Raw genomic sequence first — 72,089 nt, 5'->3', positions numbered from 1 at the left:
GTAAGGCATTTTATCATGCAGTATTTCCCCTAATTCCTATAACACTTCTATGAGTTAGTTACCCCTATATCACTTGTTGGGGGACTGAGATTGAGAGTATTCATGAATCTTGCTCCAAATCATACAGCTAGTAAGTGATAGAGTTGGATATTAATTTAAGTTTAATAGTTAAGAGCACAGGTTCAGAGCTAGAGTATTTGGGTTTAAATTTAGAGTCCATCACTTACTAGCTACATGCCTTTATTTCCTATACTTTCCCCATCACTCACTTCTAGCCACACTGGCATCCTTGGTGCCTGCCATTCCTATCTTGACTCTTTGCACTTTCTGTTCCCCTCTTCTGGAACCAGGTCTTGGCAGATATCCACATGATTTACTCCCTTACCACATTTATGTCCTTGCTCAGACATCAGCTTCATGTAGTCAATCAATAAATATTTATTAAGCACTACTACAGCAAACTTCAAATAAATCAGGGAATAAACAGACACATGTTCCTGGCCTGTAAAGCTTGTAGGGGTACCTGGGTGGCTCAGTCAATTAAGCATCTGCCTTTGGCTCAGATCATGATCTCGGGGTCCTGGGATCAAGCCCCTCGTTGGGCTCCCTGTTCAATGGGGAGTCTGTTTCTCCCTCTCCCTCTTCCCCTCCCCGCCAACTTGTGTGCACACTTTCTCACAAATAAGCAAATAAAATCTTTACAAAAAAAAAAAAAGCTTTCCTTGTAGCAGTGAGGGAGAAATAGTGGTTGATTAAGAAACAAGTTAATTATAGAGTAGAAGGTGATCCATGCTATGAAAAAAGAGAGACTAAGGTGATTCAGTATTAAGTCAGGCATTAATAGTAGGACACTAGAAAATGTCAGCATAGATTGGACATGAGATGTGAGAGAAAACATACCAAGCATAAAAGACTCCAAACTTTGGGGCCAAACTAATTATAGAATGCCCAATAATTTGTCTTGCTTCCTATAGTTCTTCCAGGTCCCTGAAACCTCCTTATCCAGGCCACCTAGCCTCTAGACTTTTCTGAAGAGGGAGTTCTGATATCATTTGATGAAAGTTCATTGTCTTAAAACATGAGGAATAGAAATTGGCTCATGTGTGGTTGATGTTCTCCCACTCAGAAAAATTAAGGAAGCAATGAGAAAGATCTTGCTTTAAGAATTTGCATATGCCCAAAAACTACCCATAATCCAGCCATTAAGATATTGTTGCCTGTAACAGGTGAGTAGTAAGTGCCCTTCTCCATGATGAAATATCCATTTAATGTGAGCTGTCCAATGCCTCTATGAGGGTCTCATTTCATATGTAGGTACACTTGTGTGTAGAGAAAGAGCAAGCAAGCAAAAATTAAACAGGCTGTGACACTACAGTTATTTCTGGAGTCATATATTGGGAAGAATTAAATTACAGTTATCCTTGCAAAAATGAGTTAATACCTTTATAGTAATTTGTCCCCAAATGAATGTGAAGACCTAACATCCAGCATCTGTAAACAATTTGGGCTAAAAATAAATTTTTGAATGTTCAATCCAGTATACTTATGTTAAGTTCTGCTTGAAGAGTTTCATTCCTATGTGATATAGCCAGGGATGCCATGAAAAGAATCATAAAGCAGGGGGAAAGTGTGAAAATTACTCAGCATAGTTAGCTATTCTTTTGTGTTAGTTTCCTGGAAACCAATATCTGGTGTGAGTTACTCTTCAGTAGTTATACTGTTACCAAAACCCAAGTTCGACAGCCCTTCCCTGGAATTGCCAGTACTGAACAGACAGGTTTTGTTTGGAAAGGAACATGAGCTTTATTCAGGAGGCCAGCAACCTGGGGAGAAGGTGGATTCTTGTCCATAGGCCATCTCCGAGGTTTCTTCCTGGCCCAGAGACTCTTAAAGGGGTTTAATCAGTGAATGGAGTAAAGTGATCTGTGACATTTCTTGATTATGTGCAGACTCTGCGTTGCCAGTTAAAGAGTTATCTCAGTGCCTGGAAGTTGTACAAGAAGTTCTAGTTCTTTGGTGCCTGAAGGGGTTGTGCAAGGAGGTCTGGTTCCTTGGTACCTAGGGGTGCTTTTGGAAGGTCTGGTACCCTGGGGTTGTGCAAGAGTACTATGTTCTTCCTGCACAGGAGTGCAAGGTCTACAGATGCACAAAGGGAGGTCAATAAAGTCATTTGTGTGACCTTTCTTTCTTAAAAAAGAAAAACACTTTGCTAAAAAGTTTGCTGGGCTAATGGAAAGCTGAGGCATCTTCAAACAGACTTGCTGGCCTCTGTGGCCTGGGAAAATTCTGGTCCTTCATTCCCCAAGGCCAGTGGTCTGCAAATCTCAAAGAAAGTAAATTAGTTCTATTGCAGATCGAGGCTTTAGATCAGCAAGGCTAAGGAGTGTTTCAACCTAAAGCAAGTTAACCCTTAAGACTTGCTGGAGTTCTATTACAATACCACAGTAGAAATAGCAAAAAACTCTCTACTTCCCCACTAAGACACTAATTAATATCTGAGCCACTCTTCTGGACTAGTGCAATGCAAATGTTTTTTTATAATGTTTCTCTCTCTTACCATCCTGCCTCCTGAACTCCCCACTCCTGTCCCTGATAATCCCTCCACTGGCCCACTCAAAAAATCTGTCCAGGGACATTTTACACACGATTTAAATATTGGAATATATTTTTTATTGATTTGTTAGGCATCAGATAATTTGTAGACACTGAGTTTATCAGATATTTAAGCTTTGTCTTTACCAAGCAAAGAACAGACAGGGATGATTTTTTTTCATTAAATTAATCAGATATTTATGCAGATTGTATAAGGAATTACCTGAAACCTCCTATTGATCTCTTCTTTCCAGAGATTTCTTTGGACTAATTTCAGTTATTCTTTCTGTGCCACACTGAAAGTAGTAAAATTTTCTTATTGCTCCAAATTTCCAAAGGAAGTTTCTGAAGAAAACTGTTTTGTGAGAAGAATGCCTTCCTCATTTGTGTTAACAGAACATTGTGTCCACTTATCTATTATCATCTACCTGATACAATTCAAGATCCTTGAAGTCAGGATTGAATATTTTATATTGATATCACTAGTGTCTCTAGCAGTGTATGTCACATAGTAGGAATACAAAAATGGCTGTTAAAATAATTCAGGATCCTTAAAATTATGTCTAAACGTTTCACAAGTTTCACATTGATCTCCATCTCTGGTGTATGTTTAGGAAAGAAAAAAAACCCAATGCAGTGCTTACTTATGAAATCGAGATTAAATGGTGATTGAAGACTGACCTCCTCTTAGCATTTGGTACCCTAATCCTCTCTGAAGATCACTATGTTTTCTCAGCTTTGGAAAGTTCAGTACCATTTATTTCAGTCATATATATCAACTGGCATTTTTATTCCCATTTCAGGGACAATGATAACAAATGATTTTGAATAAATGTATAGTATTTAGTAAAGATGGAAGAAAGACATAAAGGAAGGATGTTACATAATGGCATAAAGTAATGGAAGAAGAAATATGTGATCTTTACAAGGTCATTCCCTATAAAAATTGTGCAGTCACAAAGATTATTTCCAGTGGCCCTCCATGGTCTTTCAGGCCACCTTCTCCTCTCTGAGCTCGGTGCTTCTGGTGCACAGATCCCTAATAATTTATCATCTAGATTCTTGGCAACTACTGTTTTTCAATCCCTAACTGTCTATGATCTTTCAAAGCAGACAACCTCAGATTTGATTGAATATCGGGTCCTATGGCATTCTGAAAATAAAATACTGTTTTTTTAAAATTTTTTAAAAAATGAGTGAAGCTTAGAAACCAAAGAAAAATAGTAAAGAGTAAACAAAGGCATCTGTTTTCTTCCTACTTTAGGTTTTTTTGGTGACTGTACCTGAAAATTATTTATTATGATTTGGAGGGAATGTTATACAAAGCCAAACTTATATTTAGAAGGCTGCTTTCAATAAATTTTATATATATATATACACATATATATATATATCAAATGGAGAAACCAATTTTTGTGAATTCATCCCAATTTGTCAATGATTGTTCAGTATTATAAATAAACAAATAAATACATAAATAAATAAGCAAGCTTAAATAAGGCTACCTCCATGCTTTGGGGCATGAAATGTCAACCATTTTTCACTGAGCTGTAATCAACAATAGATAAGTCACCCCAACCACATACATCTGGCCCAGGGCATTTATTTTCAAAGTCTAATCAATCAGAGTCTGACAGATTCCTAAAGGCTATAGGTAAAAGAGACCTAGAAAGTTGGGTAAGAAAGACAGGCTATTTGCATGTCCTTGTTGTTTTTTAATTGCACAGTATGGTAAATCTTCAAATAAACTCACCCATAATTTCAGTTAAAAGCTTTTTAGCATATCTCTTCCTAACATAGATCTGTAGGTTTTTCTTACTTCTGCAAGTAAAATCACCCATAATTCTAGCTAAAAGCTTTTTAGTGTACGTCCTTCTTATATACTGCTACATAGCTTTCCTTGGTATGATTAAAATCTTATTCTTCTTGGGAATTTAGGAGTAGCTGTACAGACTAACCATTCCCTTGCCCATTCTATTTTCCAAGGTGAAATAGTATTGAAAAGAATTTTCCCAAATTCCCTCTCTTTTCCTCCAAAAAATGAAAATAAAAAGTTGTTTATCAGATTGTTGAAAATAGAAAAAAACTCTTCCTGAGTTCTTCTTGCAGAATAGTAGAATCCAGTTCACTCAGCTCCTTTTCTAAGGGAAACACACCCGGGTAAGAGTTCAGTCTATTCTACACACCCATATAGACAGGCAGCCCAAAGCTAGACCTAGAAAACAGGATTAGGAAGTGTAGTATAGAACAGATCTAAGCCACATTATACAATACATTTTTTTTAATTGAAGCTGATATTTTGATCCATATCTGCATGAAACTTGTGCCTGGTTGTCAATCATTTTGAAACTCAGAGGGCTAGAAAGGGATGTTTGTAATTATTACCCATAGACCATAACAGTAGAAATTGGAAAAAGTCATCCCATTGCCTATAACTTAAAATGTCAAAATAAAATTATATGTGTACCATCATCACAGAGGACACGTTCCTTGTGAATTTGGGTAGAACTATGTTGTTTGGTATGGCAGCCACTAGCCACACATGGCCACTGAGATTTGAAATGTGCGTGGCCTGAATTAAGAAGTATTGTAAATGTACATACACACCAGATTATGAAGACTTGGTTAAAAAAAAAATCTTAATAATTTTTGTATTATATGTTAACATGGCAATATTTAAATATATTGAATTAAATAAAAGGTATTAAAATTAATTTTAAAGGCACCTTGATGGCTCAGTTAAGCGCCTGCCTTTGGCTCAGGTTGTGATCCTGTGGTCCTGGGATTGAGCCCCACATCACATCGGGCTCCCTGCTTAGCAGGGAGTCAGCTTCTCCCCCTCTCTCTGCCCCTCCTCCATTCATTCTCTCTCTCTCTCTCTCTCTCTCAAATAAAGTAAAGTCTATAAAAAATAAAAATAATTTAATTTTACATGCTACTTTTTACTTTTTAAATGTTAGCTACTAGAAAAGTCAAAATTCCACATGAAGCTTATATTTTATTTTAATTGGATACCACCGGGTTAGAACAATGGAAGAAATGCTATTCTTTTGCAAGCTGTGGATAATGACAAGACCTGGAAGGTCTTGTGCAAACGTAATTAAAAAAATAAATAAATAAGAGCATGAAATATAGCCAATGGTAATCAATGGCACTGTTATACAATGTCTACAGCTGATTCCTATGTGGAAGTTTCTACTGGGGTTAAGTTATTTTTCTCCTTGTACTTTACTCTTTGTAATTATACATAGTGTTTCCACTAAAATTCCAGTTTCGGAATAGGAATCTATGTTATCCGTTTTTTGTTGTTGTTGTCATTCTTGTTGTTGTTTTGGGGGCTCAAGCAATTAAACTCATGTGAGATTCTTTATACTTTAAGAGTAATTAAAATAATTCTATTATAAAGGGCAAATAGTTCAGTTTTCCCATTTCCCCTTTTTTAGTGTTTCCTTGGAAACATAGTAAATTTGGGTCCTCATGATAATCTTTGAAATCGAGGTAAATCCTGATGGTGATAAAGTTTACTCTCCAGTTTTTACAATGTAAAGATCTCTCAAAGTTCTATGCCAGATAACCTCTAGATATGTTAAAATGTAATCCAGAACTAGCTCAGCAGTTCATCATGAGGTACATGGGAGATAGTTAGGGATGGTCAGGAGGTGCAGCCCCTGGTCTGTCAAGGAGATAGTGAATTCTTTTTATTTTTTTCTTTCTTCTTCATTGCTGTATAAAATGTGTGACATTTTGTCTGAACTTCATAGTCACTGCTGTGCTTTTTTACATGTATGTATGCCAGTTAATGCTTAGTAATAATATGTTGTGTTCTTGCTTCTATATTTGTAGGGAGGAATATTTTTGTTACTTCTCTAACATTGTTCAACCTGTGGTCTGAGTCTGAGTGGGTCCTCAGACCCTACTGAATATAAGTGTGAATCGAGCATTAAGAAATTATGGTATAATGAGCCAAAACTAAAACAGTGAAAGAGTTCCTGAAGCTGCATCAATCACCATGGTTGCTAGGGAGCTACTGGGACCAGACCCATTCAGTGCTACACAATTGAAGCTGGAAAGTAATCTGGATTTCATAGAAATCATTCACTTATTTTGCAGATAAGAGAATTAGTACAGAGAGAGCTCAAATGACTTGAGGACATATCCTCTGTAAAGTAAAATAACTAAAATTAGAACCGAGGGTCAAAGTCTGTGTAGAACGCTGTAGACGTTTTTTACTTTGATCCAATCCTATTTTGCTATATCTTTTCTCATCTCCTTGATAATAATTAATAAGTTAAAACTTGGGCTTTTCCCAGCATGGTGCTCAATAAAGATGGAACATGAGGTGAAAATAAGTGTTGTTCATGAGGTTTAGTGAGCAATCACCACCAGATATCAAAAGAACATTTTCACGTGCCAGTTCATATTGCGCTACCACTCTTTCAAAAATATCATTCTCAGGTTCTTTCTGTGCTCTTTCTCAATGGGTAAATTATTCTTTTTAATTTAGCTTCCTTCATGATAGCTTTTAAAGATGCTATCACTGGGTGAATACAAATCCACAGTTGTTTGGTTTTCTTCTGGGATTTCTGTCCTGGTATTCCAATGTCTCTGGCTTGACTTTTCCCTGCTTCTTCTAACTACCTCAACTCAACAACAGTTTTGGTTAAAGTCAAGGAAAAAAAGCTTCTTCATTAAAATTTCTTGAAAGGCTGAGACATAGAGTTGACCACCCACATAGTCCAATCTTCTGACACTCTAATCTATTGCCAGGGAATGTTCAAAGCATTATTACCAAGTGGTTTAAACTGAAAATACCATTGTACATTTTTTTAACACAAAGGATGTTATTTATAGATATAGTTTCATAAATATTGTCAAGTGTCCCTTTATGAAAAGACACAAAGTAGGATATGCTGTATTTATTCAAAAATATGGATATGGGATCCCTTAGCTCAAAGAAACTGTCTGACATTCTTTGATAGTTAATATGTATCCTTCTTAGAACATTAACTTTATTGGGATTCACCAGAAAATGTTTGTATAGATGAAAATTATTTTTTAAAGAAAAAGAAATATATTTTCAATGTGTCTGGAAACCAAAAAAAAAAAAAAAATTGAACAGTTATGTAAATATATTTCTCCCAGGACACAACGTTCATTTCTTTGAAAGTATTGAAAGAAAATGAGCACTCTGCAAACTAAAATTTCTTTACTGCATAATAAACCAGTTGGCCCTACATTAGAGCCATTTTAAGTATATCTATTTACATTGGTGTAAGCCTCTCCCTTCATGGGGTAAAAAATGACCTAAAGGAATGGCATCCATATGCAAATGTTACTGACTTCTTAACTGACTTTTGGAATAAGAATCCATTTCATATAACCTCGATCTTCATGGCTCATTCAGGAAAGTAGGCAAACATCTGTTCAAGGAAGTCATTAAGAAATGGAATTCTCTTGTTATTTACATATCTGAAATTTAGTACCAGACACTGATTTAGAAATACTTTTTACTTATCCTGTAGCATTAGATTACTTTAGGACTAGGCCATATTTCTACCATGACTTCATCCAAACAAGAATTCATGAGCATTTTTAAACCAATGCAACGTCAAAAACTTCCCTAACTTATAAATGAAGTTAATAAAGTCCTAGAATGTCTCTGAACTCATGCTTGACTTTTCCTACCTCCATAATCTCAGGTCACATGTTGTTATTCATCTATTTATCTCCTCTGCCAAGAGAACATTGTCAGTACCCTCTTGCCAAAAGCTGGCCCTCAGAACAGGAGTGAGCATTTTTATGATTATTTTAATGATTTTTAAAAAGCTTCAGATTTTATTCATATTTTTTGTGTACTAACCAAATGTTCATATTTAAAACAATGACATTTTTCAAAGCAAGATTTCAACTCTTTACTCATTCTGTTTTCGTTTGATTGTTTTTGTTGTAAAAAGAATTCACTGTCCTAAAGAGTTCTGCACATGCTCTTGGAAACCAAAAAAAGAATTTACCATGCTGTACATTTAAATTATTTTTTAATCTACTTGGGATTAAATTGGTGTCAGTTCTGTATACATGGACAGACTAGATAAGAAAGGAATGTTTTGAATACTCAGGCAATTGATCCATATGAAAAAGGATCATGTTCATCTTTTCCCTTCTGCAGCAGACTCTCCTCCAACACACACATTGTACTGCTGTAATAACTCCCTTCATTTTCATTTTAGACACAGAGTGTGGGTTTGTTTGTAAGAATGAAACTGCTTACGACAGGGTTGGTCTGAATTATTCACTTTTTAATCAGATTGATCATGTCATTTAAAAATTTTAAAAAATTACCTTTGATGATGGATCATCATTTTTCCAAGAATACCAGAAGATCCATATATCTAATATTTCCTCATTAGACAACTTATTTTCTCACTGTTTAAAAACTAAGCTGTATATTGTTCTCAAATATTTTTCTATCATTTATTTAATAAATATTTACTGTATACCCAATGTGAGTCAAGCGCAATGCCAGAGCACTAGACATAAAATATTGAGTGGGGTAAATACAGTCCCTGATGTCCAGAAACTTATTGACTGGAGGAGGCAGACATTAATCACATGATCATGCAAATTAACATATTTTAAAAACTGTGATTAATTGTGCTGAATAAACTTATTGGGGTATTGAGAGTGAATAATGGGAAAATCCAAATTTATCAAATCAAGGAAAACTTTCCTGAGAAGGCAATATTTGAGCTGGAATTTAAAATGTAAGTAGTATTTAATGAAAGTAGTAATGAGAAAATGTAAGTAGTAAAATGGAAAACCTTTGCAGAAGAAAATGGCATATGTAAATGTATCCAAGTAAGAAAAACTCAAAAAAGTTCAATTTGATTAAGGCACTTCTCCAATTGAGGAGAAGAATGGAATAGTTTCTGGCTGGGGAGGTAGGAGGTGGCTGATTAGAAGAGCTTTGCAAGCATAAATAATAGATTTTGGTCTGTATCCTAAAAGAGAATTATTGAAACAATTTGTGCAGGTGAAGAACATAACATCTTAGATCACTCTGGTTGGATAGGTTGGGGTTTGGAGGTATCTGTCATTTATGCAGGTAAGTCACTTAGGAGAAATAGATTGTGGTAGCTTGGACTAAGATTGAGGTAGCAGAAGAGAAAGAAACACATATTTTAGAGACATTTCTAAGGTCATCCGCTGGAGATGCAGTAGATATTGGTAACAGATTTCAAAGACAATTTAGCATCTTGGTTTATACAGTGGGAGAATTTCAGTGGCTCAGACTGAGATAGAAAATACAAGAAGCAGAACCTGTTTGAAATGGAGCATACAAAGTGTTCTTGACAGATTAACTTCACATGTATTTAAAACATCCCAGTAGAGATCTTGCTCAGACAGTTAGATATTGGCTTAGAGAAGAGATCTTGGCTAAAAGTTAATTCAAGATTGGTTATTATATAGATTGTAATATACTCTGTAACTATGATTTTACTAAGAAGAGAGAAAATAACAAGAAGTAAAGAGAACCTATAATAAAACTTTGAGAAACCCTTGAATAAGGGAGAACAGAGGAGACAGAGCAGGAAAAGAGGAGACAGTGCATCGGGAGAGGCAAGGTAGAGTATATGTCAAGGACAAAATTGCCAGAATTGTTAAGGACTCCTGAGAATCAGCTGAAATGAACATTTAAAAATATTGCCTGTACTGAGTAAAGTGGTTGTCATTGGTCTACTTACCAGGAGTCCCTTTGGTGGTATAGTGGAGATGGAAGCCAGGCTATTTGGAATGAAGGATTAAATGGGAAATGAGAAAATTGACACCCTGGATTAAGGCATATATTTAAAGAATCTGACCTTGCAAATAATAAGAAACTTAAGTGGTGGAGAAAATGAGATCCGGGATCAGGAGGAGGTGTTATTGTTGTTGCCACTATAGTTATTGCTATTTTGGGGAAAGATTTTGTTGTTTTTAAGAGAAGAGAGATTTTTATCATACTTAAATGCTGATTAAAAAGACAGATTTCAAAAGGGAGCTGTTGATCCTGGAAAGATAATTTTACTTTATAGAATTGAATCTCAACTCTGGCTGCCTGAAATCACTAAATGTGGGGCACTTGCAAAAATTTCCAATACCTTGGCTCCACCCTAAGACATTCATATTAAATCAGTCAAAGGTGGTAAAAGAAGCTCTGCATTTTTTAAAGCTCCCCAGCCAATTCTAATTGTAACCTTGATAATAAAAAACATAGCTGTGGAGTAGCACTGTCAAAAATTATTTTTCATTACATATAATGATAGAAACGTTCTTTGTCTGTGTTGTCCAATACAATGGCTACTAACTTTTTATGACTATTGAGCACTTGCTTCTGTGGCTTTTGCAAATGAGGAGCTGAATTTTAAATTTAATTTAAATTTAAACAATTAATATTTAAATTAAAATAGCCATTTATGTGACCTAGCTCTTTAGTGCCAATTTCCTACAGCGGAGAGGGGAGCAATTGTCCATAGCAAATGGAGTAATTGACCTCGGGTACAAAAGATGATTGTAGGACTGGAATGTAGACTATGTACAACAGTTGGTTGCATCTTGATATTCATCCTTTAGAAAAAAAGAAAAGAAAAGAAAAAAAGAGGCTGATGTTTTCCCCTTAGTCAGGAAGCACACACACACAGTTTGCATAAAAAGCAAACAATGAGAACCAAAGGAATGAGAACCCTGTCAGGAGATGCCTATGTTCTAAGTATAGTGGCCCCCATGAATGTATCAATTCTTAACAGAAATTTGTTATTTGGAAGAACAGAAGATGGTTGAATATCTAAGGGCCCATAGCATGGTATGTAGGGGAGGAAAGATTTTCTCTCTATCCTCCTAAGTTCAATTGCTGGGCCTATCAAAAAAAAGTACTAACAAATACATTAACAGGAGACAAGACATACAAATTTATTAATCTTTGATGTTACATGCATGGGAGTATCACAGGGAAAAAAAAAAGTGAATACTCCAAAACACAGTGAGGTTTGAGAGCTTATGTACTATGTTTACAGGGGAAGGGGTGGGAGATGTAAGCAACTTAGTGAAGAGTAATTTTTTTTTTTTGAAATATAAATTGTTCCTTAATAAAATAGATGGGAGATATGATAGTTCAAATGTTTGTCTGGGTGTGGTGTTGACTTCCATTCTCCTCTTCTGTGATAAGAATCAGTTTTCCCTGCTTAATGAAACTCCTAGGGAGGGATTTATGACAATTGAGTTTCTTTTGAAGGATCTGTCTTTAGGCAAAGAAGGGGAGTTCAGAGAAAGCCTCTCACTGCATGTGCTGTCCTTCATGTGCCTTCAGCTCAAAATAATCAACACACCAAGTGGCATATTTTGGGGTAGCATGTTTTGAACTCCTTCAATCTCCAAATGAACTTAACTGCCATCTAAGGTGTAATGTTTATGAAGCAAAAATGGAAACCTGAAAAATGTCTCAATAAAAATTCTCTCTAATATTATTTTTTCTCCCTCAAATAAACATGAAATTCCTGTCTTACTTTCTCAATGTTCATCTTTTTATATGCTAGGGTGATTTTTAAAACTTCTTTTACTTCAGTGTTTAACTTACAGATAAATTTCCTGACCTGGAGTTATAGATGGAGTAACAGCTAATTGCCTGTGTGGTTTGGTTCCATTGATATGGGAAAGGACATAATGCGTTTAGTGAATGGTACAGCACAGTAGTTGAGGCTTTGCAATCTAGATTTGGTGTTAACAAGTTCAAATCCATCTCACCAACTATATGATAATGGGAAAATTATCTAATATTTCTTGGGCAGCATCCTTTTATATAAAGTTGGAAAAAATAGTAACAATTTCACAGATTGTTTTGAGAAATATTTGTAACACATAACTTGATATATATTAGATACCTTTAATTACAGCTAGTGTGTAGCTATACACACACACACACACACAGAAAGAAACAGAGAGAGACAGAGAGAGAGAGGTAGAAATGGTCTGGATTTGACACAGGAAAGACTTGAAAAATTCAAGGGAAGTGGAAAGTGTTTTCTAAAGGAAAGTAAACAATGAAAAAACGAAGAGCGAATAAGTATATACGATGTTTGAATGGTGGGGATATCGGTGTGGCTATAATGGAAAAGCAATATTAAAAGTCACACAGAGAAGCTTAGACTTAACATGCAATGAATAAGGAATGAAATAAGAAACTTATGTTTTTAAGAAAAAATGGTTTAATAGAAGCATTCTTTAGGGAGATCTAAGGCAAACAAATGCAAAATTGGTTTGGAGAGGAAAGAGAGTCAGAAAGTAAGATGCAAAGATTCATAATGGGCACCTAAGATAAGGCAGGGCCAGAGGTATGGGGAAGTAGGGATAATAAAAAGGATGGTATTAAGGAGGAATTGGCAATCTCTGACAGTTACCCCAACTTAGGCCCCAGATACTCATTCTGAAGTCATAGACCTGTTGGGCACATGAAGGAATGGGGTCTAAGGAGAAGTAGGCAGAGGCTCACAATCCCCAGGACCAGTGAGTGCCAAAAAAATGTTTCATTCACAGAAATTTTGCCAAGGGACATTACACTCAATATCTACTTTTTCAGTGGTACTTCCCCCTGGCTGAGGAATATTATCTTGGTTTCTAATGACAAGACTAAGTCTGAGAACCAACAAAAATGTATTAAAGAAGTGGCTTAAGCTAAAAAAATAGCTTCTTCATTAATATTCAGGATTTAATCAGCCACAGAACAGTGAGAATGGAACTTAAGTTTTCTACTTTAAAAGAAGCAAATACTTCAAATTCTAGGGAAATTGAAATATAAATTTAACTTATTAAATCACCTAGTGAGAATGTTATTGTAATATCATGAAATAGGTTACAACTCAAATTTAAGATAAAACATATAGCATTGATTTATTTGCAGCAAAATATTATTTCTTTCATTTGAGAAGAAAAGATTCTAGGAATATTCTGAATACCAAGTAGAGTAGTTCTGCTACAGAAATGCATTAATGAATGAAAAGTTAATTATTGTATTTAAAAAAAATACAGTTACAGCATCCATACTCTTTGAAGCTTTAGGCACTTCACCACATTTAGAATTAAGAGTTAATTAGAAATCTAAAATTAAAATTGCTGCGTTCATGGAGGATTCATTATTTTTCAAAGGAGAATTCTTAGATCTTTTATCAATACCATTGCTTTTGAATAGCATGATCAGCATAAATTACTTTTAGTCTTTGAGATATTTTCAAACTAACGAATGGCCATAATTTGTTTGGAGGGTTTTGTTTGTGTGTGTGTGTGTATCTTAGAGTTTGAACCATTTGAGGACAAAACATGAAGAAAAATTACATTTAGAAATAAATATAAAGAAAGGGAAGGATGGGAGGGAGGCAGGAAGAAAGAATAAAAAATAATCAAGTTATTTGGATAATATTAAATCACTGAGAGAAGGACAAAGTCAGGCAAACAACTCACCAGAGAGGAAAACTCCAAGATGTGAGACAGAGTGAAAAGCAGGGTGAAAAAGGCAGGGCATTTTACTGGAAACAGTGTTTGCGTGAAAGTACAAGTGTTAAACAGTAAGCTTCTCAAGCATCTTCTACCACTTGTCTCTTAAAACACCAACTGCCAAATTTTCTCAGAAGAAACTGGGCCAAGAGAAAAAAAATCCATAGAGATTAAAACTTGGGGGTGAGCCAAAAAAGAGCTGAGTCCTGTCGAATCACTCTACAATAAAGTCTGAAATCCAAAAGCCAAACCCTTCATATAGAATGCCTCCTCATCATCTCATGCTTCACCCTTAAGTGGGAGTTGACATCCCCAGATCACCATGGTTCAAAGGAACAAGCACCAGCAACAATAACACCCAAAGACCCAAGAATGCAATTAAGTCAAGAAGAAGGATGGCATAAAAAGGTTACTAGGGTGGCAAATAAGGCAAATCAGTGTGCCTTACACCGGTGGAGAGGTAGGGCCCACATATGTTAGTTCACAAAATAATACAATTGATATGTTTGTCCATGTTGAGAGTACATACACAATTCTGTCATAGAGTTTCGAGAAGAAGAACTTGGATAGAAAATAATAAGCAAATAACTAATTAAGGAAAAATGAGGTAACTTTCTAACTCTGGAAGAGGAAAAAGTTTGTCAAAAAAAAAATGAATAGGAAATGCAATCATAGTTTATTTTACTATATGGCCCTGCTCGGAACCACATGTACAAAATTACAATAGACTAAAGATAATTAATTCAACCACATTAGGTTATGGAACTATATATTAGCTCCTAAGGGGTGAGGGAAGGGTTTGAAAATGTGGCAGTGTTGGGGTAGTGAGAGCTAAATCTATTTTTTTCCCACACCAATAAATAGTATCTTAAATCTTCCAAATTAATTTAGATCATCTAAATTTTTTTAGATATTTACCATGTTTTATTATTATGTTATGTTAATCACCATACATCACCTCATTAGTTTTTGATGTAGTGTTTCATGATTCATTGTTTGTGCATAACACCCAGTGCTCCATGCAGAATGTGCCCTCTTTAATACCCATCACCAGGCTAACCCATCCCCCCACACCCCTCCCCTCCAGAACCCTCAGTTTGTTTTTTTTCTTTTTTAAAGATTTTATTTATTTATTCATGAAAGACAGAGAGAGAGAGAGAGGCAGAGCAGGCTCCCAAGGAGCAGGGAGCCCAAACGCGGGACTCGATCCCAGGACCCTGGGACCATGACCTGAGCCAAACGCAGACGCTCAACCATCTGAGCCACCCAGGCACCCCCTCAGTTTGTTTTTCAGAGTCCATCGTCTCTCATGGTTCGTCTCCCCCTCCGATTTCCTCCCCTTCATTCTTCCCCTCCTGCTATTTTCTTCTTTTTTTTAAACATGTAATGTATTATTTGTTTCAGAGGTACAGATCTGTGATTCAACAGTCTAGCACAATTCACAGCGCTCACCATAGCACATACCCTCCCCAATGTCTATCACCCAGCCACCCCAACCCTCCCACGCCCCCACCACTCCAGCAACCCTCAGTTTGTTTCCTGAGATTAAGAATTCCTCATATCAGTGAGGTCATATGATACATGTCTTTCTCTGACTGACTTATTTCGCTCAGCATAACACCCTCCAGTTCCATCCACGTCGTCGCAAATGGCAAGATCTCATTCCGTTTGATGGCTGTGTACTATTCCATTATAAATCCGCCCTCCCTCCCCTGTCGTCCCTCTTCCCCGGAGATCATCTAAATTTAAAAAAATAAAAAGATAGGAATGCCTGGATGGCCCAGTTAGCAGAACATGCGACTTTTGATCTCCGGGTTGTGAGTTCGAGCCCCACACTGGGCATAGAGATTACTTTAAAAATAAGATCTATCTGAGCAAATAACTTGGAAGAATGGAAGTAAATTCAAGAAGAAACACCTTGAAGAGTGGAAGTTGTCTTCTCAAGGAATTGACAATCTGGAGGGTTCAGAGGCAGATGGAGGAGAGGTGGCTGCTAGTCTGCATTACAAGCCTTAGAGTTTCATTTGACTCTTTAAATATGTATATTTATTTCTTTGATTTTTAAAAACTAAGGAGTATGGACTTCCAGTTTCTGGTTTAGCATGTAAGGAGCTTGAAAGCCATCATTCTGTCCTAACAAGAACTAAAAATCCTAACAATCTGAAAAATCAGAGACTCTTTTTAGATCTGTCAGAGAAGTGAGATCACAAGGCAAAACACTGTCCCCAAACTGGCGAGACAGGTAGGCAATGCATATAGAGAATCACAACTAACTGGACAGAAACCCATGCCCTGAAACCCCTTCAGGAACTAGTATGAGTGTAGGAAAACCTAAACAGTTAACTGAAAAATTGCTGGAGGCTCAATGTGGACAAGTCAGAGAGTGAAAAACTCCAGAGTTGGAACCAGTCTTAAGGGGAGGGGAAGCCTACTTTTTTTTTTTTTTTTTTTACCTCCAGGAGCTCTACCAGTTTGTCACAGTGAAGATCAAAGAAAATTCCCCTTGTGCTTTCAGCAGGGGGAAGGGAAAACTAACCATTTTGAAACATGCCAGGACATTCTGTTCTTAACCATGCCTACCTACCCATCGGAGAATCTAGTTCACCAGAGTCTGACCCATCAGAGTTTTATCAAAGCCTGACCAACATGAGAGAAGGGACATCCCGACTCCAGCCCACTCTGGCCGTCTTGTCCCACCTAAGGATGGGGAGAGCAGGGGGGAAGCCTGAGAAGCATGTGTCAAGTTCACAATCCAGAGAACAGACTCTGTAAAAGACTGAGACCTGGTTACAGGACAAAGAGAACGCTTCCCTTCCCTGCACACCCGCACACCCTGCACACATTTAAAAGTCTATTTACAGGAGTTCCTTTTATCTAGTACATCATCTCTGGTTTTCAACAAAAAGTGACAAGGCATATTAAAAGGCAAAAAGTAATGAGCAGATTATTTTAATCAAAATAGCTGAACACAATATTTTTAAGGCAGTTTTACAGTTCACAACACCTATGCAATCCAGTGATGAGAGAATAAAATGAAACAACACATCTGATCGATTTGGTATCTGTTGGATCATAAAAAGGGATAGCAGCCGTTTAATCGGAAATATAAAAGGAAATTAATTAAAATAGCAAATTCCCTAATCATTTTGACTTGTTCATATTTGACCCAATATTGGTTAATGTCTTTAGTTAATATTTTGTAATAGTTATATAAAATGGGGAAATAAAACAGAGCAATATCATCTTCTTTAAAATATTTAACCAGAGATATTTAAAAATACTTTCCTCCCACATTCCCACAAGGAATAAACACCCAGCATATCAGGAGCAGCTTTGCCTTTCATTAAAAAAAAATAAGATTTAAAAAATTTTTATTAGAGAAGCTCTTTGCCAGAACCCTATTTCATTATTGGAACTGAAATCAAAACATAGCAATAGCAATACTTTGGCATGTGATCTACCAATAAGAATTAATCAATATTTTCTCCCCAGAGCTTTTCAGAGTCACAAGATTATAAGTCATTCAGGCCTTATTCCAACTTCAAATATGTGAGCATAAAAACAATATGAATTATTCACAGCTCCAGAACTCAGGTTCTTCTTAACTTTTCCCTTTTCCTTCTTTCGGACATTGTGTCTTGCAAATGTGGGATTCATTACATAAAATATTGTCTTATCAAGCTACCTCATGTTCTTTTAGGAATGTAATGAGTGTCTTGTTTTTCTCTTTTCTGAAACAAGTGGGAACCCTGAACACCATCTTCAAAGGACATGTTGCTCCTTATAAGTATAACGTCCAGTCAGATGTTTATTTTACAGTGACTAGTAAGAACCCATCATATATCACCAGTTAAATCTAAGTTTCAGCTACACTTTATAGTAGGAATGGAATATCTGCATTCATGTGAGCCCCTAGCAGAGTTCTTGGATCTTAATCAATATTGAATGGCCTAATTTCCCATAAATTTAAGACAGAGTGTTTTGTTTTAGATTAAGAAATGTACATATATGTGCTTATTCATAGGAAAAAATACCACTTGAAAAATAGCTTTCTTATTAAAACTTACAACAGAAATAGCTAACATTTATTAAGCTTACTAACGGGGAGGGATTGTAAGTGCTTTGTATACATTATTTCAGTTTCTCACAGGTATGCTGTTTTTGTTATGTCAATGTCAGCAGTATTGTTGCCATTCTAAAAATGAAGAAAATGTAACTTGCTTAGTACTAACCCCTTAGTAAGAGTCTGAATTAGAATTCAAAAACAGTTACCGTAACTCCAGAACCCAAGCTTTTAATCTTTATACTGAAAGACCGGTTTGATGCAGGTTATTTGGAAGATATAGGTAACTAGGAAAGATAATTTCAGCCTTAAACCTGCCACCTAAATATTACAATTATAACATGCTGGTGGGTTTTTCTTACTTTTTTTATGCTTGTGTGTGTTTCTCAAAATTAAACCTCACTAATAGAGCTTTAACATAGCTTCTCTCCATTTCAAAATATATAGTGAATATTTCCCATGTCATCAAATGGTCTTTGAAAACATATTTTAATGGCTACAAGAGCAAAGCCTTTTTTACTTATATGATCCAAAGAATTGTCAAATTCTTTATGTCATTCAGCATGTGTAGATTTGACCAAAAGGACCACATTTTTTGTCACTTTAGGCATTTTTGATTCCCTCCTTAGTAATCAAAATACATCCATGGAGCTACACATTTTATTTGAATTCCATATTAAGCAGGTCTGGAACAGGCTGAAAACACTTAGCTTTGTTCTGTAACAGGCAGCTGAAATCCACAAGGTCTTAGCCTAAAGGGATGACCCTTGCTCTTTCAAAACAAGCAGCCAGAGACTGGCTAGAGAACTTCACTAGGCGTTATCTAAGTGGACAGTGGGATTTTCTTTCAAATATAGTTAGATATTCAAAATTCTTCCAGCTTTAAAAGTATAAAGTAATCCATTTGATGAACTTTGTCCATACTCACTGGGAAAGGTGAACACTGGAGACCACTGTGGTTATAGGACCAGAGAAGAGAGCGTTTGTTTCATTTAAGACCAAGGAGTCTTGGTTGGCCTGCTTCTATACAGAGTAATGGAGAATAGAGTCTTGCTCCAAATCTAACAGTTCTTTTTGCTGCTTGTTCATTTCCTTGCTCAGTATTTCCTCCCTGGGGCTATGTAGATCTCTATGGGAATGGTGCAAAGAATACAATCAAAATCCAGCATTTATTTTGCTTTTCTGTTTTTCTTCTGTGCAGAAAAAGACTGTGCCTTATATGGAGTTAAATAAAAATAATCCATTAACAGAGTACTGGAGGAAAGAAAGCTAAATTACACTCTCTGTATGTAGAATATTATGGCAGTTGGTTAGGAATATCCGTGGGGCATTCCAAAAATGCACATGATACAAGCTGGAGGTGGGAAGCTTTAAGAACCAAACTGTGAGACAGGGAAAAGGCAATCAGCTGGGTGTTCAAAAGCACACAACTGGGCAGCCTAATTTAATATATAGATTTAGTCAAAACCCGCATCAAATTTTTTGTACTGTGAAGTATAGGTAAACTTAAGTAAAAGCAATACATCTCCTCCACATGTGGCATAGTTTTAGATATAATAAGATAATTTTGTAGGAACGGAAAGACGCTTGCCTTATGTTCTTAAAAAGTATTATGGACTTCAGTGGATTGGTACTCTGTTCCTCTGATCCCTCTGAAGTGGCTGTGTTTCACTAAACTCTTTTTTGGGACAACAATTCACTTTCCTTTCCTTCACCAAATATATGTTCTAAATAGAAATGGCCTCTTAAAGGAACCCACCTCCCTGGCTGTCACCACTGGACTGGATGAAGAATAGAGACTTGACCATGGCCAAGCAAGTCAGAACCCTTGCCTTGGCTACAGTGATTAGAACAACTGGTGGGCACCTACAACACTACTGGCAAGTTGGTGTTCTTCCTCAGGATTTTCTAATTTGACCTGGAAGTAAAGGATCATTTCCTCTCTGGTGATAAAACTTTAAGAACTGAGGTGTGTTTATAGCCTTACTTCCAAGTACCGAGATGCCAACTGAAAATAATGAGGTTAACATGTAGAAAAAGTAGAGAATTTTTGAAAATCTAATTAGTATATTGTACCAAATACAATGTGTACTATATTGTCCATAAATTTTGTGAAATAAAACCCTGTCATGTAATAAGAACAAATATAAGAGGTGTTTAACCTAGTTGTGTTTGACAATATGGTATTGTCTTTTTTTGATTGGGAAGAATTAAAGGGAAAAGTAAAATCCTATTTTTCCAATTTTGCTTTCCATTTAGCTACTTGTTTTAAAATTTACACTAGAGAATTACATTTTTTGCCCTACACAAGAGTTTGGGTTTTCATGTTTCTGCTTGGTAAAATTCTGGAAAACACGTATTTTATAGTAGAGTATACATACCATAAAATGCCTTAGGTATTTTTTTTTTTTTTAGATATTTGAAGGGCTGAGAAACAAAGGAATAATTATTTAAAAGAAAGTCATTGAAAGAAAAGAAAACTCACAAAGGATTTAAAGCTAAGGTGATTCAAAATTACCTAATTCTCATCTATGAGAAAAGCTGGTGTTATTGATTTGTAGACAATTAGGATTCCTGTAATTTAAATTTCAACTGACATTTGTTTAGCAATGATTTGTTTAAACATTTGCTTAGCAATTTTCAGACAGTGTGCTAGGTGTTTAAGGTATTACATTTAATAAAGGTCATTTTAGTAATAAGCTATTGACACATGATAAAGTATATACTTTTAATAATTTCTGATTTGGTATTTTGATTAGCAGACACTGAAACAATTTGCTGTGAACTAAAACTGCTCTAAGAAACAATCTGTTAAAAAGTTTTTGTTTAAAATTAACTAAAAACCAAATAGTAGTATATAGTATAAATACTTTGCTTCACTAATTTTCAGGTCCTTCTAAAATAAACAAAGTTAAATAGTGATGCAAATATCCAATCTCATCTACCAGTTGCACATTAGGAAATTATCATACCCCCTTAATCTTGGTTCCAGCTTAATCTCTTTCTCTCTGCCATTCTTGCTTTGTCTAACAAAATTCTTGGTAGTGGACCAGAGGGAGGTGGATCTCTTCTTATATTTTGTAACCATTTAATTATATGTTACTTTCTCTTGCCAAGGCTCAGTTTGCTCCTTATTCTATGCTATATTTTGTTCCCTAATACATTTCTTTTCTTATGCTGATTTGGAATTAGATTCTTCTATTTAACTCATGTCTTTAAGGATTGGATTTAGGCAGTCTTCCCAAACTTCCACTGAATCTCAACCCGATTACAAAGGCCATAGAGCAAACTATCCAGTGATCTTTTTGGTTTTTTTCTGGCTTTCCTCATTATTGATGCTTACATACTGCCAAATTACCAGACACTCGTCAAACCAGCCTTGTAGATAATGTCAGTAATTCCACAAAAGCTCAGTTTTCGTTGTGCATCATTAAAGACTAGATATGTACTGTGGATATTACAAGTGGCTATTTTAATTTAAATTATTAATTTCATTTTAACCAACATTTTAAAATGCAATTCCCCAGTCATACAAACCACATTCCAATTGTTCAGTAGTTACATATGCCTGGTGTCTGTTTTGTGTCAGCCAAGACTAGGCTTTCTCTATCATCACAGAAAGTTTTATTGAACAGTTCTAGATGAGAACATAATAAATGTAATAAGGTACCAGTCAACATGCAAGGCCTTTCTTTTTAGACAATTAGCCATTCCCTAATAACATATCACCCGCTAGCTCAATATGGCATTCAATTTAATGACCTACTATAAATAAATATTGTGTGGCAATATTTTAATGTATACCCCTTAAGCATGTAAGCAAGCACATGGGCCATAAAATATTGCAAAGAGGGTAAGAAGCATGATTTCCCCAAAAGCTTCTGTTAAACTATTCATGGTAAAAATAACCAACCATCAGTAATTTCCACATATTAAAAAATCTAAAATTCATACTGGAGACAAAAATGCAAAGATATTAGGCTATATTTTGGATGGCCTGATGAAAGGGCAGGAATGCAAACCAAACAAATGAAAAAGAAAAAAACACTGAAGATTTAGATGTGGATTAAAAACAGAAAAACATTTTCCCAATTAATTATAGAAAGACTTTATAATAAAAAAAAGCATTTTTTAAAATGCTGAGCAGAGACTAAAAATGTTCTAGTAAAAAAAAATGTGGCAAATTAAAACTAATATTTAGCCCTAATATTAGTTTGAAATTTATAGAATGGCATTGATATGCTCTTTATCTAATAGGCTGTATATTTTAATGTAGTGAACATAAAAAGTTCAACAGATAAAAAACAAATATTTGGCATTCTTTATTATCATTTCAGGGTTTGTAAAATGGCACTATTTTTCTTAATCTAATGTACTGTTATAAAAATCTTAGCATAAAATATCTCAAAACTTATTTAAATATTATTTTTCTGAACATTGATTTATCCTCCAAATGGTCATTTTTCATTTATACATTTATTTGCTCAGCCAGTACTTCTGATCCCCTTATATGGGTCACACTGTTCTAGATCTGGGAAGATAACAGTGAACAAGAGAAATTTGGACTCTTTTACAGAATTTACTCCACTATGGACACCAACATTAAGCAAATAACCACTGGTAAATTTATAATTACGAATGTGAAAAAATGGGTTTTTGAGAATATTTTTAAAGAAAACTGAGAATAAAGGGAAAGTTTTTCTGAGGAAAGAATTCTTGAAATCTGTTCTGAAGCTTGTGAAAAAATGTTCTTGTCAACGAAAGCTTATTTCAGACAAAGGAATAAAGTGAATGAGGGTATCAGGCCATGAAAAGACATGGAAGAAACTTAAGTGCATATTACTAAGTGGAGGAAACCAGTCTGAAAAAGCCACACACTATATGATGTTGTGGAAAAGGCAAAACTAAATTGTGGAACTAGGGAATTGCAAATTAAAGCAACAATGAGAGGGCGCCTGGGTGGCTCAGTTGGTTAGGTGACTGCCTTCGGCTCAGGTCATGATCCTGGAGTCCCAGGATCGAGTCCTGCATCGGGCTCCCTGCTCAGCGGGGAGTCTGCTTCTCCCTCTGACCCTCCCCCCTCTCGTGCTCTATCTCATTCTCTCTCTCAAATAATTGAAATCTTAAAAAAAAAAAGCAACAATGAGATATCACTACACACTTATTTGAATGGCCAAAATCCTGTATACGGACATCACCTAATGCTGGCAAGAATGTGGAACAATAGGAGTTTTCATTCATTCCTGGTGGGAATGCAAAATGCAAAATACAAAGTACAGCCACTTTGGAAGGCATTATGGCTATTTTCATATAAAGCTAAATATATTCTTCCCATTTGATACAGCAATTACAGACCTTAGTATATAGCCAAATGAGTTGAAAGCTTAGGTCTACACGAAAACCTGCAAATAGATATTTATACCAGCTTTATTTGTACTTGCCAAAATCTTGGAAGCTACCAAAAGATGTCCTTCAGTATAAACTATGCTATATTCAGACAATGGAATATTATTCAATACCAAAAAAAAATGAGTTGTCAAACCATGAAAAAACATGGAGAAACCTTAAATGCATATTACTAAATGAAATAAGCCAAACAGAAAGGCTACAATATTGTATGTTTCCAACTATATGACATTTTTGAAAAAGGCAAACTATGAAGACAGTGAAAAGATCAGTGGTTGCCAGGGATTAGGAGAAAGTAAGGGTGAATAAGCTGAGCACAGAAGATTTTTGGGGCAGTGAAACTATTCTATATGATACTGTAATTCTATTCTATATGATACTGTAATTGTGGATATGTATCATTATACATTTGTCCAAACCCAAAGAATGTACAACGAGAGTCATCCCTAATATAAACAGTTGACTTTGGGTGATTATGATAGGTTGATGTAGGTTTATCAATTGGAACAAATGTATCACTCTTTTGGGGAATGTTGACAATGGGGCAGGCTATGCATGTGTGGCAGCGAGTAATATATGGGAAATCTCTATACCTTCTGCTTAATTTTGCTGTGAACCCAAAAGTTCTCTAAAAAAATAAAATCTTAAAAAAACTGAATGGAAGCTGGTGTCATGGGCAGGAAATGAAGGTGAGGGTGGTGTCAGATGACACTGGAAAGATAGTAGTTGATCAGATGATATAGGCTTCGCAGGTCATTTTACGAATTTTCATCTTTTTCTTTAGCATAATGTGAAAACATTAAGATATTTTAAACAAAAGAGGAAAATAAAATGAACAGAATCACATATTGATAAAATCAGTCTTACTGCAATATGGAGAACCAGTAAGAGGATGGCAGAGTGGATGTGGGGGAATATTTTGGAAACTGTTTTAAAAGTCTAGATGAGAAAGGACAATATCATGGACTAGGGTATAGACACTGAAAATACAGAGAAGTGGATGAAATCCAGAGATTTATGAAGGGGTAGCAGAGGTGACTATAATTTCTGATCCACAGAATTGGATGGGTAGAGTTCCATTTATTGAGATAGAAGACTATACAAGGATTTTAGGGAGAATAGTGTCAGTTTAAATTGGACATTGAAGATTTTGGGGATCATTTTGGTTAATTATGTGGGTATGAACGAGAGAAGGTATGTCTTTGCTGGGGATATGCATCTGAAAGCCAGAGCATATAATGAATTAATTTCATGCCTAGAGATTAGGTTGAGAAGATTGGCAAAATATATGATATATGCCATACATGGTAATATGTTACAGTAAAGAAAATACAAGTGTTCCAAATTTGTCACTATGTCAACAGCTCATAGTGAGGTAAAAGTGGATGAGCATCTAAATTAGAATGAAAATGATGATCTTTCCGACAGACCAGAGGAAATAAGAAAGTGAATCCAAAGGAAGAGAGAGTATCAAGAAGAAAAATGTGATCAATAGCATTAAAGTCTCCTAAGAATGGAGACAAGAACCAAAAAAAAAGAAAAAATCGTTAGATTTGATGACATAAAAATCCTGAGTAACCCTACTATCAACAAAGTTACAGAAGCAGAAGCCAGACTGGAGTAAGAGGTGTGGATTCAGTATTTATGGCCAACTTCCTAAGACTTTTGACAATAAATAGGGATGAGGGAGCTAAGGTAAGAGATGCAGAAGGCTGTAACTTCTGAAGAAGTATTGTTGCCTGTAAAAGTGTGAGTGTTGAGGTCAGGGAGATTGAGCATATTCGAATGCCAATGAGATAATTCTAGTGAGTATATAGGAGAGCAGTAGTCTGGAAGCAGCAGTAGGGAACATAACTGAATTAAGTTCATACCTATTCTAAGAGTAGCATGTTTGTACATTTTGACTCCTTTTATCCTTACACCTACATTGTATAATAGGCAGTGGGAAAAAGTAGTATATCTATTTATTCACATAAAAAAAAGGAAGGTCAAGATGTTAGACAATTTATCACTGGCAAAACCCTAGGTCGTTAAACTTTTGGTTCATTGCTTCTTAATGATCTGGGGTGAAGTTGGAACAGAGGACTGGATGAAAATATTATTATAGAAGGAAAGGAAACCTTCAACTGGGACACATTTTGTTCCTCTGCTTTAAAAAGCAGAAATGAGGAAAATGAGAAAATACAGAGAGTAAGTAAGAAGTCCATATTGACTTATCAGCTTCTTATGACATCTTTTCAGAAGCGTTCCCTAAGTCATTCTGAAGCTCTCTGAGTAGTACCTGTTGTCTCTTAGGGTTTGTGTTCCTGAAATCTTCTCTCAGTAGCAGGGCCAACCATTCCTGATCTATTACTTCCTACACCTGGTGTATGACATACAAATTATCAAGTAAAGTTTGCCACAGTTGGCCTTGGGTGACTAGCTCCACTACAATATTTGCATATTATATTCATTAATGATCTAATTAATCATATATTGAACCTAATCATTTGTAAGACTCACAGTACTATTTCAAATTTCTATGTCCTCACAATACAATTTTATTAATAATTCACAAGAGTGTGCTAAATAATGAAAGCTTCTGCCAAAGTGTCTGTCATGTTATAGGGCCCAAAGCTTTCCCGAGACTTGGCCTTGTTTGTTGTACACAAATGCTATTGGCAGAACTCCAGAGGAAAACATGTTCCTGCCAATCAAACCCCAGGAGGTGGGGGCAGCCTGCTGATGGATCCACACTGTAGATTCAATTCTGCAAAACATAAAACTCCAGGTTAAATGTTTCTAAAACAAAACATGGTGGCCCAATTGAAATGTAAATGAAAATGCATTAACTCACAGTCCTGAGTGTTAAAAAAGAGAGACTAAAAAATATGAGGAATATTTTTCCAGAAGGGTAGTTCCTTAAGCATTGGTCTTCAACCCTGGCTATAGATCATTATCACCTGGGGACCATTTTTTAAAATTTCATGTCCTTTTTTTATTTTTATTGTGTTATGTTAATCACTATACATTGTATCATTAGTTTTTGATGTAGTGTTCCATGATTCATTGTTTGTGCATAACACCCAGTGCTCCATGCAGAGCATGCCCTCTTTAATACCCGTCACCAGGCTAACTCATTCCTCCACCCCCCTCCCCTCTAGAAGCCTCAGTTTGTTTCTCAGAGTCCATGGTCTCTCATGGTTCGTCTCCCCCTCCGATTTCCCCCCCCTTCATTCTTCCCCTCCTGCTGTCTTCTTTTTCTTCTTCTTTTTTTTTTTGTTTAACATATAATATATTATTTGTTTCAGAGGTACAGGTCTGTGATTCAACAGTCTTACACAATTCACAGCGCTCACCATAGCACATACCCTCCCCAGTGTTCATGTCCTGATGTCATCAGCAGAGATTCTGATTTAATATATCTGAGGGGTGGCCTGACTGAGCATCTGGATTTTTTCCTTTCTTTTCATCTAATGTGATTCAAATGTGATTGAAATCACTACTTTAGAGTCAACTTGCCAACAATATGGATTAGAAAGGGACAAAAAAAAAGGGACAAACAAAGATGGGTGGGTTTGTCATTTCCTGAAGCTAACCTAAGTTAAGCAGTTGACCTGAATATTTATCTAGCTAAATGAAGGCAAGCTGAAATTGTTAATTACAGAGAAAGGGTTAGGATCCTGACTGGTTCAGGTTGGTTTATTTTATTGATTGAATTAAAAGTCCTCATTTTATGAAATTATAGCAGAGCATGTACAGCAGAGTGTTGGACTTTTGATGAGAACGTGATTGTGTTTCTTCTAGACAAACTTCACTTTCACACATTTCCAGGACTTAACAGATAAAATCCTTGCAGGCAGAGTTTATGTGAATAAGAACACTATAATTTTTACTTTCTGTTCTAGAATGAATGAACTTCAGCTCCTTGACAATAATCTTACAACCTCTCTCCAAATTTCAAGTATTAATAACTAAAAAATATTTCTCCACTGATGAGGGAACAGAAATCTGGCTGAAGACAAAGCATAAACTGACACCCTGCAAACTCCCCCACCCCCCAACTCCTGGGTGAGACATGTGTGACATTCTTCCAGGAGTCTCCCAATTATCTTAATGTTAATACCTTACTAGAGGGGAAAACAACCTTACCTTGACAAAGGCAAGGCCTCCCACAACTTGCAGGTCTTCTTTAGCATTATCTTCTAGTTCCTCTTTAGCGGTATCCTGAGGGTCTTCTTTAACATATGAAAATCCTCTTGAAACCTCCCTTTTCCTTACTTCCCCCAACTCCTGAGTATATAATCAGCCACTCCTCAAGACTGCCCCCCTCCCCAGGCAGCAGCTCTTTTTGTCCTTGGGTTCTGTCCCCATGCTTTAATAAACCACCATTTTGTACCAAAGATGTCTCAAGAATTCTTTCTCGGTCGTTTGCTCTGGACCTCACCCCACCGAACCTCACCTATATTCCAACACCCCATCACCTACTACCTTGAGATATCAAGCACTTAGATTTTCCCTGCTGAGGACTGCCGTGGATGGAGATATATATTCTCTGGTCTGTCATCTCCTGATTTCCAATAGTGACAGGCACATTCTTTTAGATTTTCAAAATAGAAAACTCATATTTAATTATGGCATCCTCTTTTACTTCCCCAGTTATTCTACCATCAAATCCCATTGTATTTTCCAGAGATAAATCTCATGGATTCCCAATTGCTTCCCATTACCAAGACCATGTCCAGAACCTTCTTACTTGGTTGACATACTACATTCATCCTGCATCGAATAAGAATCAACATTTTAAAATGCAACTTTCACCATGCTCTCTTGTTCAAGAATACATCAGTGTTCTGTAGCACTGATAAAACATTCCCCAGTAAACCCCAGTGAGTTCTTTTTTACCATGTAGAGGAAGTGAAAGTGCCTCAATTTCTTCCATTCACATTTACTCTCTTTCCTTTATTTTTTTTAAAGATTTTATTTATTCATTATTCATTTGAGAGAGAGAGAGAGAGTACAAGTGGAGGGGAGAGGTAGAGGGAAAGGGAGAAGCAGACTGCGCACTGAGCAGGGAGCCCAATGCGGGACTCGACCCCAGGACCTGGAGATCATGACCCGAGCTTCAGGCAGACACTCAACCGACTGAGCCACCCAGGCACCCTTACTCTCTTTCCTTTCAAATTGCCCAGAGGAAAATGAATTCATTTAGTCATTTGAAGCCTACAGTTGCTGTGCTATATTCAATTCTATAACATTACAATGCGCACAGTAGGAAGGACACAGGTGCTGGAGTGAGATATATCTCAGTTCAAATGTTGGCTTCATCACTTACTTTGTGACCATGAGCAAATTTCTAAGTCTCTTTAATGTTCAGTTTGTTATTTTTAAAATGAGGTCTAACAAAAGTCAACCTGTTGAATTGTGGTAAGAGTTCTGTGGGAAACCTTTTCTCCCTATGTATCTGCTATACCATCTGCTATGCCTTGAACATAGTAGGTCCTCTTTAATGGAAGCTCTTGTTTCTTTTGTTTTTTTTTTTTTTTTTCTTTTTGCTTGTTGTTGTTGTTTGTTAACATGCTTTTTAATAAAACATTCCCTTGGAAGAAGATGACAATCCATCTTCAGAGGGGTTAATTTCTTTCTGAAAGCTTCAGGAGCTGATGGCTGAGGTGTAATTTCTTCTTGTTTGCAGCATAAGTTTAAACCAAAGAAAACATCAAAGGCCAGCCCGTCTTTCTTTAGTATGTGTCATAACGTAGAGATTCAAAGGATCTTTGCCTTTTAGCTTCGCAGTGAAAGGGGTTGATTTATGGTGTCTACAAAGGTAAGAACAAAATTTGCTAATTAGAAATTGAAAAACTTAGTCAATCAACAGGCCTTTGTTTTCAGGTTTTGATCCCTGCCAAAGGAGGAGTTTTGCATTTGCCTAGACACATTCAAAAGGCAATTTGTTAAAATTGCAAAAGAGCAGCAAAAGTTGTCTGCTGTTCTACTTTCTCTGAATATACTGCCAATAGACAGAGGAGACTTTTAGAAGCTCACCAGTAACAGCATTTTTGGTACAAAAAGGAAACCAGAAAAGGCAAATTTATTTAGGCTTAAAAGTCATTCTTGTTCATCCTCCCAATCAAATACCACTTGGGACACATTCTTTGGTTCTCAATAGGAGAAAACATGTACTGGGGACAGGACCTATCTGTAATTGGGCGGGAACTATTATCACCACAGGGACCCTTCTCATTTTCTTTTTTTTTTTAAATTTTTTATTGTTATGTTAATCACCATATATTACATCATTTGTTTTGGTGTACTGTTCCATGATTCATTGCTTGTTCATAACACCCAGTGCTCCACGCAGAATGTGCCCTCCTCAATACCCATCACCAGGCTAACCCATCCCCCCACCCTCCTCCCCTCCAGAAACCTCAGTTTGTTTTTCAGAGTCCATCATCTCTCATGGTTCGTCTCCCCCTCTGACTTACTCCCCTTCATTTTCTGTAGGTGCATTTTCTCTGTGCAAGAAATCAGGGACGTGTGTACTGCTGACAGGCAAGGAGAGGAGAAACTGTAAGAGCAAGGAACGGAATGTGGACATAAAGTCCTACTGTGAGTGAGTGCCCAGGAAAACCACATTTAAGCTGATCATTTTATTTCATTTGCCTGAATATGGGAAGGTACTTGTTTTTGTCATTTAAATTGATTTGGTTAATAGATGACTTACCATTATAGAAATAGAAATGTGAGTGGAAAGAAGTATACCCTCCCCCCAGGAACAGTGTGCAGGAGTTTGAACCTGCGGGAGAAATGGGTGTCCATCCCATGATGTCCCAGGAGAAATGAAGGAGTGATTTTTTTTTAAAGATTTTATTTATTTATTTATTGAGAGAGAGAGAGAGAGAGAGAGAGAGAGAAGGGGAAGGGGCAGAGGTAGAGGGAGAGAGAGAATCTCAAGCAGCCCCCAAGCTGAGCCCGGAATCTGATGCTCTGCTCAGTCTCAACGCCTTGAAATCATGACCTGAGCTGAAATCAAGAGTCTAATGCTTAACTGACTGAGCCCCCCCAGGTGCCCCTGAAGGAGTGATTTTTGCAGTGAGAAGGATGAAGCTTCTTTCCAGTTTGCACATTGAAATTTTTTCAACTCGGATGTGATCTCAAAGAAGAATAACAACAATATCAAAATATTACGTATAGTTCATCTCCTCTCTTCTCATGAAATGCTTATTCTTTAATCCCAGATTTACTTCCATATTCTCCACAAACCTTTCCATTCCCACTTGCAGACACAGGATTCCTTCCCTTCTTACCGCATAATCTTCCTTGTGGAGAGAGGCTTTTTCACACTCTGGTGTCAGCATTACCCAGGGCAGACTTTCAGCAAGGCAATTTTGAAATCTGTATGAAAAAAATTAAGGGCAAGTACCAGGAATTTATCTTAAGGAAATGAAATGTGTTCAAAGATGTAAGCACAAGGATATTATTTGAAATGTTAATTATACATTAAGAAAAAAGAAAAAATGCTAATGTTCCACCACATTGGATTGGTTAAATAAGTTTTGGAAAATCCAAAAATGGATACTATGCAATGCTTCATATGATAATACATATGATAATACATAATTTATCTATATAGAAATGAATTTTAAGTATAAATGTTAATTACATTTATGAAACAGATTAATTGCATATTAAACAGTATATGTTGTATGATCTCATTTTGTTATATATATGTATATATTTTAATATATACATATGTGCATGTGTACAAACTACAAAGATAAATGAGCCAAATTTGCTAGCAGTGCTTATATCTTCATCAATGGAGTTTGAGTAAGTTCAATTATTTTTCCCTAAAATTTAAGTTACTCCACAATTAATATATTCTACTCAGACAGTGAGAAAAAAAGCATTTTTATAGTTAGGTACTTTCTTATATTGGTGATCTTTCTAACTATAAATTCCATAGTGGTGAGGATTTTATATCTTCATAAAAGTTCCTCTATCCCCACAATTGTTAGTGATAACGTCAAATTGACCCACACAGTCATTTGAAGGTGATTTGGGGCTGTTTCTAGAAAGAATATTGATTCCCAAGTCATCTCTCCAATTCTTATCTGAAATCCCAAGAGAAGTAACTCTGGGATCACTGAAGAGTTTCAGACTAAACTGCATAGGGGTAAAATCTGTAAGTTCCTCAACTCTGAGATTCTCATTCGGCACTGGGCGTTCTGGAGGCTGTCTCCTTGACTGTCCTGCATTTTATCTGTAATGTATTCTAAAGATCACTCTCCTTGTCATTAGTCTCTTAAATCAAGCATATAAATGCCACTCAGGAATCAGAGCCACTGGATAGCCTGTCTGCATTTTACAGTGGAGAGAGCAGAGGTGAGAGCCCCAGCAGGACGAGCCTGCTAATGAAGCATGGCTTTTAACCCTGATGAGAGTCCCTGCAAACCGCATCCAGCAGAGCATGACCTGCCTGGAGAAGAGAATGAACAGCTTCCTGGACATCTTAACAGCAAGCTTGCTCAAAATAGGTCTTAAATGGGCCTTCAGTAGCAATATTGCCCATAAACCAAATGTAACACAAAAATATGAATATCTCATCTTTTGAAGAAAAAAAAAATGACCCCTCTCCAATTAGTTACTTTTGTTGAGTCAAGGGCAGCATCTCTTCTCCCTGTCACATTGTGCTACTGCATAGGAAGATCTGAAGGTACATCATTCCTTCCAGTGAATTCACGTCCTGCATGTATGTTTGTCTATTTGTTTCTAGAGGCTCATATCAGCCAGCACAACAGCTGTACACTTTCCAAACTGATTTGGAGACTGACATCATTTAGATTCTGAGAAGAAGTCCTCATAAAACAAATATTCACTGAATATCTACTTGAAGCTGTGTGTTCCGCCAGAGGGAGCTGAGAAAGACTGACAGGGTTTTAACCTTACTGAGTCTACAGCAAAGGTAAGGGAATAACTTATTATTAATAGAAGCAAAATTTACACAGTAGCTTCTAGAAATCTATGCCAAGCATAAGGATTACCAGATTTAGCAGATAAAATATAGGATACCCAGTTAAATTTTAATTCTATATAGACAATTAATCTTTTATTCGGTATAAGTATGTTCCAAATATTGCATGGAATATGCTTTTACTAAAAATTATTTGTTATTCATCTGGAACGTAAATTTAACTGGCTATTCATTGTTTCTTCTGGCCTCTCTATCAAGGTATGATTTTCAAGCCATTGCTGAGTACAAATTAAAAGTGAAGGGAGTCTAGAATAGTGATTGATAAGATAGGGAAAAAAATGGAAGATCTCTTTAGGTAATAAAGAGATTCATGTAACCAATAAAAATGGTTAAGAAAATTGGCATGTGGGTGAATGTGAAACTAATCCCATGTTAAAATCTTGGCTTGGAATCTCTATATGACGTGGCAATCAAAATTTTTGCCATGAAAGGTACTGAGCATAGTCATGTGTGCTGGGGAAGAATTCAGTATGTACTGCCCAGACCCAGGTTCTGAACGGGAGTCTTTGACATACAGGTGAGTTTGTACCTGGCCCAGTTTGTCACCCTGTAACTACAGCTAGCCAAAGTTAGTAAAATTTCTCCTGTTTAAGTGAATGCATGATTTTGCAAATCAAAAAAAAAAAAAAAAGATGGAAATAGTAGAGAGATGATGAAGTAATCAAAACTCATAACATTAACATTTTCGTATAATCTATTGGTATTATTTATCGATTTATTTTTTTAATATTATTATTATTAAAATTGGTTTCAGGCTTTGATTTTAATTAGGAAGGTATAAGAGAACTTGATCATTTTGGTTAACTGTATTTAACCATGTATGAGAAACTGTTATATTACCTTGTTCAGTTTTAATTATTAGATTCAATATAGTTGCTTAAGACCTAAGGTGAACTTGATAGATTATTATGGCTACCCTGTCAGTTGTTAGAAATGATTTTTAGGGACACCTGGGTGGCTCAGTCTTTAAGTGTCTGCCTTCAGCTCAGGTCATGATCCCAGGGTCCTGGGATCGAGCCCGGCATCGGTCTCCCTGCTCCGCAGGAAGCCTGCTTCTCCCTCTGCGTGCTGCTCCCCCTGCTTGTGTTCCCTCTCTCGCTGTCTCTCTCTGTCAAATAAATAAATAAAATCTTTAAAAGTTAAAAAAAAAGAAATTTTTTTAAAAGCTAATGTATTATTAAATCTAGAATGTTGTTTTAGTATGTTCAGAAGAATAAAGCTACATTTATAAATGAGACTGGTTTTTAAGAAATTTTAGTCTGTTAAAATTGAAAAATCAAGCATTTATCAGAGAAAAAATGAAAAGTATGTCTTCTTTTACTACTAAATTGACTACATCTGTGGATGGAACAAAAAATATTAATAAGTTAAACTTAAAGCTTAAAAATTTAGATCATTTAGGTGAAAATTTAAAAATATTGAATGTAATTTCAACTTAAGCAATTTTAATAATCCTTTCTGTGTACATACCATGGACATTAGAGACCCGAATGACAATAAGCAGGTGTCTAAGGAATTGATTACATTCCCAGGACTGTTAACATTCAAAACAGTTCTACACTATTTTGAAAATGAATCTGCTCTGTAATAAAGGGTAACTCTCAACCCTATTATTAATATCTTTTGCTTTTTGAGGTTCAGAAGAACTAAGATGGGAAAAATTAGACTTAACAGTAATGCAAACTTTTAAATACAACTACTGCTGATGGACTATAACTCCATTTCTCCCAAATCATCTTTTGGATGTGCCTGTTTTAGTGATATGCCAGGAACAATGTTACAAGTTATGTAAGCAGTGAAAAAGCATCAGTTTAGCACAAAGAAAGAAAAATATGTGGCTTCTGCAAATATTCTACCAAGGCCCCAGTTTCTTCATTGATATAGTTGGATGACTAGATATGATCTATCATTTCTTCACCCAGGTTTACTGGGAAGTTGTTTAAAACTACAGATGCCAAAGCCTTGTCCCTACTATTTCAATAATATTCAGAGGGGAGGGGTGGGAATCTGAATTCTTGAATTCCCAGAAGACTTGCCAGTTAATTCTAACAATTAGCCAGACAGATATGGAGAAAATTGGCCTCCAAAGTCCTTTGCTGCTCTGAAATTCCAAAATGACTATTGTAAAAACCTAGCATAGCCCTTTAAAAAATAAAAATCATAACCATCAGTGAAGGAAGCTAGAGAGACAGTTTCAGTGTCTTTCATAATGCCATTTAAGATAATGCCTATTAAAAAACATATTTTATTAATAGAGTCAGATATTTCTGCCATGACACTGCATAGAGGATCCCCTGGTTTCTTCCTGGGGTTGAGTCATTATAGATATTTATCTTGTGACTCTGAAGTATTTAAGAGAAAGACCTTGGGGTCTTTAATAAATGATATTAAACTCTTTTGACCCTTTCTTCTTTACTATTTCCAGATAATCTGGAAAGCATTGGAAATTTAATATTCATTGCATGGTGTAATTTCAGCAGGTTTCCCTCTATTTAGGGAGAGACAAAAGATGCACCTGCAAAAACTACCTCTCGGATCTGTTTTTTATCAAAACATGCAGAGGAATGAAGTAGAACAAAAGCTACTCCCACACAAAGGGGTCCAGAGCAAAGGAAAACACAGATTTCCTAATAGGACTGATTCACATGGTAAACATCACACACTGTCCCCTAAGATTCTAAGTAAACCTTGTATGGGAACAGGTAGCAGCAGAAGAGCCTGGCTAGTTTGGAATCCAATATCTTGGCCCTAATATTTTAGAAACATGTTTTTTTCTCATTGTTAATTTGGCAGCAACAATCTCATTTCAGTTCTTTTCACTGGAGCATGGATCTGTGCTTTGGGGCAGCAGAGCTAATTTCTCTTTGAATTGAATACAAGTCCACCCACACTAGAAAATAATTAAGAGTCTTCCATTTCTCATACTACGGTGCTAAGAGCCTGGAAGGCTTGTCCACTGAAAACAACTAAAAATATTGGAGTAGATGTGACACACACAGACACACACTGATACCTTTCCATATACAGTAAGTAAGGTATATCTCAGAGGCCAAAAACTAAGTTAGAGGAGAAACCCAAAGCAGAAATGAATTTTCATGGGGAGGGCACTTTGGCCTTTGCCAAACCTGGGAAACTTGAGCTTGGGTTTTTCATTTGCTTTTAAGGCTACCCAAAGTGGATGCATCAGTAGAAATGACCTAGAGGATGAACCACAGTGAAACCCATGCTCGTCCCCAAATGAGGAAATCCCTGTGTTTGGTGCTCAGTGGACAGAAAAAAGACATGTCCCTTGAAAAATTATAACTATAATCTGACATTCAAAGATACAGCAGCATTTTTTTTTTTCATATTACCTTGGTGGCCTAAGGGACCTCAAGTAGAGAATTTGGCTTGAGATGCCCTCTGACTCCTGGTCTCCATGGCGGAAGCTGACGTGCTCACCTTCAAGGCAGGCCACAAAGTTTCAAAAACCATGATACGATAGTAAAAATCACAGAACACAAAGAAAGGCACCACGAAAGCGGTGAAAGCCACAAATAGCAGTATCAAACCCATGGACACTATACACATTAGAATAATTAGGCAAAGATTATAAAATTGATGTGTTTAATACATTTAACAAAATATTAGAGGTGATTGAAAATAGAAGTAAATTTCCAGAAATAGTTAAAAAAGGAAAAGACCAAGCCGATCAAAAATAAATCTGAATTGAACTTTGATGAAAAATGTAATAATTTCTATTTAAAGCTCAATAGCAGTTTTGACATGGATAAAATTAGTTGAACACCTAATTGATAAACTAAGATATCAGTTTGAGTTAATTATCTAGAATGCAGCCCAGAAAGATAAATTCTCAACATATTAAATATGAATTCTGAATTGATTTATTATTTCAATGCATTTCTATTCAAATTACTATACTGATAAAAACGTTGATCATCCATAGAAAAGGAAATCTAATTGACCAATAAACATAAGCATTCTTTACCTCATTATTAAATAGTTAAATGCAAATTTAAAATAACATAAAATATAATTTCACACTTCACATATTGGCAAAAATGGAAAGCTAATGGCAAGGATGGGGAATAACGGAAGTAATTATATTCTACTTTGGTATTGCAAATTGGTATGCCAAAATCAAAAAGATTTTGGCATTATACGGTAAAGCTAAAGATGTGGATAACTTAATCTTGCAATATTACTTCTACACATTCACACTAAAACTCTGATCCATGAGTACTAAAATCACATAGAATAAAGCAATAAAGCTGATAAGCCAAAACTAAAACAAGTCAAAAAACCTGAAAACTGAAGTTTCTATCATTTAGTAGATGTGGTATAAAAATAAACTGTGGTATATTCATATGTTAGATTTCTTTTACTGCAGTAAATGAATAAAATATAGCTGCACACAACAAAATGGATAAATTTTGACATTATTTTTTTTGAGTAAAAGAGCAGGTTACAGTACATATACAGTGTTTCATTTACACAAGATCAAAGAAGATGTAGAACTTGACAAACTCAGGCACAGAGATTTAATTTGTAAAACTATGAGGAAAAGCAATGAAAGAATAAAACCAACTTAGAAGAAATAAAGGAGAACGGAAGCCATGGAATGAAGGAAGATCGCATGGATACTTTACCAAAGTGATTATAATTTCTTATTTATTTAAGTGAGGTGGTTAGTAGGTATTCTTCATACTTTATGTATCTTTCATAAATATTTTTGTATTTTTTATTTGTATGTTTTTAATATTAAATATCAATAATTGAAAATTATTTAATCTTGAATGCCATTGAGTGCATCTGTGAAAACATGGGTTGTACAAAATGACCCAAACCCTTGTGGAGAGAGGAGGCTAGAAGAATGAAGGCACCTGTAGTTTACTTGTTAAGCCTAACAGCACTGACTTCTCACTAATTAGATGGAGCTCAAGGATGGCAATCAACTGAATTTTATTTGAAAATTCATTTCTTTAAATGCTTTTGTAGCAAGAAAAATTAAATTTGCGTGAGGGTGTTGAACAGAGACAGAAGAATGGTCAGTCAAGAAGAGTGACATTGGCACTTGATCCAAAATTTAACTTCACTTGTCCAAATCTGACTATATTACTCTCCTCCTCAGTGCTACTCATTGCATGGTAAATACTGTATGCTCTTTATCACATACAATATTAATGTAACTCATAAACTCATGTTAAAAATTAATAACATTAAGTGTTTACTATGTTCCAATTTCCTGTCTAAATGTTACATGTAGGAGCTCATTTCTTCTACATCTCAACCCTATGAAATAATATCAACTTTTCAGCAATGAGCAAAGTAGGGCGGTTCTTTGGATCTAGGAGACTTGTATTCTGTTTACTAAATGCATTTGATGTTGACAATGATAATAAGCATCTAATATCTATCTATGATCTAAATACCACTGACCACTACTGTGAGGATAAGTGAAATGATGCTAAAGACTTATCACTCAAGCAAATTAAACCTCTAAGATGATAGGATGAAGTAAACCCATAAAGGCTAACTCGGCAACAATGCAAATGGAAAATATGACACATTTTCTCAGAGGTATATTACTGTACATAGGCATTTTTCAAACTTAAAATGTAAGACAAATACAAAAACAAAACAAAATGGTGTGGACTTGGGAGGTCAGGGAGCGTCAGTCCCTACGAATTGAAAATTTCTTAAAATTAAGAAAGATGCTTTAGTGAGCTTGTTGCTATCTTGTCTTTGCTTTGCAAGTGGTAGGTGTTCAATAACTTTCTAAGGAATAAAACTTGTATAGAAGAAATTCTTGCAGGAATTGGATTTTACGTGTTGTTCAAAAATAGCGGGCTTTCTTTTATAGGAGAGGAGATCTAATAAAAGTAATTGAAGGGGAAATATGATGTTGAAACATTGGAATACAATGTAACGTATGACCTCCGGGGTCCCAGGGAGCACCAGCACTTGTTCATTTGGTAAATGTTTCTCTTGGTCTCGCTAGGACAGGGCCACCTCTTAAGGGCAGGGCTACATCTTTTCCTTATTGCAGCACTTCCCACAGTACTCTTTATGAGTTAGAACTCAATAAATATTGACTGTTGTTCTGGAAACTGGTCATTTCTTTTTCTTTTTCTATTGCTTTTTTTCTGGAGGAGTACATTGCCTCACAGAAGACCACACATTACCTCTTCATGTATAGTAGGCTATTTACATTTTGTTTCGAATGGAAACACACGAAAACATTCAGTATAATCATATCCCATTATGAAATACTAAGAAATTCTGGCATAAAACCTTGAAGAGAATCATTTATCAAATTTGTAAGTTTAAGAAACAGTAGCTGTTATACTCTAATAAAAGGACCAGGGCTCTTTGGAGAGGTGATTGATTTCAGGCTAAGGCAGAGAAAATATAAAATGATCCTGGAGCATGTTGTGGTGCTAGGAAAAAAAATGAGAATAAGTTGAAAAGTGTAGGAACCGACTCAATAAAGCTCCAAATAGCCAAAGCTGGCACCATTTGAGCAACAAAATTAATTTTGACAGTATTAGATTATAACTCAAAGTATAAGATATCTATAAATAACTGAATAAATAAATAAATGGGTAAGAAGGGCCAACTCTTAGAAAAGACTTTCAATTAATATATGTAGAAGGAATGAGGAAAATAGAAAATCACCTCAACAGTGATGGCTGCAGGCAAGCTATATCAATAGATGCTAAAAAATAGTGGGTCAAAGTTTTATGAGAAAGCAAGATATTTGCATAGATCTAAATGAGCTCTCTTCCAATATTTATCTCCCCAATTACAAGGAGAGCAATACTAACTACACAGTGAAGGAACCTAGCAGATACCACTATAGACAAACAATCAAGATTAACAATCAAGATTGATTAACAATCAAGATTAACTGGTAAGAAAACATATCATCATGGTGAACCACCTGATGTGATGAACCAAAGTCAAGTCATCTTTGTGGTATTCTTCCCAGTAAGGCATTACTATGCAGTTTCGGTGTTAGTCTAATCATGAGAAAACATCACACAATCCCAAACTGAGGGAACTTCCACAAAATTCCAGACTAGGGCTCCTCAGGTATGTCAAACCATGAAAGACTGAGGAATGGTCAGAGTTCAGAGAACGCTGTGGGGACAGAATATCCAAATGAAATCAGATCCTGGAATTGGATTCTGAAATAAAGGACATTAGTGAAAAAAATGGATGAACTCTGAATAAAGTCGCTAGTATTTTTTTTAAAGGTGAGTTGTTGTTTGTTGTTGTTGCTTTGCAATATAGTAATTTTTCTATATATATGAATTTTTATTTTTGTTGGATTTAGTTCTCATAAATAGAAGGGTAAATCTGAATAGGTGATAGCAAACAAGGACTTTCTCACTCATGAGATTAATCTTGTGTTCTGAATAAAAATTTTCCAGTTTTCTATTTACGGGAACTTGGGATACAGAACTTCATAATTTCCTGGAAGTAAGTTTGCTTTTGGCAAGATGTACAGTGAGCAGAGCGTGAATCTTCTCAGCAACTGTTCAAATGTGTATACCTTCTGGGTGCTTGGTCGTGGCATGGCATGGGTATGACTCATTTTACCAAGATATTTCCCATGCTGGCTATGCTTAGATTCCCTTTATAAAATATAATAATAAGTATTCACTTATTTATTTTACAAACCTAAAATCTGTGTTATTTTGACTTACAATGCAAAGGGTTAGTCAGGTTTGGAGATTTCTCTTCCTACCTTACCATATATTTTTTCCAGCACCTTTTAAATATTACAAAACCTGCAGCCCATACTAAAAACACAGAGCAGTTTAGGTATTGCAATGACTGTAGATATTCTGTGATCTATAGATTTCGAAAATGCCAAAAAAAAAAAAAAAAAAAGAAAATGGGGAAAGTCTAAAACAGCCAAATGGAATAGCTCTTCCACACACACCCATACACACATACACACACACACACACACACACAAGCATTCACACATACTGGAAATTCTTGCACAACACTTCATGATGTTAAGGATATGTTATTAGTACTGAAGTATAATGTTTTTAAAATCATAACTTTAATATAACTATAAAATAAACACAAACATCCAGGAGTTTTCTTTTAATATAACTATAAAATAAACACAAACATCCAGGAGTTTTCTAATACACTGATGATGGAGCCAATAAGATGTTAAAACCAAGTCAAAGAAAAATCCAAACCAATATATGTATATATGTAGGCAATACATACTGTAGGTAATTTAGGCAACCTACAATGCTGACGTGAATTTACAAATGGATGTAAAATGGGTCAATACCCACAAGGCAAATTTCATTTGCTTTTTTAATGGATAAAGAATCATTTGTATTACTATCCATTTTCAGTACAGATTAATACAATAGCTTAAGATAATGAAAGGTGCAGATATCCAGAAGGGTATCCTAGATAGTATATCAGTAATCTTTATGGTCAATTTTAGTGTCATTCATAATTTTTACTGATACTGGGTATACTGATGAAAGTCTTCCTCTAGCCTTCACAGACCAGCCCAAACAGTCATTCAATATATATTTATTAAGAATTTGCTACATGCCAGGCACTGTGCCAGGTCTCAACCTTATAAAATTAGAAACTGTGAAGGGTCTGCGATTTTATACTTCATACAAGCTAACATGTTGGACTGCCACAGTTTCATATATTTATACTGAGGACCACCACACCTTGGATCAGAAGCAGATCGTTGATTACTCACAGTAAAGAGCAGTAACAAGAACAGTACTTTAACTCTGGTCCCCAAAGCCACTATCCCCATAGTACAATGGGATGAAGGCCAGTGTTTATCTGTGCATGCAGTAGATTTTCATTACAAGAAGAGGATCCCCAAATTAGGAGGCGCTTAACTTTTACAACCTGCTGAAATTCATGCCCATCCTCTGCCCCAGAGAGAGAGAGAGAGAGAGAGAGAGAGAAAGAGATTATTCATTAACAAGTCTCTGCAGGAGAGAGAAAAAGCATCTCTAGAGAGGGAGATTTTATCTTTGGAAGGGCACAAAATCTAGCTTCCAAGGTTGTCCGTTAATGTAAACATCCTTACAATGCCCTTTGCTCTGAACTATGCAGGAATATGGTAAAACCATAGAGAATTTTCCCACAACATAAACTGCTAGAAAAACAGATCTTTACATTTCTACATATTGTATTAGAATAATCAAAATTCAAGATATTTATTTGTGCTAAGGCCATGGAAGCAAAGGGGAAAGGAAATTCTAGTCTGTTACTGAAAATCAGAGAATGTTCCACAGAAGGCAAAACATCTGAACTGAAACAGAAAGAACTGTTAAGAAATATCTAAGTTGGCTGATATGAAGAGCATTTCAAGAGGAAGTAATAATATGCCCATTACAAAGGAATTTGGAATGAGCAGGTTCCTTGGTGAATGAGAAGTAGTTCCATCTTGTTCTATTATAAAGTATAAGGAGAACGAAAATGGCAGGAGAGGAGAATGAACACAGAGACAGAAGCCATATTGTGAAGAGCATTGTACAATGTGAAAATTATCTAGATGATATCTTTTTGGCAATGTGTAGACACTGAAAACTACTGGTCAAGGAAAAAAAAGATCATGTTATCAAGTTAGAATGAATTCTTTGGCAAAAATTGCTGAGGATTCAGGCTAGAAGCAGGGAAACTGGGGGGAAAATCCTCTCCTTTGACCCATGACATTTAAAATCTACAATAAATTGACCCTTAGATTAACTTGACATTGTTATTTACACAGATTATATTTAGGGTAATGTCAAACATTCTTAACTCTAAACCTGCCTTCCATGGGAACCCAGTTATTCTAATGCTTATATTGTAGATTGTACCAGGATCTGGAGTTAGAGATCCTTATGTTGAAAATTAATTATATGCAATTATTTCATATTTTAGTAGAAATAGATTTGTATAGCAGACCCAGAGTTTTTGTGATCTAATATAAATCTAATCACATTTTGCCCCGTCATGAGAAAATATATTTAAATAATCAAATGAGCTCTATACAACATGCAGAAACATGTTCCCATTTTAATTTAACTAGAATATCAGATTAAAAGCTTTCCTTTTCAGCATATCGCATGCTAGAACTACTGCAACAGATATCTAAATCTTGGGGGTGAAGGAAGATTCCCTAGAGAATAACAAGTTAGGCTGCCAGATTTATGTTTTCCGTAGCAGATGATAAGACTAACCTGAGGTTCAAACCAAAGCCAAAGGGAAAATGCAGAAATGCTGCACAGAGAGGGCAAAATGTATCTTTTAATTTACTTTAATTCACTAGGCTTTTAAGATAATTTAAAAAATTTGACTAAGCTAATTATCAGTTACTAAATACTGAGTTTTATGTTAGGTACACTGTGTGTGTGTGTGTGTGTGTGTGTGTGTGTGTGTGTGTGTATAAAAAACATTTTAAGGCACATCACTGGCTCTCACACACATAAAAGGTAAGAAGCTAAGTCATAAATGTCTTTAATAAATCAGAGGAGAGACAGATATTTTCCTGCATCATTAAAGGAAGAGTAGAAAGAAAATAAAAGGCCTACTTTGCCAAGAGCAGAGAAGTCTGTAGGGAACTGACATGGTGGTATTAAAATGGTGGTGAATCCTTAGAGCCTCTGAAGAAGAGAGTGTCTGTTCTCCAGAGCTCATAGGACACCCTCTGTATGGTTCACTTCCTCATGTATTCAAGCATTTTTTAACCCTTATGTATGCCATATGAAGAATGATCCTTAAACCAGTGGAGGTAGACAGAAGGCAACTCCTGCAAGAAATCCAACAGTTATATCCCGGTTCCTCATGTCGCTCTCCACTTTCCAACAGGAATTCACCTGAGAAGTTGTTTCATTTCTTTCTTTCTAAATGTCCCTATGTTGTCTATGAGTTCATTCTCTAGGTAAAACTTGGCATGTGTATGTCCCCTCTTAACCAATCTATACATCTGGACACTGGCTCTGAACCATGGCTTCTAGTTCTGTTACTTTTGGTCTTTGCTCAAATGCCAGTTGTGTGTGTGTGTGTGTGTGTGTGTGTGTGTGTGTGTGTGTGTTGTGTTTCTTCTCAGACTCTAAACATCGCTGTTTAGTCATTGGAGATCGTATTAAACAAAACAAAACAAAAAACCCCCTCTATTCCAAACCCAATCTCTATTTCCATGAACCATCCCTCATGTAACTTCCTGCTATAACAATAAAAATAATTATATTGCTGCTAATAATTAGTAAATGATAAAGTAGTATCATTGTCTAACATTATATATTGTATTCTATCTACTTATAACAGCTTCTAAATACTCTTTTATGTTTTACTATTGTTTTACCCATCTAGATGGAGTTGGAATATAAGGTATTGTCTCTATCAGAAATGATAGCTTAAATCTCCCTTTCCAACTGGATGATGCAATTTATACAGAGTGATTCTAATATGTAAGTGCTTCTCTGTTGGGTGAGAATAGAATCAGTAAGCAATGAGCAAGGCTCACCAAGTTGCAGCATCACAGAATGTTTGCTGCTAATCCAACCTATTCCTTTCACAGATTAAAACAAACAAACAAAAACCCATGCTTAAATCAAAAGTGGGCAAACTGTAGCCCATGGACTAAATCTAGACACTCATGGTTTTTATAAATAATTGTCTGTGGTCATTTTGTGCTACAAGAATGGAGTTGAGTATTTTGACAAAGACCATGTAACTTGAAAAGCATAAAATATTTCATTTACTATCTTGCCTTTTCAGAAAAATTTGCTGACTGGTTTAATTTGCCCATGATCACATGAAATTTAGTGACAGAATTAGTCTGGAATCTGTACTTCCTGACTCCTAGTTTCTATTCTCACTGCTTGTCTCACTGCACCCAATAATCTAATGTTGAAATTGAAGACTAAATCCAAAAGTGGTAAGAAGAAAATAGTTACAAGAACACATGGAATTTCTTCAGTTCCACTAAAGTTTTCAAGAGCTACTAGTTCAATTTAATTATTCAATCTTCAGTATTACTGCCCAAAAAAAAAAAAAAATGCCACAGATCATATAATTTTATAAATATTTATCCAATGTCACAGTTAAATTTATTAAGCTATAATATTATATCTTAGTATAAATATCACAAAATGGTAATAATTAGGAGGCTGTTCTAGTGTGGGCTACATCTACACTAGAAAGTAACAAAATAGCTCTTTAGCTGTTAAAAGGGCCTTTGCTTTTTAATATGAACAGCGCAAACTCATTATTCAGTGATACTAAAAGAGCTGCAAATCCTCAAAGGGACAAGACACTGGGAAACAAATTATTAAAACACAAAAACTAAAAAAAAAAAAAAAAAAACCCTCAAAAACTCTGGATTGGTCATTCTCAAAGTGTGGTTCCTGGACCAACAGTATCAATATCATCTGGAAACTTGTTAGAAATGCAAATTATTGGGCCCTACCTCAGACCTACTAAATCAGAAACTCTGGGGATGAGGTCCAGGCAATCTGTGTTTTAACAAGATTGTCAGGTGATTTGGGGGCATGTTAATGTTTGAAAACCACTGGTCTATATTAACATGGGCAATAAGTAGACATTTTAAAAAGTAAAAATAAAACAGTAGACAAATCATCACTATAACAACTTATACATCATTTTTTTCTATTTGACAAGCCATGTTAATGAAGACCTCACCTTTTAAAAAAAGTATCAGTCTGAATCAACAACTAATGAAATCTAGGAACCTTGCAAATTATGATCAGTAAGTTGATACCAAATATTCATTAGGCAGGGAATACCAAATGAAAATTACAATAAATAGTTTGATTTAATTTTGATGTTTGACTGCTGAAAGCCTTTAAGCTCTATACCCCTTGTTCTTCCCCTTCTGCCCCACATCTGCATAAGTGGATAAGGAAGCACAGAGCTCCCCCTGGCAAGAAGTTCAAACCACAGATCTCTGCCCGCACACGCCCACCCTCTCACCCCTCCCACCATCCTGAACCGCCATGAAAACCCCAGCCAGTCTCCTTTCTTTGCTCTTTGAACCCGGTTGGGAGCCACTCTGTTCTCCCCAGAAAGCTCAGTTAACCTTTTCATTCCTATTTGGTAGGTGTACTGTCATCAGTATTGACATCTGAACCAAACTGTGAATGGTGAGAATTCTATCCCATTTCTACAGTGACTAAAACATAAATTCAAACCTTTTTATCCCTCCACTGAAAATATATTCAGAGACACAACTTGAAAACTCCTGTCAGAAATTGCACGCCTCCTCTGTTACAGCAAGATATTGTATCCATAAAATTAATGCCTTTATTTTAGGAGCCTGATCAGATGCTGTATTTTCCCAGCAATGAAATTCTAACACACCAAAATCATTTTATTAAATATTTGTGCCACAGGGACTGAGATACGGCTACATCTTACAATAGAAAAGAAGAAGTAATTGCTCTGATAATCATGACACTAAGAAACAACTGGGAGAAAAGTAGCTTCAGGGACAATATTTAGTAGCTAATTGTTAACTCTCCAGTTCACATCGCTTGCAGACATCGGAACTAGTTATGGGGTAAATCAAAGTGGGTAAAGCTCAGCTGGAATTTTGATAACAACAATGTTTTTCTTTAGTGCTGCTTCCTGAAAAATAAAATAAAATAATTACAAAACCCACAAATCGTCAGGAGAAATGCAAGATACCAAAATGGAACCTACACACAACAAAAAGTCATCTCAGAGTGCCTCATGTTTTGGATGTTTTGGATTCACTTTTCAACTGTAAATTAAAATTGACTTTAAACTCCAAAACTTTAGCTAAAGAAATAGCATTGAAGCTGACCTGCTGGTGAGAATCAGACAATAACTTTAGGCCTTAAATATAATAAAAATGTATTTTTTCTTACCTCCTCCATTGCTGTTTTCTTTTTAAAGATATTTTCTTTGCAAGTACTGCCGTTTTTTAAAATTCAAGGTAAAGCATTTTCATTCATTCTTTCTGATGAGCTAGCTGCTCAAGTTTTTGCCATAAACACCAAATTCTGATTACTAAACCCCAGGATTTTCTGAGTGCTATTAAACTCAGATCAGAAAACAAAGCTCAGACTCTCCAGGCAGTAAACGTATAATTCCATGAAAGCCTAGATGCATGGCAGCTGCTCACCTACTAAACACTTGAAGAGCATAGTCATTTTTCATAGAAGAAATCTAAACATTATCCTTTGCTCTTTGATTAACCCAAATCAGAACAACATAATGTGGTTTGATTAGAGATAATTCAACCCAGTGTCTATTAAAATGAATTCATTGACAATGAGCTGAAAATGTCCAAATTTTATATGGTCAAGGCTTATGTAATTATGATGAGCAAAAAAACTGGGGCTGGTTATTTCAGGCTGGGTTTCTAGATTATCCAGAAACCTGAGGAAGAACCAGAGTGAGGTATTTATTATGCATGTCATCTGTAAAGTTCCTGGCAGGTCAGCTGGGTGTCAGTGTAAAGAAATGTATAACTTAACTATATTTAACTTGTGACATTTGTTCTAAAATAGTCCATCAAAAAACAGGTTGTAAGAAATGATTGAGTAGAGGGTTGCCAAAGTGCTATTAGAGTGGTCTGAGGTCATAATGGCACTGTCTAAAACAGGCAGGTCTTATAGGAAGTAAAGCTGGTTAGCAAGAAAAAACAGAAATGAAGCTGCTTCAGAGGGCTCAGAGCATTGTTTAGAAAAATGCTGGAGTTTTACTTTATAAGGAAGTTCTTAGTAGCACTAAATAAGACCCTCAACAATTGCTTGATATCTAGATATGCAAGAAATTATATAGCAGACTTAATTCAGTAAAAATGAAAGAGAAACTACTTTTCATTTACTTGATAACCAAACAAAGTAAGATATTATTTGAGCATTACTATCATAGCAGTTGAGACTATTATAGTTAGAGGAGAGCAAAACATTACACTATTTCTTAATTTTTTGTTATTATATTCTGTATAAAAATTAGTACGTGAATTATAATTTTATTTTGATGTCTTATTCTGCTTTCTACCTTGTTTCTGCTGTAATCATTTCTTTTGTTTTCCAACTTATTTACTAGCGTCTGTCTTTTATGCTGAAGGCTTTCCTCAAAATTTCAAATTCTCCTTGGCTTTTGATTCATTTTTAAGAAATACTGAGAAAACTACTGTTTCACTGCAGTATCTCTAAATGTCATTGTACTTTTGGGGGAGGATTGTAAATTAAAGAGAAATAGTGATTAAATACTTTTAGGTGCTGAGGGGGAGGGTACCAGCAATCTGGGTTCTAATCTGTGGAAGGTGATGAAGACGGTCACAATTCTTTTCAGTGTTTGATATAGTTCCTTTATTAACTAAGTGGTTGTTTCCAGCATCTACTGTCTGGCATCTATAAGCATGGAGTATATCTGGTTCAGCTGTTGCAGTGAGCAAACCTCCAGGCTCCCTCTATCTGGGATGGGGAAGAGAGTTGTCTGGTGGCATGGGCCATCAGAGGATATCTGAGGCATCTTACTACTCCTTATCCAGTGTGTAATCCATTACGCTAGTGTTAAGTTCCTGGTGCCTCCGATACTCTCTATAGCATGTGTCCGCTTGTTTCTTATCTTTTTCTGGGGCGAGCACTCAGATTCTGGTTCTGCCAATTCAGATTCTTATTTATCCATCTTCCAAAGTTCTTGATTGCTCTCCCTTTTCCCATTCTCTTTATCCTTATGCTTGTGTATCTCTTTAATTTACCTGATTTCAATTTAATGGGCTTCAAGAAAGTAGAGGTAAAGACATGTGTTCAGTTTCCCAAGATAACTTGTCCAATGTGCTTTATTTAACTTACAGTGTAGTTAGGGAAAGAAGATCCCAAAATATGAAAAAATTCAAGGCAGTATAGATTAACCAGCTAGACTATGGGTTGTGTGAGGGCCCAGACAAGTTGTACGGGTATAATCCTTTCTGAAGAGTGCATAAGAATTTAAAAGAAAGGGAAGAAAAAGAAGAAAAAAATAAGTGAAATCCCAGAAAACTCGGGGATTTCATGAAGAGATTGTTCTCACTGGAGTGGCAGTGGGTCCGTTGTAGGAGAAGTACAGGGAGCTGTGGAGAAGCATGAATTGCCTAGGGGTATTTGTGCTATAACAGCTTGAAAACAGAGGCATTCATAAATGGAAGCAGAGGACCATCTAATCAGGGGGGTATGATGATGAATATGATACTTTAGAAAATGTATGTCAAGCCTCCCGAAGAATGGCTATGTTGGGAGATAGTAACTGGAAACCAGAATGAGTCCAGGAATTCCAGATCTTGCAATCTGAATCCCAGAAATACAATACCAATGGGACAGTCAAGAGCAGGAATGAGAGACATATGTACCAGTTCAGTACACCTCTGGCTGTTTTTAATTTCTCATTCCACCTAGGGTCTTTTTGTTGTTTTGTTGTTATTTGTTTTTATTTTTGTATTCTTTTTGGAGCCATACTCCAGAGTTACTTGCTGAAGTTCTGATAAAGTTGTAGAAGATTGGCTCAAGGAGTCCAGTTTAAAGACAGTTGTAGAATCTAACTCTCAATTGGTGAAGGAGGCCTGGACTAGGTAATCATTCTATATAAAGAGAAGATGCCTTGGGACGCCTGGGTGGCTCAGTTGGTTAAGCATCTGCCTTGGGCTCAGGTCATGATCCTGGAGTCCTGGGATCGAGTCCCACATCGGGCTCCCAGCTAAGCGGGGAGCCTGCTTCTGCCTCTGACCCTCTCCCCTCTCATGCTGTTTCTCTCTCTCTCAGTCTCTAATAAATAAATAAATGAATAAAATCTTTAAAAAAAGAGAGAGAGAAGATGCCTTATCGGGTATGAAGACACTCGCAGTGTCAGGTATGGAAGTAGTAGTTAAGAGGCAAGTTAGGATAATCTTTGTACTTAGACTTTATTTTTTTTAATTTAGCTTCTTGCTTTCATGTCCTTTACCTAATATATTTGATTCCCAAATTTAATGGTTTGACTTTTATGTGGCATTTCATCACATTTAGGATATTAGGAATCTGGAGACACTGGTCTTCATCTTCATATGCCTCATTAATAAGACCTTAACAGACCACATCTTATGAGAGGGTGGTTATCCACCCTGCAGGAAGCAGCTTTGTAGGCTCTACCTAAGTAACACATATCTCTCGTAGGCATCTTGCTCCTTGGAATTCTAGCAGCTCCGATATTTTTCTCTTCTTAAGGCTTGGCCTTTTGTTTCTGTGAAAATGGGCTGGGAGATGTGATACATTTCAATCTGATTGTTACTCTCAATGTCTAAGTGTAGGTCTTTCTGGAGTATAGCTTTTAATAGGAGAATGGTGGTGGGAGAGAAGAAACAAATGGCTGGAGGCCTGGGGAATTGGCACAGGCACCCTGAGAAGAGAGGAAATGAATACCAATTGGAGTGACAGCAAATCGCTGCCAAAGACCAACTTCCTTCAACTTAAAATTCCATATAGTTCTAAAAATTTTTTTGAGTATACTTGACACACGATGTTACATCAGTTTCAGTTGTACAACATATTGATTCAACTTCTTTATACATTATGCCATCTGTCACCATACAAGGCTCTTACAGTACCATGGACTATATCCCCTATGTTGGTGCCTTTTATGCCCAGGATTTATTCGTTCCATATAGTTTTAGTCAGAAGTGAATTATGAACTGAGTAATTAATCCAGAACAATGGTGGCATTTTTCTAAGTATGTCTTCTTGAAACAGAAGATCCACAGCTGATGTTTTCCTGTCACCCTTGACTTCAATTTGATAATTGTCATGAGCCTTCCAGGGGATACAAAACTAAAGTACCTCCTGCCATCCCTTCCTGTCTCAGGAATCTGTGGTATAGGATAACTTGTTATATTAAAATGAGAGGTTGTGCCGGTTCCAAAGTTCAAGCAGAGTTTCACCTCTGAATTTATTTCAGAGGATGCTTTTGATATTTGGAATATGATGTATCCCGAGACCACTGCTTTTAATGATTACCCCTCTGCCTCTGTATTTATTCCCTTTATCCCCACCAGTGCAGGAGTAACAACTGAGGAAATGAGGATTGTTGGGATGGAGGTCATAATCAAGTGAACCCTTATTGCATCTTTAGTCTGGAATTATGCTTCTCTAAATATTGCTTTAGGGGGAAATCAATGGGTATAAGTAAAAAACGCTCAAGTATGAGAAAAATAGACTTAAAGGTGAAATGTTCGAAATACACGGTTCATAAAGAACAACATCCAAAAGACGTATATTTCTGCTTCTGGGGACTGCAAAAGATGAGCCATAAAGTGTAATTGTTTTGTATTAACAATTTCCATCTTCTCACATTCATAATTGCTTTAGCTAACACAAAAGTTAAGATCTTAATATGATTAGACATTTGTTTGGGTGAATTGGAAAATGTTATATAAAGAAATGATAACACAAGCGTACAAGAAATGTACTACTTTAGAAAAGGCAGCAAGAGTTATATAAATTCCAGCTGTGCTGGGTCCCATGGTTCTTAATTTGCATATGAATAATTAATATGCATACCCCAATAATGCCAGCTTCTGAGCACTACATTCAGTATGAATTATGCAGAAACACTTCAAAAATGCCTTTACTAGTCCAGGGAATTAACACTCTCTAAGGTATGTAGAAAATAAAAATCATTTGTTTGAAAACTGAAATAAAAACAGGAGATCTGATTAAAAACATTCAGGAAAGGATAGTTTCTTGATCAACTATCATTTTCCTTTAATGTGTGCTTATCTTACAAGAATTGTACTAGCCTTCAGGAATATGAAAGTGCATATGAATCCCTGGAAAAGAACATTGTGAAATTACACAAGGACCAAAACTACAGAACAAATAATAAGTAGGATAGGGCAAACTGTGAGTTAGCATCATAGAAGAGACACCCGAATTGGAGGAAAGAGTTAAATAAGTACATCAAAAGGGAGAGAGAATCCGTGTATGTATGTGTTTGTGTGTGTGTGTGTGTGTGTGTGTGTGTGTTTAAGTTGTACATCAAAGAATAGGGACAGTAATTCAATATGTATTTGGAAGATTTGTTGGATAAGAGGCTTTATGGACGTATGATTATAAAATATTGTATGAATATACATGTATGATTATAAAATGTCAACATATACCAAGACTAAGGCTACTTCATGGCTAGGCCAACATTTGATAAGGGTTTCCCCTTCCGGCAGGCCAAATGATTGCCCCTGATCATTAAGTTGGCCTAGAACCGAGGAAGAAGCATCAGAGTGCTAACTGAGGTTCAAAGAAGTCATTTCATTTGAGGAGTTTTGTGGGACCAGTGTCAATGGCACCCATGAACTGCTCATCGCTCTGAAGTTTTCAAGAGATAAGACTCCTTGAATTACCTTAGTTTTGTTCCTTTAAATTTTTGCACTCCATTGGGTGGGGTTTGGTGAAACACAGCCCTCTTGGTCTTTAAGAAAATACAGGGACATTGTCAATTACATAACAATGTATATTCTTGCTGTGCCAAAATTGCTAGTTGACTTTGAGCTGTAGGAAATTTAGAAAAGGCAGTAGAGCATAGTGGTTAGGCTTGGGAGCTCTAGAACCAGATCTAAATTCTGAAACCACAACTTAATATCTGACTTCGGTCAGCTTACTTAAATTCTCTTCAGAAATAATACTACTACCTATCTCTGTAAGGTTATTGTAAGGATTGAATGAGTGAATACATGTAAATCACTTAGAATAGAACCAGCACATAATAACCACTTTATAAATATTAGTTAATACTGTTGCATCATAAAGATTTAGTTTGAACTCTGGAGTCAGATTGTTATCTTGATTTTACTTCATACTGCCCATGAGCCCCCTCTGACTCGCAGTTTCCTGTTAGGTAGATAACTGAAACTCCAAAGTTGTTATGTCTAGTGTTTTACAAAATGCCCAGTTCTTAATGTGTTAGCAGTTAAAAACAGCATCACTGTCATTCTTGTTTTATAAGGTTTTCAATAGCCGTTATAAAATCCTATGCTTTGATTCATGAACTTAAGAGCTGTAAGATATTAGAGTAATAAACATTATCTTAAACATGTATATCTAAGTCCTGCCATGTCTTCCCAGCTATGTAGACTTCAAACTCTTCAGAACCCCCAGAAAGTGACCATTTTACTATATTTGGCAGTGAACTGTATTTACTTTTATCATGCAGAATTAAATTTTCATAGCCCTCCCAAAAAAATGTCCATCCTGAAACTGTCTGGCATGACCATGCATTGTGAAAATATATATTTGTATTAATAAAGTAAATATGAATATGAAGCTATGCTTTGGGAAAAACAGTTATTCTACATAAAATAGCTATGTGTTTGTGCTGGAGAGAGCAAATAGCAAAATACAGTACTTGACAGACATTTGGAATGATGAGGTATTATCTTCTTCCTATTGTATTAGGGATTGAGCTTAGTTGATCCATAACACTTATGCCTGGATATAACCTGCCAGAAATAGGTCAGTTTCAATGTATGGAGATAAAATCAAATCATGCATGTGTTCTTCTGAGTTTTATGTAGTGGATTAATGGTAATGGATGAGGTGCCAGTAAATGATTCATACAAACAAGATCAATCCCCACTACATTCTCATCAAGCAAAAATTTGCATTAACGTCAAGAAGTTTCAACACAAAAAGAATAGGTTAATGATAAGGTATAAGATTCCTTGTAGCAATGTAACCTACGCTTCCCTTCAGGATATCTTCACTGTCTTCCTAGATTATTTAATACAATTATCCCCAAGTAATAATAGCTGAAGGACTCATTTTCTAATTATCAATTAATTGATGGAAGTTGGTGCCTGGTCATAGAATCACTTGATTGAATCTGAAATTGATCAATATTTATAGATGTATTAATGCTAAGTTCATCTTTGTACCCATTGTTAGTGTTGACTTTCCTACTGCAATTTCACAATCATAATGTCAATTCGGAAACTTCCTTTCGATTGTGTTATTGGAGGATCTTCTAATGCCAGCCTGACTAAACAAGCTAAGCATGCCTTCTTCATTACCCTATGTTTGTGAAAATAAATATCCTTGTTCCCTGTTAGAACATGATTTTGTTTCAAAGTGACTTTTTTAAATTCACTCCAAGGCCTCATTTATGTCTCAATTCTTTCTATATGGCTTCTATCATTAATATCAGTTCATAATTCTTATTCTGCATGGCAATCCAACCAATACTAAATGGCAGAGGAAGAAGGATATTTTTACCAATCAATCTACATTCTTAGTTCCTTTTTCTTCCTCATTTCTTCTTCCTTCTTTGCTACTGACAACTGAGGGGAAAAGATGACAACTTTTTTTCTCCTTGCTCTTTGCTGATTAGACCTGGGAAGGAAAACTTTAAAACACAGATGGACAGACATGAGTATCTTGAGGGATCTGCCTTATTTGCTAATTCTATTAAAGTAATTTAGGAGATAAAGTCCTACAGAAATCACCTGGATAAGACAGGCCAAGAATAGATTTTTTCAAAACTAAGTCTCATGTGACCAGTATATTCAGTTGGTCAATTTCCTAGCTCTTCTGGCTTGTCCCTGACCCTACTCTGAAATACTAACATTCAAAGGCTTTGTCTTTGGTTTCTACCCCACCCCACACTCTTTTCTTGATTTTAGTCTGAATTCAGAATGTTCTTTAAAAATAAATCGTATTGTTTATATTAGCAAGAAATTACAATTTGTATATGACATTTAAACTAAAGTTACAGGGACAATTCTTCTCTAGAGACACAAGCCACTATTTCAAGAACCTAGATGCCTAAGGACAATTGCAGCCTTGTACAACCACTGTGAAATTGAACATTTAGGTAGGCAACTAGAGGGGGGAAACGTCTCTTAGAACTATCTTATGTTTTTAATTCCTTTCAAATATAACAATGGATAGCAGTTCCTGGTGTCTTCCATATAGAAGGTAATCATGGGGAAAATAATCCTAATCATTGCTTGACTTAGTCTGTACTTTTGGAGCTCACCCCAGGGTCAAAAAGTTTGACCTCAATGAAAGGGGTAGGTGAGACACATGCTATAAGCCTTATGGAATAAAAAAGATCAAAGGAGGCACCAGAGTTGGGCTATTCAGGACCCGCAGACTATTTTGCACTCTGACTACACAACTTGAATTTTAGGACCGATTTCAAGGAAAAAAGCAACTTTAGTTTATAGACTCTGATGTGTCATATGTACTTACAGGGTATTCTCTCTTAACCTCACATATCAAAGTGAGAGCCCTATTATTTGTATCCAGAGAACCTGCTAGGAGCACATAGTCTGGCACCAACATATACACTGCTTTTTGTAGCTGCTGAAACATTTTAGGATAGGCCTATTGATTTATCATTTAGGGTGAATGTAGTGGCTAGGAAAGACATAGGACTTATGACAGACCAGGAGACTGGGGCTTTTGATTTATTGACAGAACAAGTGTAGGCCTCTGGCTACTCTCAAAATGGCACTTTAGAAATTAGAGTGGTTTCTATTTTGGAGAACCTTGAAGACAAGTGAGATTGCCCATTCCCAAAATTCTAGAGTCTAGTGAGGGCTGGATTCAGACATAGATCTGCCATTAATGAACACTGAAGTTCCCTTTGCTACTTTTGTAGCAGTAAGATACAATTTTTCTAATCAGCTGAGAACTAATTTCTATCATAATTCTAGTACAATGAAATGGTGCTTTTTTATGGATAAGTTTCTAATAAAAAATTTCATATGATATGTATATGATAAATGACTTCAAGAAAGGAGTGCAATTTGTATCTTTTAAATATGTGAAAATCTGAACTGCAATTTATGAATATATCTGTAATTATAAGGACTTAATTATTATGAGCATTATTTTTGTATCTTTGGTAATGAACATAAGCCTCCTAAGCAAATTAAAAGTAACCATTGCTAATATTCCCCCTGGAATTTTCCTATAACCATGTGTGCTCTTTCCAATTTTGAGTCCTAAACGTAAGATAACATAATAAAGGTCACAGACTTTGATGTTAGACTGTCTGGGTTTTAATCTTGGTGTAAATATTGTACTTACTAGCTATGTATTCCTAAGCAAGTTATATGTTCTCTGTGCATCAGTTTCCTCATTTGTAAGATATGGCTAATAATGTTGCTTCCTCTTGGGGTGATTAGAAAAATTAAATGAGTTAATATGTGCAAAATGCTTAGAACGGTATTTGGTACATAATACAATACTCAACAAATATCCATTGCAGTTATCATTTCCTTAGATTTATTTCTGAAAATAAATGTGAGACAGGAATCCATCAAAATCCTAGAGGAGAACATAGGCAGTAGCCTCTTTGACCTCGGCCGCAACAACTTCTTACAAGACATGTCTCTAAAGGCGAGGGAAACAAAAGCAAAAATGAACTATTGGGATTTCATCAAGATAAAAGTATCTGCACAGCAAAGGAAACAGTCAACAAAACTAAAAGGCAAACCTTGAAATGCGAGAAGATATTTGCAAATGACATATCAGATAAAGGACTGGTATCCAAGATCTGTAAAGAACTTATCAAACTCAATACCCAAAAAACAAATAATCCAGTCAAGAAATGGGCAGAAGACATGAACAGACATTTCTCCAAAGAAGACATACAAATGGCCAACAGACACATGAAAAATACTCCACATCACTGTCATCGGGGAACTCTAAATCAAAACCACAATGAGATACCACCTTACACCAGTTAGAATGGCTAAAATTAACAAGACAGGAAACAACAAGTGTCAGCGAGGATGTGGAGAAAGGGGAACCCTCTTACACTGTTGGTGGGAATGCAAGCTGGTACAACCACTCTGGAAAACAGTATGGAGTTTCTCAAGAAGTTAAAAATAGAGCTACCCTATGACCCAGTAATTGCACTACTGGGTATTTACCCTAAAGATACAGATATAGCAAAAAGAAGGGACATCTGCACCCCAGTGTTCATAGCAGCAATGTCCACAATAGCCAAACTGTGGAAGGAGCCGAGATGTCCTTCAACAGATGAATGGGTAAAGAAGATGTGGTCCATATATACAATGGAATATTACTCAACCATCAGAAAGGATGAATACCTACCATTTACAGCAACATGGTTGGAACTGGAGGGTATTATGCTAAGTGAAATAAGTCAACAAGAGAAAGACAATTATCATATGGTTTCACTCATATGTGGAATATAAGAAATAGCACAGAGGATCATAGGGGAAGGCAGGGAAAACTGAATGGGTAGAAATGAGAGAGGAAGACAAACCATGAGAGACTCTTGACTCTGGGAAACAAACTAAGGGTTGTGGAAGGGGAGGTGGGTGGGGGTCTGGGTAACTAAGTGATGGGCATTAAGGAGGGCACATGAGGTGATGAACACTGGGTGTTATACACAATTGATGAATCATTGAACACTACATCAGAAACTAATGAGGTACAATATGTTGACTAATTAAATTTAAATTAAAAAAAAAAGAAAATCCCAAAGTAAAATCAGATGGATTTGAGCTCCACAATATACCAATTCTATGGTAGGAAAGGTGAGGTGATAAGATGGAAACTTGAATTTGAACGATATCCTGTGGGCTAGAGTGGTTGGTGGAGAATTCAATCTCCCCAAATAATAGTGGGGATAAAATTTTCAAAAGAATGGATGCTGGTAGATAAAATACTGATTTCTTCTACATTTCTAATGTCAAAATTCGTGTCTAACTCATTGCTACTAGTGTAAGCATCAGCTTATGTTTCATAATGTTTTAAAAATTGTGCTGTAGTCTGGTCTATTCTTATTATGTGTTTTGTTTTTGAATTAACTATTTTGGATGAAATTGTTTTGCTCTCCTTTGACTCAAACAGTTACTGTCTTATACACGTAGAATCAATCTTCCACAGAACAGGCAGTCTGTTCATTCTAGCCTTTCAAGCTAGCTCTGTGCTGCTATAATTGGTACTTTGAAATAGCCCTGAGTAAGTGGACTTCTAAGACTGCAGTCTAGTATATTAACCAGGCATAAAAATGACACTGTATTTCTATGGAAGAAAGAGAAATATATCCTAGCTAATCTTTAATACACTGAATTTGCACTTTGTCACCTATGTCTGATATTTCTTTTATTTAGAAAATGTTATTGAAACTCTAACTGGTATAACAGATGTGTGTGTGTGTGTGTGTGTGTGTGTGTGTGTGTGTGTGTGTGAAATTTCTCAGAACATGACAGGAGTTGTCTTCTGCACCAAAGTATATCAATCTTTGAGGAAGAAAACAACTAGGTCCATTAAACCAACATGGATACTCACTCATAACTCATTTATTCATTCGATGTCATGGTAAGAATACACGTTTACTCCATTAGGTTCCACCTTGCATTGAAATTAAAACAATCTAGTGTAACATCAATTTCCTTAGTATTGTGTTTTTGACTTGCCCATAGAGGTGAATATTTCTTCATGAACCCATTTAAATTTCTTGAAAATTTCTGTAAAGTTGGGGCGCCTGGTGGCTCAGTCGTTAAGCATCTGCCTTCAGCTCAGGTCATGATCCCAGGGTCCTGGGATCGAGCCCCGCATCGGGCTCCCTGCTCGGCAGGAAGCCTGCTTCTCCCTCTCCCACTCCCCCTGCTTGTGTTCCCTCTCTCGCTGTGTCTCTCTGTCAAATAAATAAATAAAATCTTTAAAAAACAAGAAAGAAAATTTCTGTAAAGTTATGATTGCTTCAATAACAATTTCCTTACCCTACAATATATCTTTATATTTGTATGTCAGAATTTTGAAAACAGTGTGGCTGTTTTACATTTTCTTGAAAACCCTGAATACTAACAATATTACTTTAAGCCTTCCCAGTGACTATTGGAGTAATAGAACTTAATGTTATTACATGCATGCTTTTCAAGAAAGAAAGCAAAAAGGGCTTATGTTTTTCAGAAGCTTGTTCATTCTGACAGATTTTATTTTCTAAAGATGGTTGTAATGTCATTTTTCATACACATACTCTTCCGCACTGTTATCTAATCCCCTCCCATTAAAAACTGGAGTTTGTCTCTCTACCACATTGTATCTGGTGAGCCCTGTGATTGCTTTGACCAACAGACAGACAGTGGCAGAAGTCGGGGTCAACTTGTCCATCAGACACAACTAGCACAATGTCTGGGGCCATGACACTTTTAGGAGCCCATGAAAATATTTTAATTTCTCTTAAAATCAGAATAAAAAGTTGAATATTAAGTTTAAGAAAATGTTTGGACATAGGTTTATATATTCATCTTTCTACTAATGCCATCACATAAAATACAGATATTTTAATTTGTTTGTTTGTTTATTTATTTTATGGAAGAAGAGGCCCATGAAAGCAAAAGTACCTAGGGCTCATGAACATCATAATTCAGCTTTGGAGGAAATGATACAATGCCACCTCATAATTGTCCAGGAAGCTTCTGCTTCCTGCCATTTGGGATATTTGCCCTTGGGCTGTTCTGTCTCAAAATCCAGCCACCAGTCTGTGTTAAACCCAAGCTATATGGAAAGGTCATTCTAGTTAACAGCTACAGACAAGCTCTCAGCTGTCAGCCAGTATTAACTGTCAACCATGTGAGAAGCTGTTTTGGAAGTCCAGCCTAGTGGAGCCTTCAGATGATGTCAGCTTAGTCATTATCAGATGACACCTGCATGAAAGACATCAGGCAAGATCTATCCAGCTTAGCCCAGTCAATCCAAAATACTGCAGAAGGTAATAATAATGTGCAGTTTTAAGCCACTAAGTTTTATAGTGGTGTGTTAGGTGGCAGTAGGTAACTGAAACATTTGTTCATTCACAACTTATTGATAATTTTATAATAATTATTTCAGTTACTATGAAAAATAATAGTAATATAGGGAGCATTCTATTGATGAGCCTGCCCAGATCAATGCTTCTTTAAAACCTTGGAGATTGAAGAGAACAAGAATAGGCTCAAAAGTTAACTAAACTCAAGAAGAAGTTGTAAGATTATTTTTAAGTATAAAAAAATGTTACTGATGACAGGTATAATTAATTAAAGGGAAATATCTTTATTATAAAGCCATATTGGTAGAATAAAATATTTTTAAATAAAATCATTCAGACACTGGCTCCACTATCTTCTAGCTGCATGACCACAGTTGTGTATTTTAACTGTTCTCTGCCTCACCCATACCTAGTTTATGTGGTTGTTGTGAGGATTAGATAAATCAATATTTGCAAAACTCTTAGAACAGTGCTTGGTGTGTGTGTGTGTGTGTGTGTGTGTGTGTGTGTGTGTGTGTGTGAATCTGCATTAGTCATTTAATAAACATTAGCTATTTGTACTATGAAAGACATCAGGCAAGATCTATCCAGCTTAGCCCCGTCAATCCAAAATACTGCAGAATGAGTATTTATACTCATAAGCATGTTATCAGTGTCTAGAAAAAACTGGATTTGATAGAAGTTAAGCATGAACCTAATCCCTTGTTTTCTGCCATAAATTTCAACCATAACCTGTTAAAGCCCCCTTTCTTGCCCTTAGAATATGTTAGGTAGATCCCATGACTTCCCCAGATAATTTCAAGTATAAAAGAAGTTTCTTTTTCAGATATTAAGAAATTAATTCCAGTCTGATGTCAAAACCTCTGTCTGTCACCCAATTCAAAGCTTCTCCTTCCGTGACCCAGGTTCTAAAGCTCAAAATGGACAAGGACTATGGTATCCTTGTAGATTTCTCCTCACTCCTCTATACAGCTCCTACCTCACTCATTTGAGTGCTGTATCTAGCCTACTTCTGTTGGGCTCCAGGGAGAAAGTTTTTGAGAAAAAGGGTAAACTGTCATCAAGAACTGCAAATAGTTGAGATTTTACCATAACTGAGATCTAACAAGCTAAATTTTCACTATTTTGGGGATGCTGGCAAAAGACATGAGACTCAGGGGCCAGAGAGAAAGGACTTTATTACTTACCACACAGCAATTAGCATGAGCTTCAGGTTTGGGCTGGTGCCTTTCAACTCCTAGATCCCTGTGGAGTGAAGTAGAGTAGTTAGGTAGATGCTGCTCACAGAGGTAGCCTTGTATCACAGCTGAAGAATCCTGACCTTAGGGAACTCCAATCTTTTATAGTGGGCTACAAAAACCCTGCCTGATCTTTGTCCTGAAGGAAAAGACTATCTAATATTTATTGAGTACCTCCTATGTGTCAGGCACTGTTCAACAAGACCCTATATGAGGCATTTTATGTAGAGTAAATCATTTAATCCTCCACACAAATTATGAAATAGGTATTGGAGATATTTAGGCAAGGTAAGTATTTTCCCCAAAGGCACAGAGCTATTGAGGACAAATCTGGAATTATGGTGAATTTGGTCTGATTATTTTCACCTGGCATTGTTTATACCTTGCTGTCTAGAGAAAATAAATAACAACGGAAACTCCAAAGCCTGGCACTTAAAAAAAAAAAAAAAAGTAAATCAAGTTACTAAGGCCTCACATGTTTAGAGAAAATTAATAAGACAGTTTGGATTTATGTAGCTTTGAGGTAGAGGGAGGGGAAGTATTGGCTCATTGAAGGTGGTTGCTGTCCTTGGAGCAAGCAGCCTCAGTGCTGGGACTCCGCTCTATCGCTTCATTCCTGGTCTTGTTCTCTTGTTTCATTTTTTTGCCCGTCACCCATTACTTTGAAAACCCTCGGGGAGTTGAAACTTCCAGGCCCATCCAGTGCACATTGCATCAGCCAGACCCTTGGTCATTTTATGTTTTCACCTCATAGTCTCCTCAAGGTGATCTAATAATAAGAACAAACATTCACAGGACTTGTGCTGTATGCCAGGCATGGTTCTATCCACTGTACATATATTACCACATTTAATCCTCACAAGAAATTCTGAAGTAAATATTATTATTATTTTCATGTTTCAAATGAAGAAACTGAGCCAAGAGAGGTTAAGTAACTTGCCTTAGGTCACATAATCAGTTAAGTAGTAGGAATGGGAATTTACCCTGGGCAGGGTGGTTCAGGATCTATGCTCCTAAGCATAAGATTATTGCTATCAAGAAGCACATTCAGGGGTGCCTGGGTGGCTCAGTTGGTTAATCGACTGCCTTCGGCTCAGGTCATGATCCTGGAGTCCCGGGATCGAGTCCCACATCGGGCTCCCTGCTGAGCAGGGAGTCTGCTTCTCCCTGTGAACCTCTTGCCTCTCATGCTCTCTGTCTCATTCTCTCTCTCTCTCAAATAAATAAATAAAATCTTTAAAAAAAAAAAAAAGAAGCACATTCAGTGTTTCTTGTGAGGATCTGGGCAGGATCTCAAGGCTTTTATTGCCAGGTTACCTCCTCCCCCCCCTTGGAAACTTATTGTTGTTGTTGTTGTTTTTAATTTTGTATTTAGTCAACCACTTTTCTCAGAGAAAGATGAAATTCATCTCAAGATCTTATGAGTTTCTTTCAGAATTTTTACGCAGTTGTGGCGTTGCTTGTCTTAGAGTTGACAAAGTACTTATTCCAGAATCCCTCTTAAATGAAGCAATCACAAAGGCTTAGCTTAACATTATAAACCTTAGAGAAGAAATAGACATGAATTGTACAAAACTAACCAAACCAAATGCAGTGTCATTGGTTCTTTTGTCAACTTACAAAACCCACAAGTTTTAAGGTGATTGGCATGCCAGTCACCTCAGTGGGAATGGGAAAGAATAAAGATTCTGAAGGTTATATAATACAAAAATGGTAAAACAAGATATCTTGCCATTCATGTATGCTTATAAACCATTCTAATTATATAAAAAGACCTCTTGGGATCACTTCTATTAATTTTATGGAACGTTTTAACTGAATCTTATTGAAATTTATAAAATATTTGAGGAAAATGTTCATGATCACTTAAGTACCAAAAGGTCTTAAGAAAGGCTGTATTACTTCAGTTATAAAAGGCCCCAGGAAATTCTTTTCCTTTTCAAAGAATTAGCTGAAATTTTGAAGTGATTAAGTATTTAAGTATATTTGAACTGAAACATAAATGCTCACCAATCTGCTTTCTTGTTTCCTGCTGGGTCTGGCAACTCTCTAGTTCAACTTGGAGAACATAATGGGTTCTGCTTAAGTATCCATTGTGTTATTTTAAATATCTGTTCTGTGGGGTAGAAAATTGGCTACTTCTTATCATATTTTAATGGGCAAAAGCACTCACAATATTAGTAGTGTATTCAGTGAAAAAGATAAAGATTTAGACAAGATAGTAGAAGGTAATTTCATGTTCATTTTTATAGTTATGTTAAAAAATGGGCCAAAATGTGATGACATAATAATAGAAGTAGTTACCTTAATTGAGGTCTCATCAAAAAAAAAAAAGTGTCCATACTATTTTGAAAATTGCTGGTAGTATTGGGCAAATTGGTCAATCTAATGAGCCTGTATTTTAAAACCCAAGAGAAATAGGACAACATAGACAAAGCTGTGAATTTTCAACACTTAGTTTCTGGTTCTTTAAAAATTCTGGAAAGAAAACATACCCCCCCCAACACACACATGTACACACACACACACACACACACACACACACACACAAGCTTGTGATGAAGACCCATAGCCCAAAAATCATAATAGGAAAGACTTAGAAGCCCTGAAGGATGCAGGTGAAATATAAGGTGAAGATTGGTCAGGAAAAAGTCGTGAAGAGACACTTAGGAAGAAGTAAAACTATCATCTGATCTCACAGAAAAATAAAACCTTTCCCCCCCCATATTAAAACTGAAGGTAATGTAGAACATATGACTTCTCACTCTACTTGGAAATGATACCAACTCTGATGAAGAAAAAAATTGAGCTATGAATTTTTTATTATTTTTGAAAGTAGTGGTACAATTTTATGGCAGATGAATTCTGTTACAGTATCTTCAGCCTCTAGTATAACAAATCCCCTCACACAATAAATCTTTTATGATTCAAGAAAACTGTATTTTTTTCCTAAATAAACTTTTTCCTATGAGATATTCTTCAAAAAGTATAACAACCTTAGAAACCTTCAGTTATTGGATCTGTTTTACAGTTTTGACACAATGAGACCAATTTTTTTAATTCACAGTGGTAACATGGGCATTCACATTCCCATGGAGAGTCAGCTTTCTTTGGTGAAAAAAATCTGCTTCCTCCCGTGTCTGTGAAGAGAAGTGTGACCATAGTCACTCCACTGCACCTTTTGGCCGGTGCTCTCAAGGCTAGGGATAGACTGTCTTTGGTTGTTCTTATGGATCTTCATTGCTGCTGCTGTGGCAAATCTTTAACTATAGGAGAGCAGTCTTCTACTCTATTCTGATGAAAACTGATAATGCAAAGTGAAGTAAACAGGAAAACATTTCCCTCTTTGAACCAAAAGATCATGTAGCAGCTAACAGGAATGCAGCTGAGGCTCAAGAACCAAGACACAAGAATCAGAGGAGCTGAATCAGTGCTCGTACAAGAAGATAGGTCTTTACAACTTCAATTGATAAGCATTTTCATAAGACTTTATTTCAGAGTATTTCATCCTTGGTGCTATTGACATTTGGGGCTAGATAATTCTTTGTTGTGGGGACTGTTCTGTGCATTGTGGAATATTTGGCAGTATCTCTAGCCTATATCCAGTAGATAGATACCTGTAGCAACCCCCGACCTCCACAGTTATGACAACCAAAATGTCTCCAGACATTGGCAAGTGCCTCCGGAGGTAATACCTCCCATGGTTAAAATTACTGTTTATTGGAATATACATAATACCTGGCATATAAATATTCCATGAATGAATGAATGAATGAATGAATGAATGAAATTAGTGAGGATGATTAAATTGCTTATCTTATTGCCTATATATAGGTGAATACTTAGCAAATAATTCTCCCTCCCAAATCCCAGGTGTGATATCTTGTAACTAAATTTCCCAATGCAAGCATTGGTGAGTGAGTGAGTATAAGAGGAGGCATCAGTGTTAAGCAGGGATACTTCATGGAAAACAGATTAAGTAACTGTGTACATACAGAATGTTGATATCACAGATCTTTTCACCCACATAACACAGAGCTGATATCTTTCCAGTGGGAACTCAAGAGGCAGTATGATGTAGTGAACGTAAACTGGGCTGCATGTTTGTGTACCACTAGTTAGCTGTGTGACCTTGGACAAGTTACTTAACTTCTTTTTGTCTCAGTGCCTTCATCTGTAACACTAAGATAAAAATAGTTCATTTCTCATAGAGTTGTGGGGATTAAATAAAATAATATCTTACAAGTACTTAGAGCTCTACCTGGTACATAATAAGCATATGTTAAGTGTTTATTATTACTATACCTTGGGAAATTAAAAAAAAAAAACCCAAGAGAAAGACCTACAGGTATGTACAGTGGTGTTTTTTCAGCTTTTTATTTCATTCACCTCTCAAAAGACCCATGGTTGACAAAATTCATGGAGCACTCCAGGTTTCTAGTCAACTTTTCAATTTCCCTTCTTCAGTGTTAGTAGTCAGCAAAGGACCATGAGATCCTGAGGAAGGTCTCTAATATTGAAGTCAGACACCAAAGCAAACAAGCAGAATAATATACCTTGAAAAAAATGCAGACAATGAATTTATAACAAACTTAAAAGAAATTATTAATATCCTCAGAGAGATAAGAGAAATGTATCCATCAAGAACAGTTTGCTAGGCTGCTATTAAAGAACATTAATAAGAGAATAAACAAGAGCTGTAGGAAGTAAAAATATGATGACAAATGTGAAAAATTCAACAGTATTCAGTAAGTTTTGGGGTAGCTTAAAAACTACCAGTTAAAGACAAAGAGATGGAAGATAGAAAATTATCAGACCAGAATGACCTACATGAAAACAAGATTTGGGTGTCATATAACATTTTAACATACTTTGCTTAGCATAACTGATAGCAGTAACAGTAGAATAATAGAAGAGAACAATAGAATAAAATATTGTCATACATGAAAGAACTAAAGCATTACCTCCCATGAATTCTTTTCTCAAGAAGCTGTTGGACAGAAGTAGGAGAGTAACTAAGAAAAAAAAAAAAAAAAAAGGCCCAGGAACCAACACCAGAAAGGTGAAGACAAACTCCAAGTTGATGACAAAGGAAGGTCTAGGTTAACAGCTTTACAGCAGATCTAGAGAGCAACTATCTAGCCCATACTGAAGAGACTGCTTGATGACTAGTAAAGTTCAAGGAAGGTTCATCTCACCACATACTGATTTGGTAGAATATTCCAGAGTGTCTTGTATATTTAGAATTCAACTCTTCATAGAGCAATTTCATGTAACTTGATCATTCTCCCACAAAATAAATTAATATTTTTATCCATTCATGTATTTGAAAGACAGTGAAATTATAACAATAGAATTCATTTGCCAAAAATCTATTCTGTTGCCTTGAAAAGTAATGAAAAATTCATGTCTGATGTCTATTTTTTTTAAATTATGTTGTGATTTTTTTCTAGAATGGTAGCTTAGCATTTTATTTTGATTCCTAAGGTTTCTCATCATTGGTTCACAGTAGTCTTTTTGTGATTCCTGGACAGTATTCTGCATCTACACAGTCACATCTCTGTGAAGAGTATACTTTATTATCTTTTCAATAATAAATTCTATTCTTTTCCTGCCTTTGGGAAACAAGCACTAGTTGAGAGATGGGAAAATATCCCCAGGCCTAAAATTGACTGATGGCCTTGGGCTTCAGGCCACCACACACAAGACTTAGAATGGCTAATCTGTTAAAGAAAGTGCAGCCCACAGCCCAGTAGGTATTATATAGTGAGTAAAGGGATGTGAGATTTTGAGAGCAGAATCTTATCTCCCTCCCCACAGAGCTGTGTCTCTCCAACACCTCCCACATATTACACTTTTCTTAGCATCTTCTCACTTACCTCCCTAAATCCAGGCGTCTTCAAATACACTATACTTCTACCAATAAATCTCTGAAATCCTTCTAAAGCTTGCATGTCTGTTGCAAGCATGACTGAGGAGTGTGACACTATATAAAGGATTCCCCTGTGTGTGATACCTTCCTTAATTCTACTTCTCCTGAGTTGCTCTAGGGACCTTGGACAGAGCATTAAACTTCCCCTGTTGCTTCATTTGACAAATAGACAATAAAGCAATCAATCTGATTCCTTATATAGGTTGTGAGAAGCAAATAAGGTCAAATATTGCCTGTGTATGTGGAGTGTGGGAGTGTGGGTGTGTGTTGGGTGTTGAAATAATATAATGGGCTACAAATATAAGACATTATATTCCTCAAGCTTGGTCCACATTTTACCCCTTTGAAAAGACTGCTTCTAAATAATTGTCAGTTTGATGGTGCAGGGAATTAGGTTTAAATCCTAGTTCTTTTTAATTACTGAGTATAGTCACTCAATGAACTCTAGCATGATGTATGTTCCACCTTAAAAGGTAAGAAATATGATTGTTCCTTTTTCATCAAAAGAATACTGTGTTTTTAAAGTGATAACAGTACCATTTTAACCAATATTTCTATTGTATTTTTAATCTTAAAATGTTTTAAAATTTATGCCATTTACTTCCCATAACAATCTTGGCATTATTTTTTTTCATGATTCAGATGAGGTATTTGAGTCCCAAGGACATTCTCTGGTTTTGACACCACCCAATTTGAAAATGTAGGTTTAATGTCTAGCTCCAAACATTTTCAATCGGGCCAAAGTACCTTTTAGATAGCAAAGTTATCCATGTGTCAGGTGGAACCATGTGTTAAGTCAAATTTTCTATGTGAATTATAAAGAAGAACAGATAATGGAACCAAAATGACTGAAGGTAAAGTAAACACATCTTCATCCCCAAAATCTTTTTTAAAAATGATTTAATAAGAAATATTACTTATGAAATATTACTTATTTTCGGTCGAGTCAATTTTCTGATGTAGTTCAAAACACGTCAGTATTTACCAAAAATTGTGTGTAAGGTTTTATTACAGGCAGAGATGATTAATTCTTTGGGGCCTATTTTAATCATTCCCTTTTTGAAGTGAAGTGACAGTCTATATATTATTCTAAATTCTCTGCTTTACATAAATTTGTAGTATGGAGTTGAATGAAAAATTGACAAAACATCACAAAATGTAAATGAAAAGGGCCTATTTCTTTCACAGGCAGAATTATAGTTTCAAATGGTTATATTAATTCAAATACAGAATAGATGGGATTCATTTTTTGAGATTATATTGAGACCTTGCCACAAGCAAAATAAGTTTTTCACCCTGCAGAAGCTTGTTAGCTAAACTTTTACCATAGGGCTCTTGTAATTACCCTGTAGATTACTGTTCAGACACAATAGGGAGGCTACACTTTTCTTCTAATTGACAGCTATTAGATCTGCCACAAGAAAGGATAGCTGTGATCCAGTTAACATTTTAACAAAGATGGGACTTTTTGTCTGGTTTTGATATATTTCCATGGGCTTCCACACCTTGCATTTGGAATTGTTCTTCAGTCATATTTGAGAATATCCCATTCACATGCTAAACATAATCAGCACCCATTTCACATCTGGCTGTCTCTGCTGAAATGACTGAATCCTGCAGTAATCCTGCTGATACTATCTGCTAGAAAAGAGCAAGGTGTAGACAGTAATTGGTTATTGTGAGTAAGAGGATCTGTTCCAGGTCATCTCACACAAAATATCCTCAGAAGACCCTTCTCTTCCATTGCCTTTTAATCTCCTGCTAGTGATTTAACCTTTTAGCCCATTATACGATTTCACTTTTCCCCAGATCCAGCTTCTTCATAAAATAAAAAGAAAGTACTCTGTGTAACTGAAGGCAAACTTTTAATCCATTAGAGTTGAAGGTGAAATGGGTTTATGCCATGCAATGATGAGACTGTAAGCACAAATCAGAAGCTGCTAAGCCCCACATTGCACTCGAAACCAAAATGGCTTGACAGATCTACCAGTATGAGCACATTCCCTTTGAGTTGTTTCCTGTATTGGATACTGTTTTAATTTAATCCATCCACATTACCTCCCTCCTATGTAGGGTAATTCCTTGTCCAAACTGTGACATCTATTAAGTCTATCTTTGAAATCAAAACTGGTGTCATTTTCTTACCATCCTTCTTTTAATTTCCTATTAAGATGTTTAACGATTTTATGACTGCCTCCAGTCCATGATATCCTTCTTTCAGAAAGGATTTATTAGGGGTCACTTAAGCAACTGTTACAATGAAATTCTATGAACTTTCTCAGGGACATCTTAATTTGAAGTGTTGTTTTAACTGTGTCCTAAAAGATTTACCTCTATTAAAGAAATCAAGGAATCTTGAACTTAGTGAGCTGGAAGGGGTGGAGTGGAGAGAAGAGAGAGAGGGAGAAAGAGAGAGAGAGAAGGAATAAGAACATAAAACCCTGGACTCACAGGCTGTTTAGCTGTTTATGTGACTGTTGATTTCATTACATTCCCACTGGGACTGATAACCAAACTCTTACAGCTGGTTGAGGTTAGGGTCTCAGCTCAGTGTACAACCATGCTATGGGACAAAGAAAAATGGCCCATATAGACATAGAACGCCAAACCCTACTTTTATCAGTATTTCATCCTGAGGTAAGTGGATACACTAAAGAATAAAAAAAACAAAGTAAGTCATTATAAAATCCACAAAGTTAACAGAGGGTTATCTGCTGTTCTTCTAAAAAATTAAAACCATGATTTACAAGGAGAAATGCATTTGAAAAGTTTCCAGCTCCAGAACATTTTTCTCCCTGCCCCCATTCCTTTCTCTCTATTTCTATCCATCTCTCCTCCACTATCTTCCCCCTCATTCCCCCTGCGGTCTTTACTGAACATAATATTTTTATAAACTTCCTTTGACTTTATATATTTAGAAAATATATATGTGGGGGATTGATGACAATATGAGAAACAGTGTCATAAATATTCAGAGTAATCAGAAAATAGTCACCCAGGGTAGCATTTTTTCATGTTAAGCAACGAGAAGAGGACAGGTGGCCTTGTTAAATGCCCACAGTTGATTAATGAAATGTGAGATTGATTGTGGAATGCTTGGAGGGCCCACCAGACAGTCTCCCCTCAACTTCTCAGGGGAGGGCAAGAAAGTACTTTCTGTATCTCATAAGATAAACTGATTAATTTTTTTAAAGATTTTATTTATCATTTGAGACACAGAGATACAGAGAGAGAGAGAGACAGAGAGCATGAGCAAGGGAGAGGCAGAGGGAGAGGGAGAAGCAGGCTCCCCGCTGAGTCAGGATCCCCATGCGGGACTCAATCCCAGGACCCCGGGATCATAACCTGAGCCAAAAGCAGACACTTAACTAACTGAGCCACCCAGGTGCCCCTGAACTGATTAATTTTTAACTGGAGACTTTTTTTTCCATCTCTCTATGTTTATGCAGCCCAGAAGAAGGGCTCTTCCCCTGATGTAATAGTGATATCACCTTACATTTACATGGTGCTTTATGTTTGATGATGTAAGATGAACCTTTTCCCCTCATCTTAATGGCCACCTATCCTCTAAGGGTAGTGAGCAGAGGCTCATTCTCTTTCCTTCACAGGTGGGACAACAGAGGGAAAATGAATTTTCTACTATTTGTCATTTGTTAGGACTAAGAATAGAACCTGCTATTTTATTCCAACATCTGGGTATTGGTTTGATATTTGCTTAGGTGGAGTTGTCTAAACTGAAGATACTATTTGCTATAAATAAAGGTTGAACATTATTTAAATTAAATACAAAACTGGACCTACATTTTTATGTAATTTGTAATTATATTTTTTGTAAGTGATAAAAATAGGAATGATAATGATCATTTTGGGGAGATGAGAAATATGTTTTTAATGGAAATCAGAAAAATTTAATTCCCAATGAATATAACTTTGAGGTTACTTACCACAATTGATCTAATTTTCTTGATTTTAGTAAAATTTGATGGATATTTTAAAAATATGGCTCTATTTGCTACTGAATTTATAGATTTGGGAGTCAAAGCTACTTTACTTAAAAACATCTATTCTGTGGTTTAACTGTTCATTTCCTATAGTAGTTAGCTAGTACTGTGTAACAAAATATTCCAAAACAGTAGTTTAAAACAATGAATTACATAATTCTGTTGTTTGGCAATTTGGGCTGGATTAAGCTATGGATTTCTCCTGGTCTCAGCTGGGTTCACTCATATATCGGCAATCAGCAGCCAGTTTGGGTGAGGAATGGCTGATCCATATTGGCCTTAGTTCACAAGTCTCTTATTCTCTGACAGCCAGCCAAAGATTGTTCACAAGGCTGTGGTCGGGGGAGAAAGAGTGGGGTGAAGGAGAGGAAGAGAGAAGGGAAGCATGTAGTTTACAGAGTCCTAGACTCAGAACTGGTACACTTTCATTCTACTGCATTCTTTTTTTTTTTTTTTTAAGATTTTGTTTATTTATTTGAGAGAGAGAGAGCAAGAGAGAGAACAAGCAGGGAGGAGAGGGAGAAGCAGGCTCCCCACGAGCAGGGAGCCCTATGTGGGACTCGATCCCAGGACCCTGAGATCATGACCTGAACCAAAGGCAGATGCTTAATCAACTGAGCCACACAGGCACCCCATTCTACTGCATTCTTATAGTCAAAGTAAGTCCCAACATCACACCAATTTCAATAGTGGAAAATAGGCTCTGTCTCTTGTTGGGAAGAGTATCATAGATACAGTGCAAAAGGAGGGAAGAAAGACTATGTCCATTTTTGCAATTTATAATCTTACCTGTTTAGTTATCTTTGGTTTTTAGCAGATTATTGTTTGAGGTTGATGAGGTCATTACTGCAACTATTTCAAATTCCTTCAAGGAGTTAGCTGGTATATATGCTCTCTCTCTCTCTCTCTCTCTCTTTCTATATATATATATAATTATATATATAATTTTAAATTAAATAATATATTTTAATTAAATAGAAGACTGAAATTTTCTGATAGCTAAAATAACTTAATTTTACATTAGGTTTATTTTAGAATTTTAGAATGTAATATGGAATGAAATTGTTAATTTTAAATAAAAAAAACCTCAAGCAGCCTACTGGCAGTAAATCTTTCTACATAGATAGGTTAATGACAATTACTCATTTCTCCAATTCATCTGGATCCTGAAACTATTCCTCAGGAAATCACTTTTCATGTGTGTGTTGCAAGTAGCTATTCCAATAGATCTTGTCTGCTTGTCTCATTTATTCCCTTAAAATCCTCTCACAACTAGAATTTTGGAGATATTTACAGGTAGAGAGAGAAAGAGAAAAAAAGAGAGAAAGTACATATCCATATTTATGTTTGTGCAAGTTATTAAAACTTCAAAATATAAAAACTTTAAAAGTTGGCAGTATAAAAATGGAATGATTTAAGGTTAAAAAATCAAGTTGCAGAGGTGTTCAAAATAAGGAAGCATCAAATTTGAAATATGGGTAGTTGTATCATGATTTAAAAACTTCATACTCTTGGAATTAATATTTTAGTTTTT

The sequence above is a fragment of the Eumetopias jubatus genome, unplaced genomic scaffold (assembly GCF_037043125.1).
Source record: "Eumetopias jubatus isolate StellerSeaLion01/CBP00866 unplaced genomic scaffold, mEumJub1_p1.0 scaffold_9, whole genome shotgun sequence".
NCBI lineage: Eukaryota > Metazoa > Chordata > Mammalia > Carnivora > Otariidae > Eumetopias > Eumetopias jubatus.
Note: the sequence above shows the minus strand (reverse complement) of the source record.